This window comes from Equus caballus, chromosome 20 (genome assembly GCF_041296265.1).
Source record: "Equus caballus isolate H_3958 breed thoroughbred chromosome 20, TB-T2T, whole genome shotgun sequence".
NCBI lineage: Eukaryota > Metazoa > Chordata > Mammalia > Perissodactyla > Equidae > Equus > Equus caballus.
Window position 1 is genome coordinate 43,541,901 of NC_091703.1, and position 71,732 is coordinate 43,613,632.

The window sequence follows — 71,732 nt, forward strand, 5'->3', positions numbered from 1 at the left end:
AATTCTACCACCATGAGAAAAAACCGCTCCTCTACCATCCAGCAATTTATAAAAGCCCCAGACCAGAAGAAAAACAATAAAAACACAGAATTAAGTCCTGAGGACTTGGAATTAGGTAAACTAAGTGATAATGAATTCAGAGCAGCTATAATCAAAAAACTCAATGAGGTAGAGAGAAAGATAGAGAAACAAGCTGAGTTCTGGAGTTACTTCACGAAAGAGATTGAAATCATAAAGAAGAATCAAACAGAATTACTTGAGATGAAAAACACAATGGACCAGATAAAACAGAATACGGATTCCCTGAATGCCCGTGTAGACAACCTAGAGGAGCAAATCAGCATAATCGAGGACAGACAGGCTGAATGGCGCCAGACAGAGGAAGAAAGAGAACTAAGAATTTAAAAAAATGAGGAAAATCTCTGAGAGATAATGGATTCAATGAGGAGTAAGAACATAAGGATCATAGGAATTCCTGAGAATATGGAAAAGGAAAATGGAGCAGAAAGTGTGCTTAACGAAATTATTGAAGAGAACTTCCCAAATCTAGGGATCAACGGAGAAATGTCGGTAGAGGAGGGTTTTAGATCTCCTAGATTTGTCAATGTAAAAAGACCCACCGCAAGGCACATAATAGTAAAGTTGGCAAATAGGAAGGATTAGGAAAGAATACTCAGGGAAGTAAGAAAAAAAAAGAGAATAACCTATAAAGGAGCCCCTATCAGACTATCAGCGGATTTCTCTACAGAAACCCTGCAAGCTAGGAGAGAATGGAGTGATATATTCAAAGCTTTAAAGGATAAAAACCTTCAGCCAAGAATACTCTATCCAGCAAGAATTTCCTTCAGATATGAGGGAGAAATTAAATCTTTTCCAGACAAACAAAAGTTAAGGGAATTTGTAACTAAAAGCCCTCCATTACAAGAAATCCTCAAGAAGGCTGTCATACTTGAAAAAAGAGAAAAGGGAGAAAGGGGACACAATCCACAGACCAGGGAGACCAATGGATAGAACCAGAACAGGATAGCAAATATTCAACTATAGCATTAGGGTAAAAATAAGGAACCTACCAAAACAAGGACGATCTTAGCACTCTAACTACAAATTAATAAGACGAGTTGGAATAAAAAATGAAAATAATTATTTAGGAGGGGAAGAGCAAAGGGTCTAAATCAGTATTGGTCGAGTAAGTAAGAGACCACCAGAGAATAGACTATATTATACACGAGCTTCTAAATACAAACTTCAAGGTAGACACTAAAATAAAGTACAGAACAGAGTCACAAATCATAGATAAGGAAAAATCTAAGAAACCCAGCATAAGAAATTGCAGTATTAAATGGGTAGTCTAAAGTACACAGGAAAAGAAACACAGGAAAACAAGATAATGAGCGACAGATTGACAGCATTAAGTCCACATGCATCAATAATCACTCTCAATGTGAACGGATTGAACTCTCCCATAAAAAGACATAGAGTGGCAAAATGGATTAAAGAACACGATCCAACAATTTGTTGCCTCCAGGAAACACACCTCAGCCCCAAGGACAAACACAGACTCAGGGTGAAGGGGTGGAGGACAATACTTCAAGCAAATAGCAAGGAAAAAAAGGCAGGTGTTGCAATTCTCATATCAGACCAAGTGGATTTCAAAATAAGACAGGTAAAGAGAGACACAGAGGGACAATATATAATGATCAAAGGGACGCTTCATCAAGAAGAAATAACGCTTATAAATATCTATGCACCCAACACAGGAGCACCAAGATTCATAAAGCAACTATTAACAGACCTAAAGGAAGATGTTAAAAACAACACAATAATAATAGGGGACCTCAACACCCCACTCACATCAATGGACAGATCATCCAGACAGAAAATCAACAAGGAAATAGTGGAGCTGAATGAAAAACTAAAACAATTGGACTTAATAGACACATATAGATCACTCCACCCTGAAGGAGCTGAATACACATTCTTCTCAAGTGCACATGGAACATTCTCTAGGATAGACTATATGTTGGGAAACAAGGCAAGCCTCTACAAATTTAAAAAAATTGAAATAATAACAAGCATCTTCTCAGATCATAGTGCTATAAGGCTAGAAATTAATTACAAGAAAAAAGCTGAGAAAGGCACAAAGATGTGGAGACTAAACAACACACTACTGAACAAGCAATGGATCATTGAAGAAATTAAAGAAGAAATAAAAAAATACCTGGAAACAAATGAAAATGATAGCATGCCATACCAACTCATATGGGATACAGCAAAAGCTGTATTAAGAGGAAAATTCATCGCAATACAGGCACATCTTAACAAACAAGAAAAATCCCAAATAAGCAACCTTAAAGCACACCTAACTGAACTAGAGAAAAAAGAACAAATGAAGCCCAAAGTCAGCAGAAGGAGAGAAATAATAAAAATCAGAGAAGAAATAAATACTATTGAACGAAAAAGGCAGTAGAAAGGATCAATGAGACAAAGAGCTGGTTTTTTGAGAAGATAAATACAATTGACAAACCACTAGCCAGACTTACAAACAAAAAAAGGGAGAAAGCTCAAATAAATAAAATCAGAAATGAGCGAGGAGAAATAACAACAGACTCTGCAGAAATACAACAGATTATAAGAGAATACTACAAAAAACTATATGCCAACAGAATGGATAACCTAGAGGAAATGGATAAATTCTTGGACTCCTACAATCTCCCAAAACTCACTCAAGAAGAGGCAGACAATTTGAACAGACCAATCACAAGGAAAGAGATTGAAACAGCAATCAAAAACATCCCAAAGAATAAAACCCCAGGACCAGATGGCTTTCCTCGGGAATTCTACCAAACTTTCAGAGAGGATTTAATACCTATCCTTTTCAAGCTATTCCAAAAAATTAGGGAAGATGGAACACTTCCTAACACATTCTATGAGGCCAACATCACACTGATACCAAAACCTGACAAGGACACCACGAAAAAAGAGAACTACAGGCCAATATCACTGCTGAACATAGATGCAAAAATTCTAAATAAAATTTTGGCAACCAGAATTCAGCAATTCATCAAAAGAATCATACATCAGGATCAGGTGGGATTCATACCAGGGACACAGGGATGGTTCAACATCCGCAAATCAATCAACGTGATACACCACATCAACAAACTGAGGAATAAAAACCACATGATCATCTCAGTAGATGCAGAGAAGGCATTTGACAAGATCCAACAGCCATTTATGATGAAAACTCTGAACAAAATGGGCATAGAAGGAAACTACCTCAACATAATAAAGGCCATATACGACAAACCCATAGCCAACATCATACTCAATGGGCAAAAACTGAACCCCATCCCCTGAAAACAGGAACGAGACAAGGATGCCCTCTATCACCACTCTTATTTAACATAGTACTGGAGGTCCTGGCCAGAGCAATCAGGCAAGAAAAAGGAATAAAAGGAATCCAAATAGGGAGGGAAGAAGTGAAACTCTCGCTGTTTGCAGACGACATGATCTTATATATAGAAAACCCCAAAGAATCCATTGGAAAACTGTTAGAAGTAATCAACAACTACAGCAAAGTTGCAGGGTATAAAATCAATTTGCATAAATCAGTAGCATTTCTATACTCCAGTAATGAACCAACAGAAAAAGAACTCAAGAATACAATACCATTCACAATCGCAACAAAAAGAATAAAATACCTTGGGGTAAATTTAACTAAGGAAGTGAAGGACCTATATAATGAAAATTACAAGGCCTTTCTGAGAGAATTGGATGACGACATAAGGAGATGGAAAGACATTCCATGTACATGGATTGGAAGAATAAACATAGTTAAAATGTCCGTTCTACCTAAAGCAATCTACAGATTCAATGCCATCCCAATCAGAATCCCAATGACATTCTTTACAGAATTAGAACAAAGAATCCTAAAATTCACATGGGGCAACAAAAGACCCTGAATTTCTAAAGCAATCCTGAGAAAAAAGAACAAAACAGGAGGCATCACAATCCCTGACTTCAAAACATACTACAAAGCTACAGTAATCAAAACAGCATGGTACTGGTACAAAAACAGGTCCACAGATCAATGGATCAGAATTGAAAGCCCAGAAATAAAACCACACATCTATGGACAGCTTATCTTTGACAAAGGAGCTGAGGGCATACAATGGAGAAAAGAAAGTCTTTACAACAAATGGTGCTGGGAAAACTGGAAAGCCACATGTAAAAGAATGAAAATTGACCATTCTTTTTCACCATTCACCAAAATAAACTCAAAATGGATTAAAGACCTAAAGGTGAGACCTTAAACCATAAGGCTTCTGGAAGAAAACGTAGGCAGTACACTGTTTGACATCAGTATTAAAAGAATCTTTTCAGACACCATGCCTTCTCAGAGAAGGGAAACAATAGAAAGAATAAACAAATGGGACTTCATCAGATTAAAGAGCTTCTTCAAGGCAAATGAAAACAGGATTGAAACAAAACAACAACCCACTAACTGGGAAAAAATATTTGCAAGTCGTATATCTGACAAAGGCTTAATATCCTTAATATATAAAGAACTCTCGCAACTCAACCACAAAACATCAAACAACCCAATCAAAAAATGGGCTGGAGACATGAACAGACATTTCTCCAAAGAAGATATACTGATGGCCAATAGGCACATGAAAAGGTGCTCATCATCGCTGATCATCAGGGAAATGCAAATCAAAACTACACTAAGATATCACCTTACACCCGTTAGAATGACAAAAATATCTAAAACTAATAGCAACAAATGTTGGAGAGGTTGCGGAGAAAAAGGAACCCTCATACACTGCTGGTGGGAATGCAAACTGGTGCAGCCACTATGGAAAACAGTATGGAGATTCCTCAAAAAACTAAAAATAGAACTACCATACGATCCAGCCATCCCACTACTGGGTATTTATCCAAAGAGCTTGAAGTCAGCGATCCCAAAAGTCCTGTGCACCCCAATGTTTATTGCAGCACTGTTTACAATAGCCAAGACGTGGAAGCAACCTAAGTGTCCAGCAACAGACGAATGGATAAAGAAGATGTGGTACATATATACAATGGAATACTACTCAGCTGCAAAACAGAACAAAATCATTCCATTTGCAATAACATGGATGGACCTTGAGAGAATTATGTTAAGTGAAATAAGCCAGCGAGAGAAAGATAATCTGTGTATGACTCCACTCATATGAGGAATTTAAAACTATGGACCAAGAACAGTTTAGTGGATACCAGGGGAAAGGTGGGGTAGGGGGTGGGCACAAAGGGTGAAGTGGTGCACCTACAACATGACTGACAAACATTAATGTACAATTGAAATTTCACAAGATTGTAACCTATCAATAACTCAATAAAAAAAAAATAGTGCTTCTGTGAACACTCTAGTCCATGTCTTTCAGAAGAGCATAAGGATGTATTTCTGTTGGGTGTATCATACCCAGGAGTGGACACACCAAATCATGGGGCACGCATTGGTGGATACTTCCAAGCAGCTGTCCCAAGTGGCTGCATCACTGTATTCTCACACTAGTCATGGATGAGACCTCAGGTGCTCCACATCTTCCTCAGCACCCAGGACTGTCCATCTTTTTTCACTCTGGTCATTCTCGTGGGTGTGTAGTGGCATCACACTGTGGTTCTAATATGCATTTCCCTACAGACAATGATGTTGAGCACCTTTTCTTGTTTATTGGCCATTCAGCTACCCTTTTTGAGAAGCGTGCAAGGTTTTTACCCATTTTTCTCTTGAATTGTCTATCTTTGTCCTATTGATACATTGTGATATAAACACAAGGGTCTAGTAACAGCCCCCTATGCACACACACACACACACATACCACACTCTAATTGACTAACTGAAACAAAGGGGTAGAAACCAAGCCGATGTAGGCGGAGCACACTCCTTGGAGATAGGGCGTTTCCAGTGGGGGCTGAAGTCCCCTCTGGAGCCCCCTATGGCCCCTCCTCTTCTCAAGGCCAGACTAACAGATGAGACAGAGTGAGAAGAGAGGCACCACACTCAGCCAGGAGATAATTGCCAAGTCCTGGCTGTGTCCCAAGCCCTGCTCTGGAGGCTGGAAACTCTCCAGTGGACAAAACAAGACAGGCCAGTCCACTGGGACCCAGGACACTTACTCAAGCATGAAAACGGGGCTCAGCCTTTTCTTCTCTGGAGCTGGGCTTATCTCTACCTAAGACCCTAGAGGCGATGAATGCCTTGGCTAAGAATAATAATAATAGTAATAATTAATAATAATAAGCCGCTAACATTTACAGAGCACTAATGTCCCAGAAGTTATTCCAGGTGCTCCACAGATGTTAAGCCACTGGTTCTCAAACCCTAATGGACATCAGCATTGCCTAGAGGGATGTTCAGCACAGACTGTGCTGAGCCCTGCCCGGTTCTGACTCAGCGGGTATGGGAGGCCCAAGAATTTTCATTTCTTTTTTTTTTTAAAGATTGGCACCTGAGCTAACATCTGTTGTCAATCTTCTCTTTTTTTTCTTCTCCCTAAAGCCCCCCAGTACACAGTTGAATATTCTAGCTGTAGGCCCTTCTAATTGTGGCATGTGGGACGCCGCCTCAACATGGCTTGCTGAGCCGTGCCACATCCGCGCCCAGGATCTGAACGGTGAAACCCTGGGCTGCCGAAGCAGAGCACGCGAAGTTAACCACTCGGCCATGGGGCCGGCCCCAGAATTTTCATTTCTAACTCCCAGGTGATGCCAATGCTGGGCTCTTTCAAACTATTACCTCAGAGCAGACCTATTATTATCTCTGTTGCTCAATGAGGACCCTGAGGCAGGGACAGTCTAAGCAATATCCACGTCTGTGACCACAGAGCTCATAAGAGGTGGACCTGGTATTGGAACTGAAGCCATATGACTCTAGAGTTTGCACTCTTGACTATTAGACTACACCACACTATGCCCAATAACTTGCTTTTAAAGGCTCTCATAAAAAGTCCTGCTTAACTGCTGAAATAAGAGCCTCTGATTCATGGCTGGCTGGCTTCCTGGCTGCCTGTGCACCTGCTCTGCCCCCGCAGAGGTGCCAGCTACTGTGATGGATGGTGCTGGGATGGGTGGATAAGCGTGGAGGACGGGGAGACATGTGTGGGTTTTGCAGCTTAAAGATCTGTATTTGAATCACAACTTCAGGCTTTATTACCCTTAAACCCTGGCACATTGGTAAAGTACCTGAGATTCAATTTCTTCATTCTTGTTAAAACAGAGAAATATAAAGTTATTTCAAACCCCAACTGACTAGAGCTGCTTTTTCCTAGCAGCTGCCAGAGCACAATCCCCCTGCAGGCCAATGGCTCTTTGTTGAAGAGTTTCTCCTGACTGGGCATGAAAGGAGGGGCCCTGAGGGGGAGACAAGACCCAGAGGCCAGTCTGGGCTTTTTCGGGAAGGGGAGAGGCAAAGGGCAGTAACAGGAGACAACGGCCAAGGGCAAGGGATCCAGGAGAGGCAAGGACAAGTCATTCCAAAATCCGTTGGGAGGTTGGGGCTTTCCGTGGAGATAGAGGATGGTGAGACAGGCAGAGGCGTGTTAAGAAAATGGATGTTTAAAATCTAAAATAATTTGCTTTATGATGGCATGACATCACCACCCCTTCTTTTCCATTGCCTCCAAATTCTGCATGTTCCTAGTATTTAGAGGAGAGAGTGGAGGCACCAGGTTGAGTGTAAAGGCAAGATCTTCATCCTAGGGATGCAGGTGGACCCCCGTGAGGATGATCCCCCACAGCAACAAGAAAGCCCACTACTGTTTTTAAAATCTGTATTTGTGCCTCAGACAGGAGGACTCCTGAGAGCAAGACACAAGGACGCTTCCTGTTCAGGTCCAATCAGATAGATTGGTGTGGAGGAGGATGGCCATTCCTGCTTGGTGAGGGGGTGGACACGCTACACAATCTCAAGGCTTTTTCCTGCTGTGGGTTCTTCTTACCCAGCACCCGGGCTGGAAAGCTGAGTGTGCTGGCTGAGGGGGAAGCCATGGAATTTTCCTGTAAACCATGTTCCGCTGAGGCTAGAGAGTAGATCCAGGAAAGTTTCTCTTTATAGATTTAGTCCAGCTAAGAAATAAAGAATCCAGGTAATAAATGAAGAGGGACTGATAAAATTAAAATAGCACCATTTGGCAACCCTTGTGAATGAATGGATCCAGGCATTGCTCATTGGCCAATAACATCACAAAAAGAAAGATAATCAGACTTTTGTGACTTTTGATGGACAGATACAGCACCACCAATGAGGGAGTCAGAAGGAAGGAACGAAAAAACAGAAAGGAAGGAAGGAAGGAAGAAAGAAAGTAAGAAAGAAAGAAAGAGGAAGAAAGAGCAAGGAAGGAAGGAAGGAAGGAAAGGGACAGAGGGAAGAAGGGAAAGGAAGAGAGAGAGAGAGAAACCTGAACCTGCTCAGGCCTGTGGATCCAGCTGCCAATTTGCAAGATGAACAGAGGACAAAGGAACATGTTCGATGATACCAAGGGGACACAATCAGTAAAAGCCAGACTGGAAAACTGTACAAAACAAAAACCCAATTTCATCAATAGGTTGCAAGGAAAAAGGAGAGAGAGAGAGACAGGAAGACCTATGAATTAATAAAGACTTAAAAGATAAATCAACCACTCAGAATGTGTGGACCTTGTTCAAATCCTGACTCAAACAAATAAATGGTTTTAAAAGATGTCATGGAGGCTCTTCCCCTGCCTCCAAGTAGCAAATCCCCTCATCCATGTGGGATTCCATTTAGCTCCAAGGACGGGTAGAAAAGCATTCACTCATCACCTGGGGCTGTGTTTGTCCCCTGTCCTCCTGCTTGTGATGAATAAACCCCCTGGTCAAGGCATGTCCACCCCTCGTCTACACGTCTCCATCCTCCTTGAGTTCTGAACAGAAGAAAGGTGAAGCGCTGTGCTCCTGTCCTCTTGGCTCTACACTTCCCTCTGCTTGGAGAGCCTGGCCCCCGTCCCACAAAGGTGTTCTACGCTTTCCTACGCACCCCTCCCTGCGCTCTCTCGGGCAGTCAGATGGGTTGGGAATGGCGAGTAGGGGAGAGAGAAGGACATGTCTTTAAGGGAAGGAGCCTATTTCAAGGATGGGAGGAGAAAGACAAGTTTCTAGAAAGGTGAGGCTAACTTGAGACCCCTGACTGCTCTCTGTTGGTGGGGAGTTGTGGAAATCATCAAGACTTGAGCCACCTTGCCAGGAGCTGGGAGAAAGAGCTACTCACAGCCACAGGTGGGCTGTGTGATGTCAGTCAGGTTAGAGAAGGTATCAAAGGCTCCTCAGCACCAGAGCATGGGGTTACTGGGTCATCAGGAGCAGAGTCCAAGTCCTGTGGCAGGAGAAACAGCCTTGGCTCAGACAAAGCAGGACTGCACTCTCTTGGGAGAAGAAACTGAATGTTCCCCTGTATTTGGGGGCAGCTACTGAGGAGATCAGCCCCACCTCTCACTGATGAGACACATGGAGAGGGAAAGAGACACCTAAACCCGCTCAAGTGCATCCAGCTGCCAATTTGCAGGAATTACGGAGGACACAGGAGCGTCTTAAAGGATACCATGGGGATGCAAGCAACAAAAGCTAGACAGTGGAAAACTCCACCCAACAGAAACTCCATTCATCAGTAAGCTGCAAGAAAAAAAAAGGGATATGAAGACCTACAGATTTTAAAGGATGTATCATCCTCTCTCACTGAGCCAGAGACAACCCTCCCTGGGAAGCTCCGAGGGTAGGGCTGAGTTAGCCAGATGGAGGGGAGGCTGAAGCTGGGGATGGAGGAGCCTCTTCCTTCTGGGAGAGGGGAGGCAGCTCGCCATGGAGGAGGTAGGGAAATGGCCTGGAGCCTGAAAGAGGAGGCCCCCTCAGGAGGAGGACAGGAGACTGAGAGAGGCATCAACCATGTGGAGCAACTTCCTCTCGAAGATATAATTCGTAAAGAGTTTGTGTCCTGAGTACAGAGGGGGCAGCGCTGTGTGGGATGAAGGAACAGCCTCTTTGCTTTCTGCCCTCGCTGCTCAGACCCTTTAGGGAAAGACCTGTGCCAGTGGGAAGATAGCCAGGTCCTACTACCAGGGGGAGCGAGCACCAAAATGTCTCACAGCCCTGGGTCTGGCCAGGTCCAGGTCCCACTGGGACAAGTGTTGGATGGCGTGGCCCCTGCCCCAGCAGGCCCTGCCTACACTCCCTGGTACTTCCCAGTGAATTGGCCAGGGACCAGGGGAGTAAGGGGGTGCTCAGGACAGGGACATGAACGTCTCCCCATATGTTGCCAAGCAGAGACAGGACTAAAGGGGCATGGAGGTCCCTACGGCTGAGCAAATGGAGTCACCAGTGGATAACAGCAGCCACAGAAGGACCTATGAGAGGGAGAGTAGGAGCTGAAAGACATGCGCAGACTTGAGAGAGGGGAAAACTGAAGTCCATGATTTTTAAGAGATTATTAAGGAATACTTCTGAGAAAGAGAAAATGAGAGGATTCTGCCTCACTGAGATTAAGCTGGTAAAATAGCAGCAAAGTTCCAAAGCCTCGCTAGTCCATGGGGGAGGTTTTGAAAAGGGTGCCCCACTCTGGGCAGATGTCGCTCTGCAGGGTGGCCGGGCCATGGACAGTCCTTGGAAAGGAAAGAGAAGATGCTCCTTCCTTCAGCTGGACCCAGGGAAGCCCCACTTACAGCATCAGCTGGTGCCACTGTGCCATCCCCAAACTGCACAACCAGATGTGGCCCTCCTGGTGGTACTTGTCTCCCATGGGGCAAGGGGGGTTTGGAGAAAAGGCCCATGCACTTGGCGGGCAGGGAGCATGGTAGAGGGTAGTCGGCTCCCACAGGCTCTGGAAGACGGTGTCCCCATGAGTCCTCTGCCCTCACGGGCCGCCTCATGTCCCCACGATCCTTTCTGAAGCCCAGTGATGTGGGATTGGTCAGAGCAGAGATAGAGACGATGAAGTAGACATAGGCTTGTTTCCCTGGGGAGTAAAGGGAATAAAGTGATGCTGGGATGCTGCAGGAACTGTGTGGCTCCCACTTAGAACCACTTATCTGAACACCATCCACGTGTCTTCTGCTGCTCCTCCCCTCCCCCCCCCCCCATTGGCATCCAGGCTGCATAAAGAAGACTGCCCCTGCTGGGCTGGGGGGGGGGGGGGTGGAGAAAAGCAGCCCTGGCTCCCTCCAGCTCCTGGTGCCTGTGTGGAAAGACTGGGGTAGGAGACTTGAACGCTCTGCCCTGAGGGCTGCAGCAGCTCCCGGCAGCCCCTCCCTCAGGGCCTGCCCCCTCCAACTTCACGCATGTCATCTCCAATCGCTGACGGTTATTGAGAACCTGCTAGTGTTCCAGGTGCTGAGCCAAACACTTCACACTCTCCTATCAGACTGGGATCTGAGATGCAAGCAACAGAAACCAACTCTGGCTGATGTAAACAGAGACAGAATTGACCAAAAACGTCTTTGGTTACTCATAGAATCTCTAAAGGGCCTGAAAACCAGGTGTGGAGCTACACACTCAAGAATAACACCCAAAGGGATGCTGCTACAGTGGTCCAAATATGAATGCCACTGCTGCAGGCTGCCCTAGACGTGGAGCTTACACCACAGGTGCCAACTGGCCACTGGCCGCCGGAGTAGCAGCTCAGCCACTGTTGACTCTTAAAGAAGTTACAGAGACAGAAATAACGCTTCAGGGGCCCCGGGGTCCGGGACAGGTGAGTGTGACCAGCAGAGCCAAGTGTTCTGTGGTGGAAGGTGGGCTCTGCCACCCACTGAGACCCCAGCACACACAGGGAGAGAATGAGATGCTGGCCCCAAAGGAAGACAAGGGTCCAGCTCCCAGGCTTGGTCTCATTTATCTCGTTTACGTCTTGCAAGAATACTGTGAAGTGAGTGGACATGTCACCTTCGTTCATCAGAACAGGTACCGAGGGTCAGAAATATTAGCCAAGAATACAGAGCTGATTGTCAGCAGGAGGCCCGGGAGCAGGATGTAGGGCTGTCTGACTCCAGAGGACCCGTTCCTAACCGCGTCGTCCCTGAGCCTCCTGTCTGCAACGCGGCCAGAGGACGCGCTGTTTAAGACAGCGTCTGCAGGAGAGACAGCAAGTGAGCGGGACAGAGAGAGGGAGGAGGGTGTCTATGAATGTGTGTGTCTGTGTGTGAATGTGTCTAGTGTGTGAATGTGTATGTGAATGTGTGTGAGTGTGTGTTAGTGTGTGAATATGTGTCTATGTGTGTGAATGTGTGTCTTTGTGTGTGAATGTGTGTTTTGGGGGGTGGGTTGAGGATCTCGCCCTGACTTGGTCCCTTGGGATATCAGCGTCTTGGCCATAGCTGTCTGATAGTGGTGTCCTGTCTACCTGTTCCAGGTATTTGTGTGTGACAGTACTAAAGGCCTCTCTAACTCAGGATGCGGTGAAGCTGACCAAAAGCTCCGTTACAACTGAACGCGGGGTTTGTTCTGCGCCGGCCACTTACACACCGTCCCACATGCTGTACTGACGCCCGTTCCCTAACAGAAGCCCTGACAGTGTGCAGTTTGGGGTGGATATCTAGAAACCACAGACTTGGAAGGAAGCATGGGCTCTTCCGAAATCAGCCGCTCTGGACTGTGAGCTCCACATCTGTCTTGCTCACTCCACAACCCTGTGCTGCCCACACCTGGCATATGGCAGGTGCTCACAACTACTGGTTGAATAAATGAATGAATGAGTGGGCGAGTGAGTGAGTGAATGAATCGGCCTCCTCACAGATGCCGTCATAATGCCCTCAACCAGCGTGACCAGGTGGGCTGTCCCTGCAGCACTGGTCTGCCTGGCCCCTCGTTCTTCTGATGCCCCCATGATCCAACTGAAGCTTTGATGTTTGCCTCTTGCTTCTCTCTTGTTCCCAAATCTTTGTCTTTGCTTCTTCATTTTCTTAAAATACTCTTTCAGAGTCTGAAATCCTCGCCCATTAGTTTCTACAGACAGGCTTTGATTCCTTCCCACAAGCTCTGGAAAATCTGAGCAGGCGGAGGCAGTAGCTCTGCACGCCTCGAGGGGTGCCCCAGGGTGTACAGGCTGGGGAGAAGGGACAGAGACAGGAAGAGGCTGAGTCACCTGATGGGATGATGGCACAGCCCCCCACCAACTACTCAAGGGACTGGAAGTCCGAAAGATAACACGGCTGGGCGGTGCCCTACGCTGCGACTTTCCTGCCTGCATGGTATTTTCGCACACGGTGGTCAAGAGGCCTAAAGGGCTAACATTGTGTTCGATGCTCAGATCACCCACTACAGACCCAGGATCTCACCTCCAGGCCTAGAGGAGAAGCCAGTCCACGATGGAAGTGCCCAAAGGAGGCTGCGTGCTTACTGCATCCCAAGGGGTCGGCAGCATCCTTGCCCTCTGCTGCCCAGACATCACAACCCAGGGCTTCGAGACTTTGGGTTATGCATCCGGCCACCTCGCACACCTGGAGCATCGGGACTCAGAGAGTGGTCAAGAGGCTGTCAGCTGACCCAGCCTGTAAGCCCCGGCGTTGGAGGAAGCCTCCTAAAGGAAGCGGCAAGCTTCCAGCCTCAGAGCCTGTCTCTCGGTGCTCTGTGCCGCCCTGAAGGCACTGTGCATGCTGGTGTCATCTCCCCTCGCCTGTTCCTTCTGTTGTTACCTTCTCTCTGGTAGCCCAGGCCTTTTCTGGAGGGCAAAGAGGGAGAACTCTGTCACGCAGGTAGGAGAGCTGAAAGGGGACAGACTGGGCTTGGGGAGAGGGGGACCACCCCTGCTGGTGCTCATCCGGATGCGGCTTTCTCCTGGGCAGTTTTGTTTTTGCATTTTTCAGCCCCCCTGTCTGTTCACCCCCAGGGGTTCCTGAAGAGGGACAAGCAGAGGCAATCAGGGTTGAGGCCAGGGCGTGGGGCACTCCCTTGCTGCTAGGAGTGAGCATGAGCGCCCCAAAGGGCACCTCACCTTCCACCTTCCGCAGGACAGGCCTGGCTGAGCCAGTCCCAAGGGAAGGGGTCAGCGTGAAGAGACAGCGACACCTTCCTCCTTCACATACCCTCCTCCTCGTCGGTTCCGTCCCCAGGGAGCCACAGCACTGCTCCCTCACCTCCCACAGGCCCTGAAGGCTTTCCCAAACCGTCCTGTTTAAATTCGCACCCCACCCCCTGACCTCCATGCCCTCCCTCCCGGAGCTTACAAGATGGCGGGGACGGCAGTGACGAATGCCATGAGAGGAAGAAAGCAGGGCAAGGGGGATGGGAGTTGGGGAGGTTGTTATTTTAACTCAGGTGGTTAGGGAAAGTCTCTCTGTGGAGGTGACCTTCAAGCAGAGACCTGAGGGAGGTGAGGGAGAAAGCCAGGTGCACGCTGGGAAAGCCCGACCCAGACAGAGGGGACAGAGCGTGCACATCAGGGCCCCTAAGAGAGAACGTGGGCTGGCACATTTGAGGGAGAGCAAGGGGGCAGTACCGGGGACGGGCAAGGGGGAGGAGGAGGAGATGAGACCAGAGCCACCCTGAGGGGCTGGCTAGGTCCAGCTTCCCAAAAAACTCCTTTGGGTGTTTTACACGTATTAACTCACGTAATTCTCTCTCACCCAAACACTCTGAGGTGACGATGATTATTATCCCCATTCTTCCAGATGAGGAAACCAAGCAACAGAGAGGTTAGATGATTTCCCACAGGTCACAGAGCCAGGATTCAAGCAGGCCTTGCCCAGTCTGCACACCTAACCGCTTTGCTACGTTGCCCGTAATAGTGACTCATCAGCCTTAGAATCGAAAAGATGGCTACAGTGTGGGCGCTCCGTGACCCTGGCAAGTAAACTGCCCTCTCCGTGCTTCTGTCTCCTTGTATCCCACTCCTCACAGGCTACGGTGTAGCGTGAAGCCGAGAATGTGCACACAGGGCTTAACATGCCCTGTGGGTGGTCACTCCCCTCCCTGTCCCTCTTCCTGGCAGGCAGGGGCAGCTCCCACTAGGCAGGACAGTCTGAGGAGCAGGGCGCACCTCAGCCGCTGAAATGCAGGAGGGGAGAGTATGAGGGCCTGGGTGGAGGGTGCTACTTTCTGGGACGGGGTCCCCCCGCTGAGAGGAGCGGGTTCCAGAGGGCACTGGGCCCTGGTTCTGCATCTAAGAGGAAGGGAACCACAGAGAAGAGGAAGGGAGAGCCGGCCACGTGACGCGTTTGCCAATTAAAGGAGAGGCGAACAGTGGAGAGATGGTGAGCGAGCTCGGGAATTCTAGAGAAGGTGGTAGGATGGGTGCTCTCAGGGCCTGTGTCTGAAATAAGCGGCTGTGGCCCCAATTTGCTGTCCACACCCCGCTTGCGGCTACACTGGCTGTTTGCTGAGCTTGGCCTCGTGCATCATTATTTGCAGAGCTCGGAGCTGTTTGCAAAGCTTGTCACTGCCTGTGTCACCATTTGGAGAGCGTGGCACTGTTTGTCCTTCTTGAAGTTTGGTTTTATTTGCGGTGTCAGTGATTTTGAGAGAAGCTGCGCCATTTGTGTCACTGTGTGCTGTGCTTGTCACTGCCTCTGTTGGTGTCTGGTGTCGACAGAGTCCGTTCCTCCTGGTTCCTCTGTCTGCTCAGGCGTCAGGGTCAGTGCCACTGTCTCTGTGCATGTCCAGAGTCCGTCACTGTCATAGGCCTCATCTGCAACGCTCCTCACTGCCTGGGTCCCTGTTTGCAGAGCCTGTCATGGTTGCAGTCACAGTGTTTGCAGAGCTTGGCCCTGTTGGTTGCACGGCATGCTGGGCCGCTCACCACCTGTCTGAGAGTCTGTCACGGTTGGAGTTATGCTGTCTGCCCTGGGGGTGCCATGGCTACAGAGCCGATCACTCTGTGCTACTCTTTGCTGAGCCTTATCACTGTTGGGGGTGCCGTCTGGGGCATGGTTTGCAGAACCCATTGCTGTCTGTGCCTCAGTTTGCACAGCCTCTCACCATATGTGACACAATAGCAGGACCTGAAACCAAGGGCACCTACTCTCCCTACGTCATCACAAGCACCCCAAAAGCCCGTCTCTGGTCTCTGGCAGCCACTACTCCCTCTAACCCAGACTTCACATCACCCATGCGCCCCACCCACACCCTCTAACCATTTCTGGCCACTGGTTTCTGGGGCCTCCTAAGACTAAACCCCCTGCCTTTGTTTTCTGCCCCACCCGATGGGCCCACAACCTGCTTCCTGGAGCTTGATTTCACTGCAGAGTCCAGGCCCCCTGGGATGGCTTTGGGCCAGGAGCACGGGCAGGCCTGTGGAGGAGCCAGGGCTGGCAGGAAAGAAAAAAATGATACAGAAAGAGAGGAGCCATCAGGAAAGATGAAAGGATTTTGCTTCTTCATCTGACGGGGCTTGAAGGCTGTCACTGGGAGGGAGATGGCTCCTTGCATCCGAGGGTGTAATTAATTAAGGGCGAGGTGCGGCAAGAGCAGGCAGCTGGCGTGAGTGATAAAGTGACATGGCACAGCAAGTCCCCAGTGGTGATAGAGATTAGGGACGCCCATCACACACACGGGCCTTGCTGAATTCGGGGCTGGGAAGGACGGGGTTCTTCTGGAGGGAAGGGCAGGCCCTGGGCAGGAAGCATTTGTGGGTGAAGCTCTGCCTCCTTCAGACTTCAGCACCTCGAAGTTCAACCCCCGGTGGCAAAGCCAAAAATACCCATTATGCTGCTGCTCATTTCTTGGAGAGAGAAAGAAAATGAAAGCGTGTGTTAAGGGGAAAAATCAGAAGGAATGTTTAAAAAAACATTTTAAAAGAATAAGAAACCCACAGACTATTGGAAAAAAATAAAGAAAATCCTCGTTGAAAGCCAGGAAAAATGTGTGCTGAGGATCAAAAAGAGTTTCTGGAAAAGGAAAAAAAAAAAGAAAATACCTCTGCAAGGCTAACTAGCAGAGAAAAAGAGGTCACGCAAAGGAAAGGCATCAGTTAAACATCCATAATCTACTCATGTATTTACATTTTATTATTAATTATTTATTATGGGAAAAAGTCAGATGCGAACTTGAAGCCAAATGTCCAGGAAAAGAATGCGAGGAGTCCTTTGTGAGGAATCCAAAGCCCATAATAAGAGGGCCTTTAAATACTTCAAAGTCAGGAAAGCAGGTGAAGGTATGGAATCACAGGGCACAAGGTACACACGGGATGAAAAGGGGCTGACAGACAGGCTCGGCCGACTTTGTGCCGGGGAGATGGCCCAGAGGCCTCCCTCCCAAAGGGCCTTCCATGCTGAGGTTGAATGGACAAGACGAAATCTTCATGATGGCAGTGACTCTTGACATCGCTTTATGGTTTGCCATCATGTTTCACCTGCACCCTCTCATTTGATCCTCACTTCAGCCTCTAGGATGGGTGCGAAAGGAATTTTCAGTAGCCCCGTTTATTTCAAGATCAAAATTGGTCAAGAGGCAAGAGCCTTCAGCTAAGTTACGTCAGTGTTGGAACGACAGCCCAGGGCTCCTGACTCTAAGACCCAAAGTCTTAGCACACCGCCACGCCATCTTCGTTTGGCTTCCTGCAGAAGCAGACACTGGGGTGAGGATGTGGGCTCATGTTGTTTATTTTGGAGGTAAAACACATCTGGTAGGGACAGAGAAGGTGAGGAACCAACATGGGATGTGTCATCAAGCTGATTAACACTGAGGAACCTGGAGCTCAATCCTGCAGGGGACCTTGGGTAACAGTGTGGCACTGAGCTTCAGAGATTTCCTTCCTCAGGGCGAGGGAGCTGGAGTGTTTATCCACCAGCTTCAGGCAGCCATGGAGGGCTGCTCCCAGGGGCCTTAATTCCCAGTACCTCTGTCCTGCCCCAGCAGATTCCAGCGAGGGCCCTCAGGCCGAGTTACAGCTGCTGACATTCGGCACTGGGCCAGCTGGGGAAATGCTAAGGGCTGAACGGACAAGGGAGGACCCTGGCAGCCCCTGCCATGCACACTGCCCAAATTCTGCGTTTCATTCAGAAATCCATCTAAATAAGCCATCAGGACCTGTGCAATCCACCTGGACCTCCTGGATAAACCCAAAGGTGAAACTGTGAACCTGAGATCCAGCAGAGGTGGCTCCAAGCAGCCGCTGTGTCTGTGGCCTGGCAGATCACCAGCCACACTTATTCCTAATAAGTGGATCCTTGAGATAGGCGTTACCTGTAGGATATCATGATTATTGTTATTATTATTCTGTAAAATAGATGTTATTATTCTTCTATAAAATAGATATTATTAAGCCCACATTTCACACATGTGGAAACTGGGGTTCTGAGAGATTAAATAACCTACCCGAGGTCACAAGGAGAGGGGGATTCGAACCCTGGATCTCTAACTCAGATCTATACCAGCTTTTCCTAGACTTCACAGAGGTGGTCCTCTTGATTTTGGAAAGCCCCGTTCCCAATCCTCTCCCCATCGGAGAAGAAAATGAGGGAGGGAATGTAAATGAGTTCAAGAACAGCTCAGGTTAGTGCCCAGGAGACAGGAGCTCACTGAGATAAGCCCAGAATTTGGAGCTTGTGAGGTGACATTCCCTGTCACCTGTCTGTGACAGAGCTGTGGCCTGGGAAACTGTGAGTCTGGGATGGGGTACAGATTCTAATGGTCCAGGTGTGTGTGGGGGGTCCCAGTGGGCGTCAACATCAACATGCCCCGGGGAACCAGATGGAGAGAAGTTTTGGGATCTGGAGCGGATGAGGAGAGAGGTGAAACTACCCATGGAGTGTCGGGGGGCTGAGAACGTGTCTGGGGTCCTTTCACCCCACTGCTGCCTGCCCTTCAGCCCCACAGTTTCACGAAGACCCCTCTGCTCTCCTGCCTGGAACTCCTCTTTTTTTAGAGCAGGAAGCCCAGCCCTGAGCGGCAGTAATTGGGAATCTTTTGTTCTACACAGTCTCTGCCACCCTCCTGGGGTTACAAAGTTACTTTCTACCGCCAGGCACATGGGGTTTGGCCTTTTTCATTTATTTGAACATTTGCAGTTAGAAAGGGAGGGGAGCAGTGGGGTGGGGTGTGGGAGGAGAGAGAGATGTAGACAGGCTGACAGAGGGAGAGACCCACAGGGAGACAGAGAGAGGAACTGAAAGCAAGATCAGAACGCTTGAAGAGAAGAGGCAGGCAGACACGAGGATAAGAAACGGGAAGAGGAAAAGAGCGTAACAGTCAAAGCTTGAGCAGCAGCTGGAGCCTGGAAAAGCAGGAAGGAGACACAGGGCCTGGGGCCAGAGAGGGAGAGGAGGAGGGAGATGCTGGGGAAGAGCAGAGACAGATGCAGAAAAGGAGGAGGACACGGGTGAATCCACGCAAACCGGAGGGAGAGAATGAAAGCACGGGGATGCAGAGTGAGGCGACCCCCCAGTTCCCAGAGTCCTGCGGTCCCCACCTGCGCACAACCAGCCCAGAATGGTAATTACGTGCTGTGCTTTAACAATCTCCAAAGCTCGCTGGTTCCCTGAGAGGGGGAGCTGGGAGGTGTGGAGGGAACCATGCAGAACCTTTGGTGCCGTCACAGAGAGATGAGCCGGGCATGCGGTGGTCCCTCGGGAGCCAGAAGAGAGGCTGGCCAGCTGGGCCGAGGAGAGGCTGGATGGAGAAACCTTGGAGAGAAAGGACCCAGGGAAAAGCAAGCTCAGGAGGGGAGGGAGGGGCATCAAGAGATGGAAAACCCCCTCAGGCTCCCCAACCACACGTCTTGTGGGTGGGGGGGCGTGGATGGTATCTTTCTATCCTGAGGTGAGCAGCCCCTCCCCCAACGCATCATCCTTTCAATTTCATCAGCACTTTCCCTGAACCCTTAAACAAGCCTGCCTCCCAACCAGCTCCACGTAGGGAAACCTGCCTCTTCTTTTCTAGGGCCCTATAAAAACTGAGAACACACCTTCCTTCTGGATAAGGAGACCTGTCCTTTTGTGGCCTGCCTTTCAGCCTGCCTCGTCTCTATGCTCTGCATCTCCAGACCCTCCAGCCAAGATCTGTCGTCAGATGAGGCCTCCAAGTCGGGTCCGGGAAGCCCGGCCTTGGGGTTGTAATCCAGGGGCTCCAACCACTGCTGTCTGCTCCCCTCTTGGGAAAGGTAATGAGCAGGGCCCCATTTTCCTTAGCCTCTCGTCTGCCTAGGTGCTCACCAAGCCCCCCATATCTATACCGTCTTCCTCCCCAGCCAGCCAGCCCCTGTTCAAATGGGGAGAGGAGGCTGGAACATGCTTACAGGGTTCATGACAAGGGGACACAGGGCTATGATGGGAAATCCTTTGCCCAGATGGAGGGCAAAGGGAGGCACTGGTCTCTTGAAGTCCCCCAAGACTAATGAGCCTGAATCTCCATAGACCTAGGGCTTTGCAGCCCTCCATGCCCTAGGGCCCCAGCCTTTTACAGCTTCTCTGAGATTTGGTATGGTCTAGGCACAGTGCAGGAGATGCTCCCGTGCACAGGCTTTCTGTGGGCTCTCCTCTGCCCGCCCCTCCTGTGCATCCCTTTGCATCTTCATGTAGGCAAATACCACCTAGAACCACCCGCCCGGCAACACGAGGGGTGAACACAGATGCTGGCATCCGACAGCATATGTCTATACACCAAACAGATACACGTGCATGCATGTCTGCCTGCAGACGGAAATGCCCGCAAAAGGGAGCATTCAAGCACACAGGCCCCATGTAGGCAGCCAGCCCAGTGCTTCATAAATACAAATTAAATTAAATATGCGCAAGCACACCCGTGGTAAGTCATCAGGCACTGCTCTGCCCACAGCGAGGGTGTTTGGGCTGAGCAGCCTCTGCACAGCTAAGGAGCCTTTGATTTGACAAATAAATTACACTTCTCTCACATTAAAGAAAAGGTTTGAAGATTCGAAGCCTCAGGCCAGGAAGCAGTGACCACCCTGGGGACAGGGGTGGCAGGTCAAGCTCTCCTCACTCTGCTCCTGTCACAGCAGGACTGTCGTCTTCCCTGAGGCCTTGAAGGGTATTGAAAGTCGAGATGGTGGGAGGCTGAGACAGGGTCAGCGGGTCCTACAAGTCTGCTGCCTGGCAGTAGGGGAGGCTTCCCAAAGATCTCCAGGCAAGGTCTCTGAGTGTGGCACCAGGCTGTCTCAGAGGTCCTCTCACCTCCCTTTCAGGCACCTCCTCGTTCTTTCCTTTATAGTGTCCTCCAGAAAGTCTATGAGGCTGACCTCCTCCTGTGTTAAGCTTTCTCATCTTTCTGAGACATTCCTGTACTCAAGAGAAGGAATGCATTGGTGGGACAGGAAAGACATCCAAACAGCACCCTGCTCTGCTGCTCCGTAACCTGTGCTGTCTGGGAGAGGCTGGAGACCAAGGAGATTCAGGACAAGCCCTTCCTCCACACCGCTTGTCACCTTCGTCTCCCGTGTTAATAACGCTGCTCACAGGCCAGCGCTTTGGGGGAAACAAGACATCACTGCTGGGTCTCAAGTCCACTCTCCCAGCCCAGAGTGTTCCTAGGCAGGGGCGGCATCAGAACTACCTGTTGGGTCTCCAGGACACTTCCCAGCCCGTCCTTGCACTCCGGCATACCTGCCAGTCCCTGCCTAAAAGCCTCCCACATTGATTTTAAATGCAGCTAAATCTTCTAAAGTGGGCAATTTTCCGCAAAGGTCACTGCTATTCTCAGAGTGGTCTGCACTGCCTGGTGACCCCAGGAAGGCATTGGAGGTGGTCCCAGAGGGGTGGAGAGGGGAGGGGGAAGGCAGGAGGAGAAAGGCATTCTAGCCTCTAGACCCAACTCCCCCGCAGCCCCTGCACACGCCCACCTGAGCCTCCCTTGTTCCCCTGCATCAAATGCACACTTCACACACAAAGCCGTGGCTCGTCAGAGTCGGGAAGAACCTCAGAGGCCACGCAAAACCCTCCTTTTACAGACAAGAAAACTGAAGCCCAGGGAGGTGACATAACTTGTCTGAGGATGCATCGACAGTCAGGGCCAGAGCTGGGGCCCGAACCTCCTCATGCCCATCCCACTGTTTTTTAGATGTTTACTTCCAAAATACAGCAAGACTCTCCCTGGAGTCCTGAAAGGTGATTATTTATAAATACTCAGCCTCTGTGTCCAGATTATTACCTCTGCTTGGAATACCCTCTCCCCTACTCTCTTTCAAACATTTCTCTCTGGAAGACTTCTATTCATACTCCACCTTGCAGGACAATTGGCTCTGTCCAAAATGTCCCAAATGCTAAAGACCTTTTGATGTGGACCAAATGTCTTATGGATGTTTTGGACAGGATCAAATGTCTGCTAATCCCACTCTGAAGCCCAGTTGAAATGTCACCTGCTCCTTGAATCCTCTCTCCACCCCCATCCAACCTCTACAGATTGACTCGCTCCCTTCTTGGGTCTCCATGGCACTTGCTGTGACTCTGTTGAGCACATAACAACTGGAGTTGACTATTTCCCTGTCTGCTTCTTTCCCTGGGCCACGGGCTCCTTCTGGGGATGGGCGGTATCACAGCAGAGTCTAGCACAGTGTCTGGCCCAATTGACATGACTAACTGAATATCAGTTGTCCATGTCAGTGGAGGGGAAGGATGGTTTGAGGATGGTCCTCAAGACTCGAGGTCAGCTTTCTAGAAATATGACTCAGGCTGCAGGTAGTGACCCTGTGTATTGCTTTCTCTCCAGATATATTTGTAGCTATGAGGACACCCCAAGCCTCACTGCTACAACCAGGGCAGCACGGATCCAGGGAAAGGGCCCCTGCTTCATCCTCCCCTGTTGGGATGGGGTTGAGGCAGAAGTGGCCCATGGCCTGAGCTCCAGGACACTGGTCTGGCCTCGCCGTTCCTAGGAGATGAGCAAGACTATTCTCCTCGCCTCTCCTTCCCCTGGGTGGGTCACTGATGACATACACACCCCGAGCAGCTGTTGGTAAGGCCCGTCCCTTTTGACCACAGGTGCTGCCCAGCTCAGTCCTGAAACAAGAACCCTGGTGGAACATCAGGTTTAGGAGTGGGATTCAGGATCAATTTTGAGTAAGGTTTGAGAGATTAGACTTGGGAGACGGCCTCCCAGCCCTCACGAGGAGTTCCCAGCCTCGTGGAGGAGAAACGGTCCCTGCGCTCAGGGAGCTCCCAGTGGGACCAGGAGACAGAAGGAACATGTGCACAGCGACATCGGGGCCCACTGGACCCATAGGACTGATCTGTGGCTGGAGAGGGTGAGCAGGGGAAGGGTGCCTCCGGAGGAAAAGCGGGGATGTGTGGAGAGAGGATGGGGCTGGGGATTCCCTGGCCTGCCTGCTCACCCTGTGGTGAGCCCAGTGATGTGAATTCTCTCTCTAGAATTTCCTGGTGGCACTCAGTTATATTGCTCTGTGTGTGTCTGTATGTCTGTGTGTGTGTGTGTGTGTGTGTGTGTGTTTCTGTTCGGAAGAACAGGGAGAAGTGGGATGGAAAAGGGACAGGACATTCAGAGATGAGCGGCTAATTTCCTGTTAATGGCTGGTTGCTTGGCAACCCAGCTTCTTTCTGCCTGTTGCCCTCAAAATCGGACTGCGGAATTTTTAATGTTAAAGCGCCTCCCTTGGGAACTCAGTTCTGTGAGAGGCTGGCCCATCACTGCTGGCCCTGCCCTGCTCCACCCTGCTGGGTGACAGGGGACACAAAGTGATAGTACACAAAGACTCGAAGCCACCAATCCACACAGCCTGCCCGAGTGTCTCATTCTGTCTTTCCTGCCATCTCCTCCATGAACAATCGTGTACTCATGCACACACACGTTTATGTAGCACGTGTGCACACACACAAAAATGCACTAGTCTGTGACTCACACGTATATAATAATAATAAACTGCTACTCTATTTGAGTTCCTACCATGTGCCAAGTATTTTGCTAAGAGTTTTGTATTAATTTCCTCTATTATTCTTCCCTTTGGCCTTATGAACCCTATTGTCATCCACATTTTATAAAAGAGGAAACAGGAGAACATGTCCAGGGACCAGAGCACTCATATGGAGATGCTACAGATATCCAACGGGGAGGGGGGACGGCCCTAAAATGACCCCAAGAATGACCTCTACCCGCATTCTTCATTCCTACACCCTACAAGCCCTCTGAGAGTAAGTCCATCTGGAAAGTAAGAGACCCAAGCACAGGGGTCCCTTTCTTCTATTCAAACAGCCATGACCTCGAGGGACGATCCCTCTGCCGTCTTCCACCTGAGTCGGTGGACCTGGGACAGGTGCCAGAGCTGGTTCACACTTTTACGTGGCAGAGATTTAATAGCAAACATCCAGTGTCTCTTTATCAGAATCACGATTTATTTAGAGTGGAAATATGCCACTTAACTAAACAAACAAGCAAACAAACAAACTGACATTTTTAAGCCTTCCTTGCAGATAAGGTTGGCCAGTGAAATGAAAGGGAAGTCTTTGGATGGGGTTTTGAGGAAAGCTTTTGAGAGGGGGCTTCCTCCATGTGGGGGAAAGGGAACCCTTTTGCACTCTTGGTGGGAATGTAAACTTGTGCAGCCACTATGGAAAACGGTGTAGAGGTTCCTCAAAATTAAAAATAGAAGCAACATACCATCCAGCAATCCCACTTCTGAGTATATATCCAAAGGAAATGAAATCACTTTCTTGAAGAGATAACTCTACTCCCATTTCATTGCAGCATTATTCACAATAGCCAAGACGTGGAAATGACCTAAGTGTCTGTCTGTGGGTGACTGGATAAAGAAAATGTGGTAGACACGTATACAGTGGAATATTATTCAGCCCTAAACAGGAAGGAAATCCTGCCATTTGCAACAACATAGATGAAACTGGGGGGCACTATGCTAAGTGAAAAAGCCAGAAAGAGGAAAGATAAACACTGCATGGTGGAATCTAAAAGAAAAAGAAAAAGATAAAGCCAAACTCATAGAAACAGAGATGGTAGTTAAACAGAACTCAGTGAAACAGAGGTGGCTGCCAGGGAATCGGGGGTGGGGGAAACGGGGCCATGTTGGTGAACGGGTACAAACTTTCAGTTGTAAGGTGAATGAGTTCTGAGGACCTAATACACAGCATGGCGACTATAGTTAAGACTGTATTTTGTGCTTGAAATGTGCCAAGAGAGTGCATCTTAAGCATTCTCACTAAAAGAAAAGGGTAACCATGTGGGGATCGATAAGTTAATCAACTTGATTGTGGGAATCATTTCGCAATGTATATGTGTGTCAAATCATCACATTGCACACTTTAAATAAATGACAATTTTGCCAATTATACCTCAATAAAGCTGGAAAAAATAAAATAAAATGGGATTCCTCAGCTGATAGGGATCCTTTTGCCCTCCCCCGTTCCTCCTGCTTCTTGTGTGGAACTTCTGCAAGATGGCCGACTTCTAGTGGCCTCTTAGATTGCGAGGTAAACTTGAGGAACAGAAAGACCAACGGAAGCTGAGACATTGACAGCACCATGAAGCCCTCTTGAGGGGCCAGGATTGCTGACTCCAGACTCCTTTCACATGAGAGAAAAGCAAACCCCAATTTCTTTGGGCCAGAAGACTACTCAATATTTGGGTTTTCTGTCGTGCAACCAAACCTGATACCAACACATACAGCAGGTCTCCAAAAGCAGCCCATGTCAAGTTTCCTGGTGTCGGTGAAGGGCTGGGCTGAGGCGAGCTGGGGGTCCCCCTTGGTATGTGAGACCCTCTATCAGGAGCCAGGGCCTGCCCATCGCTGTCTTCTGGGAAAAAGCTCAGTGGCTCCTGGGCCCAGACTTTCTCACCAGGAATATGTCCTTGCACTCGTTCCCCCAGGGTGGTCCAGTGGCCCCTCCACCTCCCTCCCTGCTGAGACCTGAAGCTTAACTGAGTCTCCCTAAGGAGTCTGGAGAAGCAAAGAGTGTGCAAGCGGCGATGATGAACCACACCACCCCTCCATCCTTAGTCTACAGGACACAAGGCAGTTGCCCCTCAGATGGATAATTTTCTGGAAGGCCAGAGATGGGACGAAAATGTTAAGGACATGCCAGAGGGGAGCCCGGTCTGCAGTTGGGCTGAGCTGGGGAGTAAGAACCAAGATCAGTCAACAATCAAATAGGGAGCAGCCTCTTTTGTTTTGCTTTGTTTTTTTAAAGTCAAAAATCCCAGTTCTATCTTTAACTTGACCAGAAAAGGCAGGGCTTAGGGTGGGTATGCTGTGGAGTCCTCTCATTCCTCGCTCTCTGGTTCCACACTCCCTGGTTTAAGGAATTCATTACCAGATATACAAGATTCCTCTCCTCACTCTTCTCCACACAGGCCTCCCCAAACACTCCAGGGAAGTTCCTGCATCCACACCTTTGCCTATGCTGGACCCTCCACCTGAACCGCTGTTTCTCCAGATACCCAAATACTTCATTCTCTCCACTCACTCAGGGCTCTGCTCAGATGTTACTCACCTAGACAAGCCTTTCCCCACCACCTTTTCACAAGAATCACCCTGATCACCCTCCAACCCCTCACCCTGCTTTGCTTTGCTTTAGTTATTAGTATTTGTACTTTTTTTTTTTTTTGCTGAGGAAGATTTGCCCTAAGCTAGCATCACATCCATTGCCAATCTTCCTCTTTTTGTTTTTTAATGTGGGTTGCCACCACAGCATGGCTGCTAACAGATGAGTGGTGTAGGTCTGGCCCAGGATCTGAACCTGGGCTGCCAAAGTGGAGCATGCAAAACTTAACCACTAGGCCACTGGGGCTGGCCCTAATATTTGTGTGTTTCTTTGTGTGGATATGGTCTTTCTCTCCCATGAGAACATAAGCTCCATGAAGACAGAAATTTTGTGTTTTGGTGCATAGCAGAATCCTCAGCACCGACAACAGCTCTTCGTAGGCATTTTAATAAATAAATGACTGACCAACTGAATGAGGGGATACATGTGCATGCATATCCATGTATCTTCACCACATACGCATCCATTTACACACTTAACACATGCACACATCACACCCATGCACAGTATGGACACACAAATATTAGCTTTCTTGGTGAGGGGAAGCTCCAAAACACTGCTCTAGAACCTCTCAGAATTACACAAGGTGGAAAGGCAATTCCAGAATCTCATTCTTAGCAGACATCAGTCTGCATAACACAGCACATGGAATATGGCAATGAAACTTAATGTTCAAATTGCAGAATAAAATATTTGTATTTACATGCTTTTTATACTCCCAGTGTAATAAAAGTCACAGTATTTTCACGGCTGCTCTTATTCAGTGTGTAGCTGCCTCCTCCCCAACAATTTCTCCTAGTTCTACACGACCCTCCACCAGCAACACTTCTGGGAAAACACCTAGAGGGAGGGATGGATGGTTTATTCTTGACCAGTGTCTGGAGCCGTGGAGCCCATGGCCACCCTCCTGGACCATTCTCCATCTCCCCTAGTTGTGTAGAATGGGAGGGAGCTGGGGGAGAGCAGCAGAGAGAGTTTGTTACTGTGTTCACAGCGCATGAGTAAGTAAACTCCATTTCTCCCTCCCTCTCTTATTTATGCTGCATAGTAAATTACTTAGTAGCTATTTGCTAACAGTAAAGAGAACCGGGTCAAAGAGTAGAGTTTCTTGTAGGGACAATCTTTCTGTTTCATGAGTAAATATTGGTATTGTGTTATGGGGTGAAATAATTTATCTATTTTGAATTTTCATTAACAGCTGCTAAAGTTTATCATTTATTAATAGACTAATAATACATTCAATGAAAAAAATTAAATATAGGACCACTGATGGACTAAATTTAAATAATTAAGTCTAATATAAGTGGAGAGGGGCTGAAGGAGAGAACTGTATTCTGCAAAATGTTTTGTGCATGAAAAAAGAATACTGTGTGTGGACAGACTCTGAGGCTACACAGGACGCACGTGCATGTGCTCATGCACAAGAATCAGGGCATCAGGGCAGCTGCCCCCAGAGGAGGCCAGGGCCGTCCACACAGGTAGGAAGAGAGAAAGAAGGGTGCAAGCCACCCTTGGCATGGGATCACATTCAATCTTGCCTGTGGGCTCCATCTCGCCCACCCCTGGACACTAACCCTGGGATGTAGCACATAAACTTCTCAGAGATGACCTTCCTGAACTTGACCCTTGTGTGCTAGACCTGTGGAGCCAGCCAACTCCACAAAGAGTTTCAGAGCGGCCTCAACCATTCTGTTTATAGTTCCTGATGCCAGTGCTTCTCACGTTTTTATGTGCACAGCAAGAATTACTCAGAGATGTTGTTAAAATGCAGACTTGGATTAGCAAGATGGGAGTGGGTCTGGGAGCCTGTATTTCTGACAAGCTAGTGCTGTTAGACTGGCCCAGGACTTCACTCTGAGTAGAGAGGCCCTTTCTATTCCCTGGGGCTCCACCCTCCCAGCCGCACATTGTCCAACTCCAGGCCCTCCGGCAGCTCCCACCTTTGCGTTTGGAGCTCATCTGGCTGGTTGATGGTGAGGCAGGTTGGAGCTTTCCAACCTCTCAATTAGAGCGGAGCACCAGACCCTCTAGCAGGGGCCAAGTGTACAGCAGGGCAAGCCGGGTGTCCTCCTGCCCCATGGAGCTCGCAGGCCCTTAGGTCGGAAGCAGGAACAATCCCCATGTGATGTCTGTTGGGACAGGAGATGTGCAGGGCCTGGGGCTTACGGAAGGGGTAATTATCCTGACCCAGGGGTTCAATCAAGGCTTCCCCAGGGAAGAAACGCTTAAATGGAGACCTGAGGAGGTGAGCTGGTGTTGGCCAGGGGAAGGGGAGTGGAGAGGGAGGCAGGAGGAGAATTTTAACTGCCAGAACATGTGCAAAGGCCTGGCGTGGAAAGATGACCGTTTCTCTCCGGTAGCATTTGCTCCTGAAGCATCTCTGAGAAACCCCCGCCTCCAACCAGATGAGAGGCTCCTCCTTCCTTTGAACCCTACTGTTCTGCTTTTCCCTTTCTTATGACATCACCTTTCCCTCCTCTGATGTAACACTCATGAGTGACCTTGTTTAATTATCACTATTGGCAGGAGTAAGAGCCAACCAGCAGTGTGACGTTTGGCAAATGTCGGGAAGCCCCACACACAGGGCGGTGAGTTCACCCTTCTAAGTGCTTAACCCCGTGCCAGGCACCCGTCAGGAGCTCCATAAATGGTTATAGACTACAGAACATGATTAAAACACACATTCTGGAGCCAGACTACCTGGGTTCAAACCCTCCAGTTCTTATTTCTGCAACCTGGGGCCACTTCATGTCTCTGGTCAGCCGTCTCCTCGTCTGTAAAACGGGAAATACCAAACTCCGGGATTGCGAGATACTGTGTTAAATATAAAAGCTGCTTAGCACATAAATTCAGTGGTAGCTAGTATGACTCGCTATTATTTGAGTCTCTGGTGTTGGGGATCAAACTGTCCCCACATCCAAAATGTCCTTTACGAGCGTCACCATCTGAGTCTGAAATCCAATCACCGTTTTCATAAGAAGATAAACCGGGACGTGCAGGGAACCGTTCCATTACCCGGTTCCCCCCTGAAGCCTCAGCTGATCACTGGCTCTGCCCATCTTCTGTGCAATCAACGTGTCAGTGATGGTTCTGAATTCCTGAGTGAGCCCAGCGTGCTTCCTTGAATCTCTAAGGCACATGAAATTGCATCTGGAAGAGTTTTGACGTTCTCTAGGTTTTGCTGCATCTTATTTATTTGAAAACTCATGGTCTGAGATTTATGGTGAGTCTGTCCTCAGGGGGAGCAGGGCTTAGGGTCACAGAGGTCCAGAGCCCAATCCTGGTTTCGTCACTCCCATGAGGGTCACACCCACGGCTGCTCTGGGAGTCAGAACTCAAAACACCTGGCTCCAGTTCCAGTTCCAGCTCCACTGCTAGCAAAGTATGCGCCTTCTGCAAATTCATTAACCTTTTTGAGTCTCGGCTTCCTGATCTGGAAAGTTAGGCTAATAACAGCATCTCCTCCTGGGGTTCTTGAGAATTCAATGAGACAATGCAGGTGAAGCACGCGGTTGGCCATCGGCCTGACATCCAACCTGCTGTTACACTGTATCATCAGTTATCAGGGCTTCCTCTGCCACCGCCCCCTCCAGCTCAGCACAGCACTGGTCTGGGAGACCGAATGACCGGCAGGAGGAAGTGAAGGGCAGTGTTATGGAAACTGGCACCCACGTGGGCCTGTCCCCGGCCCGTTGTTTTAAAGCATGTGCTGCAGGTATAAAAAAGCTTAAAGAGGTAGGAAGTCCAGCCCTTGAGAGGTGTTGATGGAAGATGACAGGGGCCCTGTTGACTGAGCCCCCTGGAGGACAGTCTTAGGAGACCCTTTAGAGCCGGAAATTCACCACCTCTAGTCCCAGCACCTTCTTATGGGAGGTTGTCGGGCTGGCAAGAGAAGATGTATTCTGAGTAGAAAATTGCATTCGTCTCCCTGGGGGTATTTCTTTTGCCTTCCTTGCAATGTAAAAGCCAGATTCAACCAACTCAGTGGCCTCTGGAACTTAGACATCCAATTTACGTATCAATGGAGACCAGGAGCTTCAGAAGGAAAAGGATGTTGGGGAAATAGTCCCTTGAGGGTGACGCCTCAGGGAAAACCCAAAGAAGCAAGTGAGGGAGCAGGACTGAGAGAAGGAAACTGAGGCTGGCTCTTCTGTGTCTATGCAAGGGGCCCCTTCTGTCCAAGTGATTGGAATCTAGGGGCCGTCCCTGTGTCTGTGATTTCCCAGACAGATCCCCATGGACTTAGGTGTGAATGGTGATCCTAACAGTTAACACGGGGACACAGCCTACCATATGCAGGACACTGTACTGAGGGCTTTTCACTTGCTGCCCCATTTAGTTTTCCAACAGTCTGGTGTGGTTGGCCCTATCACCATCTCCACTTTACAGATGAGGAAACCGAAGCCCAGAGAGCAACGTGCCCAAGGTCTCCCTGCTGGGAGGTGATAAAGGCAGCTTTGAAGCACTGCAAAATGCTGCCTTCAGGGATGGCCCCCACATAGCTGGTGACCTTAGGGGCTCCCCAGCCTGGACGCACAGATCTGGGGCCTGAGGAAGTCCCTCCCAGCACCGCCAGTCCATCTCCCGCTGCTCCCGTGTGTCTGCTTCCTGTTCAGCCACAGTTTGCACAAATCTCTCCTCGGAAGCTTTAGATTTACCGAATTAATAAATTAGAGAAGAGATATGGCTTTCATCTCACCCATATAGAATCTCAAAAACACTTCCAAAACCTTCACAGCGAAGGGATGTCAGTCAACAGATATGTTTCCTAATTACGCAGAAATAAAGGGGAAGGTGAGACAGCCCAGCTTCATCAATTGGGTAAATCAAAAGAATCATCAATTCTTAACGGTTGAGAAGTCAGTTGAAGGAAAACAGCACAGAGGCGCTGGGTAAGCGGGCACACAGTTGTTTTGCTTTTGTTTTCTTAAGGATGCTAATATCTTTCCTGGCGACATTTTTCCTTCTTTTCATCTAGGTCTGACTGAGACCCTCTGAGTTGTGAGCAAGCATCGAACGTGTCCCATGCCTCCGCCCCTCCCTCCCCACAGCACTCGTCAAAACAAGGACATGCAAAAATCCTTCACAAATGCTTGCTGATCGCTGGCCAATTCTCTTAGAAGATGTGCCTCCCAGCTGTGGTCCAGCATCCGTCAGGGACACAAGAAACTTGCAAGCCCAGAATATCAGGGCTGGAAGAAACCTTAGAAAACCCTTTGTCCCCCAACTGTTTTACACCAAAGGGTGTAGCAAGGGGGTGGGAGACACTTCCCTGGGGACACATGGTTGTTTAAACAGGAACTGGGCTGGAACCCTCTTCTCCCTCCCAGCCCAGTGTGCTTCTCCCTCAGCCTTCCCCAATGGAGAGCATCAGGAAGCCCATTAAAAACACACTCCATTAGCAAACCCAGGAAAGCTCATCAGTTCTGGAAAGCAGGGGCCATTGAGCAGGGCCCTGGAGAGAGTAAGTACTCACCACTTTGTTAGCACCATCATAACATCTCCTCTTTAAACTAAACATTTTTTACCCATTAGAGCCCCGCAAGGACAGAAGGAAACTTGCTGAAGTCACCTGAGGGTTAGGACAGTCTCTTGTCCTCAAAGAAGGGAAAGAAAGGAAACTGATGTTGGCTGGAGGCCTCCTCTAATCTTCACAGTGAACCTAAGAGGAAGGAGTTTTTTAAATTCTGTTTTTATAGATGAGTAAACTGAGACTCAGAGACATTAGGTGACTTACCCCCAGTCACACAGCAAGTAAGTGGCTGAACTGGGTTTCAAAGCCAGGTCCTCTGATGCTCAGTTTGAAGCCCTTCCTGCTAGCTCAACACGTGGAATCCAGAGCTCTCCTCTGAAGGAAAAGGCGATTCGGGAGGAAAGACACTGGGCCTGGTAGGCGGGACACCCAGACTGTGGCTCTCCAGGTGCCAGGCCCCACGTTGTCTAGTTAAGCACATTGCCTGGCAGGTAGTGGTGGCTCAACAAATATTTGTTGAATAAATGATTACTGCTATATCTGACAAAAAGACTTAATGCAGGATATATATAAAGAACTCGTAAAACTGAGTAATTGGAAGATAAACAATCAACTTTTTAGAAAATAGGCAAAAGATTTTAACAGACAGTTCGCCAAAAGGCAGTGCAAATGGCCCACAAGCACATGGAAAAAGTGCTCAACATCATTAGCCATCAGAGAAATGCGAATAAAAGCCATAAGCAATTATCATTACACACCCAGCGATTGAAAAATTAACAAGGCTAAGCACACAAAGTGGGGGTGAGGCTGTGGAGCAGCTGGAATTCTCTTACTTTGTTGGTGGGACTGCAAAGTGGTGCAGCCACTCTCAGAAAGGTCTGCAAATTTCTTACAAAACAAAACATACAGCAAGCCTCTGACCCAACAATTCCACTCCTAGGTATTTACCCGAGAGAAATGCAAACACATATCCTTAGAAAGACTGGTACAAAAACTTTCAGAGCAACGTTGTTCATCGCCACTCAAACCTGGAAACAACCCAAAGTTTATTAACAACAGACTGAATGACCAAATTGATAGACGCATCCTGTGGATGCTATTTAACAATAAGAAGGAATTAACTATTGATACATGAGCAACATGGATGAATCTCAAATATATGCTTAGTGAAAGAAACATTGCTCAAAAAGGGATATACGTGACTCCATTTAGATGAAGTTCCAGAATAGGCAAAACTAATGTATGGTGCAAAATCTCAGAACAGTGGTTGGCTGGGAGTTTGAAGCAGGAATTAACTGAGAAGGGAAATAGAGGAACTCTCCAGAATGATGAAATATTTTGTATCTTGATAGGATTGGGTTACACAGCTGTGTACATTTGTCAGTGAGATGATATGCATGCTGCAGTGTTTAGGGCTGAAGTGCACAGACGTCTTCCCTGACTTTGAAGTGCATAAAAGTAAGATGGATTAAAAGATGGATAAGGGATGCGTAAATGGAAAGATACTTGAAAAAAAAACAAATAAAGCAAAATACTAGTTGCAGAATCAAGGTGGTGGGTATATTGGTGTCCACTGTGCATCTTTCCTGTAGGTTTATAATTTTTCACAATGCAATTTTGGGTACTATGGAAAAAATGAGTGAGACTCCCAGTCCAGCCTCGGCTTTAATGCACACGGCTCCCAAGGACCCTGGTGGTCTCTCCCTGCCCACCTTTGCAGCCTTATTTCTCTCCACTCCTCATCTCACTCTCCACGCTGTGGCCACAGGGCCCTTCTTTCACTTCCTCTGAGTCGCCATGTACCACCTCAGGCCCCAGGATCTTTGCATACTCTGGCTCCTCAGAGATGTTCTGCTTCCTTTTTTCTCCTACATAATGTCTCAGACCTCAGCTCAAGCAGCCTTTCTCTGGGTACCTTCTCTCTCCATCTCCCACCACCACTAGCTCAGGTCCACTGCTTTAGTTCTTGGAGAAACACACTTTTTCCATCATAGCACTTATTGTTCCATCTTTAGTGCAACTATTCTGTTCATGCTCCCACCTGACGAGACTGACAGCTCCCTGACAGCAGGACCAGGTCCATCTGGGCTCACCTAGGCACACCCACACCCAGCATAGCGCCTGGCCAGAGCCCATCCCGGGAAGTATCTGCAGATTGAATGAATTTTTCTAAACAGCCTTGTGGCCCTGGAAAGTCATGCCCCCACCACCACGTCCCTCCGCCCCCGCCTGGGGCCATTTTCTTGGCTAACAAATGAGAAGCTTGGTGAAGAGCAGTCTTTCTTTTTGCACAGGGCCATTTCAGAATAAATATTCAGAAACTGTGTGTTTTTAATTCAAGATGAAAACAACTTTAATGAATCCTACAGAAAATATAATGTATATTCCTTCCACTAAGATTAGTCACTTTGTTGAATGAAAGGATTTCAGTGAGAAAATGGATGCTGCTTTTTAGCTGCTAAACTGTTCCTCGTTAGGCATTTTGAAAAGCAGCCACAAGGATAAGAAGCAGCTTTCTAATCTTTCACCTCTCACTATTCAGAGGGCATTAGACTCACAAAGCTCATTCATAGTTGTTGTCTCATTCCTGCTTCTAAGTAGGTAATGTTATCATCCTCTCTTTGTAGATGGCAAAAGTGGCTCAGATGGGTAAAGTGACTTGCCCAAGGTCACACGGCAAGTTGACGACAGAGTGCACTGAAGTTAATTCATTCGATCAACAGAATACTTTCTCACCTGTCCCGTGCTCCCGTGCGTGGTACCCTACCAGGAGCCAGCGTTTTATGACCCTAAGATGTAGCTTCCTATCTTTCCCGGTTTGGAGTCCCTGCCTCTTGGTTGTAGGATCTTCTCTCTACTTGGACAGAGCAGAGAGAGCCAAGCATCTCAGGTGTCTTGGACTGAGTTCTCCAGAAGCAGGAGGGCCCATGCATGCTCCATGGAGTAAGCCCTCGGGCAGCATCCACACATGCTTGCAGAAAGGGGTCATCATTATGCATGGGAATGGCATGGAAAGGTGCATGCTAGGAGCATGGAGCTGGGACACCAACAGCATCTGCTATGTCAGGGCAGTGCCAGTCAGCCAGAATCCAGGACGGGCCAGCTGTGGGCACTTTGGCTGCTCTGTGCTGTACTGTAGCAGGGTGCTCAGCTCCAGCTGCTGCAGCCCTGGTAGAAGGGAGGCCTTGGCCCTGGCTTCTGAAGGACCCACCCCATTCCTAGGCAGCAGCAAGGCCATTCAGTAGATTTCCTCTCTGCCTCTGAGCCAGTTGTCCTGGGGGCTTTCCCTCAAATCCTGCTGCTCCAGGGGAACAGAAAAGCAGCTGCAACATTTGGGAGAAATAAAACTGTCTGCCATGGACCCTTCATCCACGTCTGCCAAGTTTCCTTCCATGTCACAGTTCCATGTGACAGGAACTGTGAATTATGCCCCAATGTTGATTCTCCTCTTCTTGTTTTACTATCACCCAAGTTAGGCAGAGCCTATAGCTGCCCAGCTACAGACTACATTTCCCAGACTCCCTTGCAGCTAGGAGTGGTCATGTGTTAAGTTCAGGCTATGGGATATGAGGGAAAGTGTGAGCCAAAGCAACCTCCAGGGCATATTCTTTAAAAAGGAACAGGCCTGCTCTCCACTTCCTGCTAACCCTTCGCAAAGGCTGGGGATTGGCCACCACTGGAGCAGCGCCCTTGGACTCAGTGATGGGAGGCCTGTGCTGAGGGTGGCAGAGGAGCACCCCCAGCCGGGACTCTGGATGGTCCAGGTCATCAACAGGCCTCTAGCCTATCTCAAAAGAGAGACATAACCTCCCCTCTTCTGTCAGCTGTTGTGTCCTGAGCCTCTGTCACAGCAGCTTGACCTGTCCCTAACTCAGCTATCCCTAAGATCCATTCCAGCTATAGAGATGTCTGTTTCCACAAGCAATATTCTCACACTTCAGGCCTCAGAGAAGTGACCACTTTACCCTGACCCCCTCAGGACAGGCCCTAAGGCCATTGCTCCAATCCCCAAAGTGGGCTTCTGGTTTACACCCCGCTCCCCGTCTCCCCAGTATGTGACAGTAAAATGAACATCTCCCCAGTCTTGATTTGCGACGCCTGGAAATCTATTAACTGGTCCTCTTCTCAGGGCCGATCAGGGTGCAGGAGCCACAGAGACGCCTGGGCTGCATGCTGTGAGCGCAGGCCAGGAAGGCAGAGTAGGTGGCAGGTGGGGGACAGCTCCTCTGCAGCATCCATCCATGAAAAGGGGATGCTTTTGCAGCAAGCAGGATGGAGGAAAGCTGACTGGCTGTAAATAGAGATCTCTGAAGAGTGGGGATCAGGTAAGTGCAGCAGCTTTTAGATTCCTCTTCCCAAAAGGCCTGGGTCTCTGCCCAGGCACTTTACAGCTGGAGGTGGGGAAAGGACCAGATGATTTCCAGGTGAGTTTTGGTCTAAAGTTCTGGAATATACCAAATGAGAATTGCTGAAAAGTCTACATGGCCATGAGCTGCTCCAGAGCAGAATTATGCTTATGCCCCTCTCTATCCCCTAAATTTTGCATAGTACTGGAATCTGGATGGTCTCCAAAAACACTTACTGAAAGAATTCATAAACAAGTGAAAGAGGTCATTTATAGAGGGTCAGATATTCTACACTCAATGCTTGTTTCCCCTCTGCTCCTCTCTCTTTTTAGGACTCCGCAGCCAAGGCAGAGATGGGGAGCAGGAGCCCAGAGGAGAGGCGTGCCGGCTGCTCTAGAGGGGAGCTCAGGCTGTCTCTCTCCCAGGACTCTAGACTCACCTTGGTTACAGCGCCCATAAAACGTTTATGCATCTGCCTCCAAAACACGACAAGTGTTCTCTGGGGACAAGGACTGTATCTTTTCCTTTTTGGCAAATCTGCCAGTGCTTATCAGTACTTGGTGTAGAAGTGCAACATGTGTTTGATAAATATAGTCAATCAAGGAATGAATGAATAAACGAATGAATGAACATAATTCCCCATGGAAAAATGGAACTCTCGAACACTTTTCCCAATTAGAAAGTCAGTGAGGTTAAGAACACTGTCTCCCAGATCAGAATGGAATTTCCCATCGGAAGGGAAGTCCTCTGAGAGCAAGGACTGTCTCCTCCCTCAGACCGGGGCTCCCCGAGGACGAGCTGTGTCTCCCCTCAGACCGGGGCTCCCCGAGGACGGGGCTGAGTCTCCCCTACTGCAGACTGGACACTCGCAGCCAGGCATGGGTGATTCTGCAGGACAGTCCATCTCACAGGTCCTTTCTCCCCTCAGTCGCCTCCTTCTGTTGGTGAGCTCCGAAAGGCCCTGTCCACGTCCTGTTGATAAGCATTTTTAATGTTTCAATCCAGCATGTGTTGAGGATTCATAAATGCAGGGAGGAAAAAAAGAGAAAGAAAAAGAAAAACAGGGAAAGAAAGGCCAAGTTGTGGCTAAGTTCGTTCCAGCAGGCAGCCCTCGGCCTCGAGGGAAAACTCTAATGCATGCACAAAAATCTCATGAATAATTATTTCTGAGCAGCTCAATATTTTAAATGCTGAATTTTTTTTTTTTCCCTCCTCAGAAGCATACTACAACTATTTATCGCACTGCAGAAGCCGGATGGAAGGTGATTAAGTTTGATTTCTGGGTTGGGAGATGAGCAGAGAAGGAAACAGGATAGAGGTGGTGAGCAGAGGTGGGTGGGCGTAGAGACGGGTGAGCAGGTGGGACCCCAAGGCCAGCGTCTCCTGGGGACGGAGAGGAAAGGTCACCACCCAACAAACAGGCTTGACATGGATTTCAATACTTTCCTCCCCTAAGGAGCTTCGAGCTTGGTGCCTCTGTCCTCACCAGCCACGACATCCAAGGGCAGAGAGCTATGGTGGGGGCAGGACTCAAATGCTAGTTATTTGACCCATAGTTAATGTCAAGGCTTTGGGGAAATTAAAATTCAAAAGTGTAGGCCATCTCTAGGCCTGTGTGATGATACAATTGTCTCTTCCCCAAAGCGAGGGAGAAAGTACCCCAACTTCTCCTTTAGAGAGTCCGACCTTTGAGACCACTTCCCCATGGCTCCAAGGACTGGCGGTTAAGACACTGGCTAATTCACAGAGATCGTAGCAGCCTATGCAGCCCCTCCTTCTTGGTTTGTTTTGCCCTGGCTACAACCCCATGAGGCTGGAAGGACGGGTGCTATTAATCCCAGTGTATGTTTAAGGAGACCGGGGCTCAGAGTGGCGAGTGAATTGCCCAAAGTCTTCTGTTCTTTGAAAGATGAAGCAGAGACCAGGGCCTGGGTGTCTGGGCTCTAGGCAGCCCTCGGCTGTTCCACCGTCCCTGTCTTTGTTATTCGGTGCCTCCTTAGTGAGAAACAGTGAGGAGACACGGGGCACGTGAAAATCAGACAGCACACCCTGCCCATCCCGGCGCGTGGGCGGCACCATTTCCTCCCTGAAACCTTGCTGCGTCCCTCCAGCCTCCTCCTGTCTGCTCCTCTTCTCCTCGTGGTGTCTGCTATCTGCACTTCCCCTGGGTCCTTGGTTACATCCGTGTCCCTCTTGCCCATATGGCGGCCTGAGCATGGCTGTTTCCAGGATGTACATCTGGCCTCCTCCACAAGCTCCTTGAGGCCAGATGTCCTGTCTTACGCTCCTCATATATCCTTCACAGGACCTCGAGCAGAGCGATGGGCACAGGGAGGGAACGGAATGGCGCCTATTCACGCATCGTCATGATAATAATGGCTAGCAGTTATGGAGCACTTACTTTGTGCCAGGTACTGCTGTAAGAGGATTATGTACATTCACTCACTTAATCCCCACGGCAACCCCATTTGATGGGTATCGTTATCCTCCTACCCAGTGTACACACGGGGAGCCGAGGTGTAGAGAGGTTAGGTAACTTGTCCAGAGTTATACAGCAAGGAAGGGACCAAGCCAGGATTTGAATCTGGGCATTTGGCTTAAATGCTACATTATAGTGTGTTTCAGCATAGGACCCATGCATTTGTGCTTATCTCTGCAAATGGCCTATTCCTTCCTTCCTTCCTTCCATTTTAAATTTGCTACCTTTTGTGGAGTATCTACGGCGCCCAGGGCATGGTGCTGGTGTTCTGTATACACCTCTAACTCTCACATCCAAACTGCAAAGTTGATGTTATTATTGTCTCCATTTTATGGTTGAGAGAGGTCAAGTGGCTTCCCCAGGGTCACATAGCTGGTTAGTGGCAGGGCTGGGATTTCAACCCAGGTTTGGTCTGGGTGGTTCCAAAGCCTGAGCTGTTTCCCCGAGTTATGCTGCATCTCCCTCAACAACTCACTCAACAAACTCAGCCCAGCTCAGAGCCCAGCAGAGAGGGGAGAACTGGCAGGAGGAACCAAGGCCTCTGGAGCCCCTGGCAGTAGAAATGGTGATAACAAAGATGATTCCGGGCACACCACCCTGGTCTGTTCATTCCAGACCATATGCCACTCCAAGCTGACCTCCAGTGATGGCCATTTTCCAGCACATATGGGAATCAGACAAGATAATATATGTGTGGTAAGGTCACGGATGTCCTCACCGTGCCCTCAGATGTATGAGAAACCCCTGTTCTTTATTTTCTCTTAGCTGATTGGAGCTTGCTATGTGCTCCTATTCTGTGGGTAATGGGGAAGGCAGACAACTAAGTTTCAGCCCAATACAGTAATCTAGGTCTCATTCAATGATTTAAAGAGTCTTTTAAAGGAAACACTCAGTTTCTTGTGGACAAAGTGCTAATCTCAGTTTTCTGCCTCTTCCCCTCCTGCTCCCCAGGGTGGCACCTACATGGGTGGGCAGTGGCTTCTATGGCACTTGGAGTCAAGGGCACGTTCGGCCTCAAGCCAGTCCTTGGGTGTATGTGGGTTGGTGGCCAGCAAGATGGGGTGGTGTGGTCTACCCTAAGTGTTCAGCAGGCTGTCCACTGCTTATGGGCCAGGCTGATAACTTTCTGGCATGTTCTTTCTCCACTCCATCAGGGCTGGGCCGTCCTAGTACTCTGTACAGGATTGGTCCCATTTTGCCTCTTTTTTTTAAAAAAAAAAATTGGCACCTGAGTTAACAACTGTTACCAATCTTTTTTTTTTCCTGCTTCATCTCCCCAACTCCCCCCGGCACATAGTTGTATATCTTAGTTGCAGGTCCTTCTAGTTGTGGCATGTGGGATGCCGCCTCAACGTGGCCTGACGAGCGGTGCCATGTCCGCACCCAGGATCTGAACCGGTGAAACCCTGGGCCACCGCAGCGGAGCGCGTGAACTTAACCACTTGGCCGCGGGGCTGGACCCCCATTTTGCATCTTGATGATGCTGAAGACTGTCCAACGTTCCGTCCAGCAGCCTTCTCTGAACCCTCTGAAAAACTCCGCAACCAGACCCATGTGACTTCAAGGCTTCACCTTAGGCACACAGGGACCGAGGGCTGCTCGGAGACCTAAACTCATGCCCTCCCTCCCCTCACCACACCACAGCCCCCTGTTGACTTCAGCACAGCCACTCCTCATTGGGGCAGGAGCAGAGTGGGAGATGATGACTTTCTTGAGTCCTAGATGAGAAGGGAATCAGACACCTGCCCTCAGTGTCTTCATTCGTCCAGCATGCCCTCTCCTTGGGGAGTTCAGCCTGGAGAAAGATCAGTGGTGGGTCTTATTGCCTATCTGCCCATCCCCAGCTCCCCCCTTCTCCCTACATTCCCGGGGACAGTAGTGCAGGGTTCCCCATTCTGTCTGTTGGACATTCCCTATGTAAAGGCCTAAGAGCAAGTCCCGAAGGCCAGCTAACGTGTACAAGGCACTTACTCTGCTCCAGACGCTCTTTACCTCACAGCTACCCTACAAAGGAGGCGCTATTGTAGCCCCAGAGCAGATGAACAGGCTGCGCACAGAGAGGTGATTTGCCCAGGGTCACAGCGAGTGAGCCACCATACAAACCCACCTGATTCACCAGAGCCCTCCAGACCTGCTCCGTGAAGTCTTTGTTCAAAGCAGTCCCACTTTCTCCTTTGCTGGGATGATAAGCTCCTGGCTCAGCCTTGGAGGAGGGAAGCTGCATGAGAAGGCAGTTTAGTGGGAAATTAAACCACATTGAGTTCAAATTTGCGAAATATTATCCCCATCACAAATGAGACAGGTACTGTAAACTGCAAAGCCCTAAACAAGGGAAGGATGGTTGTCCTTATTGAGACATCCATTTCTCCTGGAAAATTGAAGGAGGTTGCTCCTGCCCGCTGAGACAGAGGAGTCAGGAGATCTGGGTTCTAATTCCAGCTCAGAGACTTCAAGCAAGTCACTCTCCACTCTCTGGGCCTGCTTCCTCCTCTGTACTCATGGGTCTCTAACGCCCATGAGCTCTAAGTTCTGCATTGTCTCTGCAGGTCACCCAGGAGCTGCAGAACCCTGACTGACACCCCCAGACTGAAACCCCAACGTGGTTTGCACCAGACCTGGTCCAGGAACCAGGAGGTTTGGTTCCAGATGCTGACTGACTTATGTTGAGCCTGGCACAGAGTCCCGCATGGCCCACACAGCCCCCTCCCTGCCCCTCCAGCCTGCAGAGGGCCTTGTCCTTCCAGCAGCACACAAACTACACCCCTGCTGTGCCCACTCCATGTGCTGGGGCTGCACCCCCTGTCTGCCCACAGAGCCCACCATCCCCTTTGATTTTATAAGCCTGCAAAGGGCAAGAGGATTGTACTAGGAGATAATGAGGGGCATTTTCAATGAGAGCGCTCTACACGGGTGCTCAGGCCTGGTGTGGTTACCCGCAGATGCATCCTTTCACACAGGGGTACATGCAGCTGCCCCCCAAAATGAACATGCTCCTCCACTACACACATGCACACACACAAACACACACAGAGATTAGACAGGACAAGGCACAATTCACTAATCATAACACCAATGCATTTATTGAGCACCTACCATGTACCAGGTGGTGCTCTGCTCTGCACACATATTGACTCATATGATCCCCCAAACCACTCTTTGAGATGAGTTCTAACATCACCCCATTTACAGATCTGCATCTGGGGAGGTCCTATGGCAATGCCATGGGAATGAATCAGGCTACCTGGTAAACAGAAAACATCAGTATCTGAACCTGGAGGAATTTAAAGCAGGAAGCTGGTTGATCAGATGATGGGGAGCTGGGAAGCCAACAGGAGAGAAGGAGACAGCCCAGGAGGAGCAACAGCGTGAAGCCACTGCCACCCCAGGGCTGGAGCTGGAGGAGGGGGTGGTGGTACCAGACCTGAGGGGTGGGGTCACCGGCACATCAAGAGCCTTGCGAGGGAGCTAGAACCCAAAGAAAGGATAACTCTGTGGAAATACCACCCAAGGGGGAGAAACAGTCTGGCTTCTCCCTTCCTCCTGCCCTCCTTCCAGTCTCCACCAGCGCCTCCTATTGATGAACCCAGAAACCAGCCAAGCTGATGAGGCAGCCAGGGAACCACAGCCTGCAGGGGTGAGGTACCGCAACATAGAGCAGAGCAGGGGAGGGCAAGAAATGGATCTGAGGGCAAAGGGGCCCTGGCCCAGCCCAGGCTACAAAATGGATCCCACTTAGAGTCAGCTGAGGGTCCTCCTCTCAAGGGGAGAGGGGGGTGAGATCTGTACTTTACCCGCTGCAGGGAGCAGAGGCTAAAGACTTCAAGGGACAGACAGAGGAGTGAGACTGCTGTTGGTTCACAAGGGGCAGGCTCAGGGTTGCAGGTGGAGGGCGGGGGGTGGGGTGAAGGGACAGACATATACCTGCAGATCTATAGACCATGCTCCCAGGCCCCATGCATTGTGTGGGCAGGTGGACGTGAGTTGAGGACAACCAGGGGTGAGTCGGTGATGAGATGACAGCCATTGGCAGTAGCAGAAGCCCAGGGGGAGACCACAGGGAGGCCATGGCCCCAGAGGCTCAGCTCTGATCCAAGATGTGAGACTAGGGATGAAGGAGCCATGACTTTTCAGTATGAGCTGCAGGGAAAGTTGAGGAGCACAATAATAACAGCCTCCCAGTCTCAGAGATTCTTTCTCTTAAGCATCTTTGGATGGGTCTTCCAAAGAAAATCCTGGAACAAGCATTTGAAGGCAAGTGGTTTATTTGGGCAGTGACCCCAGGAAGCACTACAGAGAGTCAGGGAAGGGAGGCAGCCAATTCAGGGTGCCCTGATGAGCAGGTGCCGCTGTGGGCAGCTGGGGCTCAGTCCTGCTGGGGGCCTCTGGGGCTCTGTGTGAACACACTTATGGGTTGTTCCATCTGAGGGGTGGGGAAGCTGGGGAATTAATGTCTGGAGCCCCCATGGGTCACTGGCTGGGGGCTGCCCCCACCATCACCTGCCAGGCACTTCCTGCCTGCCCCACACAGAAGCCATGACACGCATGGGGACATGGATGGGGCACCAACAGCCCCTGCTACCCTGGGAACGGCAGGTGTCCTTTAGCTATCCTGTCTAAAAGTGGGACTCCAGGGGACCCAGACTCCTGGAAGTGTAGGGGTCAGAGGGTGACTGGAAGAGGACTAACTTGAACATTTGAAAGCATTCCAGAGAACTCTACACTCCTACCCTGTCATCTGGCTTAAGAAGTCAGCCACCTCTGATGAGGGCACTTCCTCCCCAACCTGGAGGAATTCACAAGCCCAGAAGGAAATGGAGCTGTTGTTCATTCTAAATTTTAATGAAAGGCAAATTCCGCTCCCTCCCAACCCCCTGCTCCACCCGCCATCCAACCCAGCACCTCTTCTTATATGGGGCTGCCTGTGTCCCAAATGCGGACCCTAGACCCACTTCCTAGGGAGAAGTTCTGAGTTTAAGTCTGGTGAGAGAGGTCCCTGGGGTGAAGCCAGAGCTCAGCTCCATCCTCCTTTCTTTTCCGTATAAGAAAGGGTGTCATCACGGCCTGGGACCAGGTTCCCTCGCCTCCTCCTTTTTCCTCTCCCATCCTCCTCTCCCCACCACCAGTTTGTTGCTCCAGAGACTTGGGCGTGCTGCCTTTTATCTCCACCTTGAGTATTCTGAGTTCTAATTAAGTTCATTTCAGCCCTCTGATTTGAGAAACCTTATCAGGAATACTTAACCTGTGCAAATAATATGTGGAGCCAGCAGCACTGGCCCTGCATGTTAATTGAACTTCACCCAGGAGCTCAGACAGAGCCAAGCAGCCAGGTCACCACCAGCTCCTGGGTGGAGGGAGGAAGGAAGGTGCTGTCTAAGGGCAGGACGGGAACTGGTTTGGGCCTTTTGTGACCCAAAGCCCTGGGTCACCTGGCAACTGGATTGCTGGGCAATGGGAGTTTAACGAGCCGGGTAAGTCAGGAGATGCTCCCCAGGCTTGTTCCAGGCCCCAGATGTCCAGCGAGGCCCTGCCCAGCTTCCCAGGCTGTGCTCTGCCCCTCACAGACCTAGCTTCTAGGGGCATATCTGCTGGGCAGGGGAGAGGGCCGGCCAAGAATGCCCAAGGGAAACGAGCCTGACCCTGGGGCGGTGACTTGTGAGGACTGTCACAGGAGGCCAGGAGAGATGGAAGGCAGAGACAACAGCCTGGGAATGCTAGTCCCTCCATGGCCAGTAAGGGGCTCAGCCAAGTCGCCATCTCTGCAGGCTGGGCTACCCCCAGGGTTGGAGTAGCCCAGGGCTTTGGCCTTGTGCCACATGGAGCCCTGGGTTCTAAGGCCTCAGGACCACACGAGGCTGAGAGAGGCGAGCTCTAGTCCCTACACCTCTTCAATCAAAGCAGCTGCCATTTATCTGTTATCTATTGGAATCCGTGATAGATGACGTTTGTAGGAAACAAAAGATCCTGTAGCTAAAAATTAGTGCAAATCACAGAGCTGGGAGATTTCTTTGCTTCTTTCCAAGTCTGACAATCTCAGCTCTCAAAATCCTAACAACAGGACCGTGGTTCGGTGGTCTCTCTCTATTCCTAGAGCCACGGACTCTTCTAAATATATTATGTTCTACTTCCCAGCAATGTTTCTCTGGGTCTGGGCAGATGATTCTGCAGAGCGTCCTGCCTCCCCACAACCACACACATTTCCCAGAGACGCCGGCTGAGCTGGTGCAGGTGGTGGAGGGAGAGCTGGGGCACATTCCAAAGAGGCTCCCTGGGGTAACCACAGCCCGGGGGACCTAGAACCCACACTGCCAGAGCCATATCTGGGAACAACCTGAACCTGTGTTGATGTGATGATGTCATGATGGCGGTAGAAACAAATGATGTGGGTGGGGTAATCAGGGAAGGCTTCCTGGAAGGAAGGGGCTGGAAAGAACAGGAGTCTATCGACTGTAAAAGAGTCAAGAGTGAAGAAAGGGCACATCCAGATGGTGCCCTACTCCACAGATTCTCAGATCCTGGAGACAATGAGAGTCAAGACGAGGCAGGCCTGGCACTCCTGAAGCAGGAGGATTCTCCCCACCCACAGAGGGGCTGGTCCAAACTCCTCTGTGGTCTGAAGCAGGCCTGAGTCTGAGCATTGCTTCTGCTCTGTATGAACATGAAGAGGAAAGACATTTAAACAAGTTCAACCCACCAGACTAGTTTCCCTCACCTAATATGACCTGAGAGACAAATAAGCTTTGACGCAGGTAAGGTCAGAAGGAAAGGGCATAAGACACAGCTGGCTGTGCAGGAGATGGGGAGGCCAGGCTCAGACAGCAAAGACTGGAGGCTGAAGCTTGTTCCCACCCCACCCACCCATTGCTCTTTCTTCACAGCCCACAGCCAAATGCAGAGCCACAGAGGCCAAGAGGATGATGGTAGAGAGCTGTGCTGGGCATCTTCTGCTTGCCCCCTGTATCTGCTCCTCGGCCCCCACTCCGCTCCCTGTCTGCACCGCAGGAGGCTGCTCTATGTGGGACCCCTCAGTGGGCTCCTGCTCTCTGGCTTCCAGTTGGGTTTGGCCAAGGAAGAACACCAGCAAGAGATCAGGGAAGGGAGAAGATGAGAGCGGGGTGCTCATTCCCCAGGTCCCACCTTGTGGGGTCACGGCTCCTGTCAGGCAGTCCCCTCCACACAACTCACTCTGCCTCTGGGTCCTGGTGACTGTGACTTCCTGTTGGCCAATCAGATCTAGGGGTGCGGATGGAGCCACTGTTACTAGCCCTGGATACGGCGTCACCCCTAGTGGTTTCTGTGTAGTCTGCCCTCACCTTTAAACGGACCCTTAATTAAACCCTCTTCAAATTACCCAGTTTGAATGTGCCATCTATTTCCTGCCCGGCCCCTGGCTGTGATGTGAGCAGTCTCAGCTACAGTCTGGGGCTCCAGGCCTTAGGGCGCTTTATCCAGCCATACTCTCTTCCTGGCTCCACCTCTCCTGAGCATTATTTCCAAGATTCAGGCTCCGTTCTTTGAGTTCTGTAGCTGGCGGCTCACTTCTTGGTGAGCCCGTCCCTCTCATTGCAGACGCAGCACAATTTGATCACATTAAAGAATAAACACAATACCAGTGCTTAACTCCTGAAAACACAGCTTTTCTCCTGAATTGCCTAGGTGCAGGCTGTGTTGAGCGTTGAGCGAACGAGGTTGGTTGAGGAATTAAATAAGGATTAAGAAGTTGGACGGTGCTTGCTAATCCGGCAATCAGACAGACCTGTGCAAAATCATCTTGCTAAAATATGAATTAAAAAAAAAAAAAATCAAGCCGTTGGCTCTTTTGTTAATTAGAAGATGGGGAAAAAGTGTACCAGTCAGGTAACTACATCCAGGGGGAAGAGAAGAGAACAGAGGCAGATGGCCCACATAGCGGCACGTCGATAGGGGACCCAGACGCCCTGGAGTCTGCTGGGATGACCTCTCCTCCTCCAGATGCAGCCTGCACCCCTCGCCCTCTCTGGCAGCCTGGATTTCTCCAAAGCTGATCTCTTTGGTTGGCTTCCCCACGATTAGAAAGTCAGGGTCAAAGACCAATGTTACTTTCTCCTCCCAAACTCATCTCCTGGGAAGACTGTACATGGGACACAAGAAAGCATGGGGCTTGGGATCAACCCCAAAGCCCCGGGATCAACTCTCAGCCCTGCCACTGAATACCTGTGAGATCTCAGACAAGCACCCCTATCTCTCAGGAGCCTCAGTTTCCTCACCTGTGAAATGAGCCTTATGGCATGGGGCTACTGTGAAGAGAAGGAAACGATCCAGCTAGCTCCCTGGCACAAGGGAACTTAATAAATGCAGGTCCCTTCCCTTTACCTCCCACCCTCTTTCAAAGATAAAACCATTTGGGGGACTATGTTTTTCCCCATCCCGGTTATTGCAATAGCTTCCGCGTTAAACTTCTATTTTCTCTCTTTGGTTGTGCCACATCCCTTCTGCCATTTCCTGGCAGTGGAACCCCCAAGTCCTTCACCCCTTCCTTTAGGGAGGGGCTCTTCCATCTGCTTCTTGTGGGCTGTCAGCCCCAGGCCTCCCGCCCCAGTGCATCTCCAAGTCACAGCTATTGGACGTCGGTGCAGCCCTGTCACCCAAACAGAGACCTTCCCCTGAATTTTCCCTTTGTCCTGGGTAGCGAATGTAGATATGACCCCAAAGCAGCTGCTGTCCGTGTCCCTGGCAAGTGGAGAGCCCTGAGAACATGATGAGAAGGGGAAAGAGAGTCTTGCTGGGCTCGCACCCAAACCAGCCACCAAGGTCCCCAGAGCCTTCTCTTCAGGTCTGTGAGGCCCCTAACTAGTTCCAGTCTGTCCTTTGTGCCTGAGATGATGACGGCGGGTCTCCAGTGCTTACTGTTAAAGCCTCTAAACTGGCTTCCGAGAATTCCCTTTTGGTCCACTGCTATCCACGCTCCACATTTCACAGGGAGGACTTCTAAATTCACCAGTCCAGTCACAGCCTTCCCTGCTCAAAACGCTCCCGTGGCTTTATATCACTCTTAGGATAAAGGCCAAAATCCTTCATACGGCCTGTAAGGCCCAACCCATCTTCCCAGCCCTGCCCTCACCCAGACGCCTCACCTGTTATTCCTTCTGTGTTCCATCCATCTCCTCTGGGCCTTTGTTCTCACAACTTGGGATGTCTTCCCACTTGCTCTTCACCTAGAAAACTTTTGCTCAGACTTGGCACCTCGGGGAAAACCTCACTTCCTCCGGGAAGCCTTCCCTGATGCACCTCCACCCTTTTCCAGTTCGATCAAGCCCCGGTAGCAGGTTCTTCTCCCCTTTTGTAATTTCATATTAATCTGTATCATTGTTATATTCATGTCTGTCTCCCTTACCAGACTGTAAGTTTCAAGAGGGCAGGAACCACACCTGTGTCACTCATTCTAAATCCCCTCTGCTTGCAACAGTGCCCAGCATAGTAGGGCCTCATGAAAGTTTGTTGAATGACTCAATGAATGAATGAGTGACCCATGTACAACCTGTGACCTAGTCCTGGTTACCCTTCTTTCATGAAATCTCTCTTTCTGGATGCTCTTGCAGACTCCCTGAAACTACACTGGCTTCTTAATTAGTTTCTCCCTCCCTCCCTCCAACTAATCCATCAGATCACTTTTGGCTTCCTTATCCCATCAATAACCTCCAATGGCTCCCTAGTGCTCAGCACATACAAAACACTTGCACTCACTGGAACTCCCCCAGTTTATCCCTGCTGCACAGCAGCCATGGGAGGCCCCTTTCTTCCTGCACACTCACACAACCACACCTTCTTCACAGGTTGCTCGTGCTGTTTCCCCCACCAGGAGGGTCTTCCTTCTCTCTCTTGCATCCATATCGTATACCTTCTATAAATCTGTGTGCACAACCACTGCCTCTGTAGAGCTCCCTTAATTAAACTCTCCCCACAGCAAGTCCTCCTGTCTCTGAGTTCTTGCAGCAATCCATTGATTAGATCTAAGCTTAGAACTGTTTTCCAGACATTTCATAATTGGTGGAGTTGCTTCCAGGTCACTGAGCCCTTTCAAATACATTATCTGATTTGATCCTAAACTTTGCAGGGAAGTCGGGCAAGTATTTCAAGGAATAATTCAACAGTGAAGATCAGAAACCCACCGAGTTAGCTTAAGTAGAGGGGATTGATTATAACAACATTGGCAAAGAGCCTGCCTCCTCATTTCAGGTGGTGCAGGCTGCTCTCCAGGGGCCTGGAAAGCATCTGGAAACCATCTTTCTCATCGTTTGGGCTCTCTTCTCCCCATCCATCTGCCCCACTCTCCTCTCTGCAGATCAGCCTCCTCTGAAGAGCTCCCCATAAACTCAGCATCAACAAAGCTTTGAGTTGCTATGTACCAACTCACCCCAGGGCCCTTATCACTCCAGGTGATCCAAACATCCAAACAGCTGTGGCCTCCTTTCAACGTCTCAGTTCAAAGCCTCAAGAGAAGCTGATTGGTTGCCCTCCAGCCAATCCAGTGGCCAGTTTGAGTCACTTGCCCAACCCTGGTACAAGCAGCTGTAGGAAGAGGTCACATTGCCCATCGCCTGTTCCAAAAAACCTGGGGGAGGGCGGGGCCGTGGGCTGAACAAGCACAGTGCCAGTGATTGCAATGGGTACAAATGGGAGCGCTGAAGTCATGCCGTGTGTGGACCAGTCCCAGCATGGTAGTCACTGGCTGGTGACCTTGGAAAACCACTCCATCTCACTAAGTCTCAGTTTCCTCATCTTAAAATGAGAATAGTAATTGCGTCATCAGGATGGTCGTGATGGTCAAATAGACAGTCCCCGGAAGCGCACAGCACAGGGCCCGGCACATGGTAAGCGCTCAATAAATATGAGCTGCTAACGTCTGCTACAGTGGGTATGGTTACCCTTGGTTGAAACAGTCAGTCCCGGAGCCCCCGCAGAAGCTGCTGAATCAGGATCCACAGGGCTGGGCCTCAGGAATCCCAAGAGCTGCCTCAGGGACTCTGTGCACACCACCGCGTCATCCAGTCCAGCTCCCTCGTCTGCAAACGGGGACACCAGGGCCCAGCCAGGCGGAAGGGCTTTGCACATGTGAGCTGGTGTCCGGACCCAGGACCCCAACATACTGTGGCACAAACTGAAGACCCATTTCCCAAGGGTGGACTCTGCAGGTCTGCACATACTCCGGTCACCCAGTCCTCAGACTGCGGGGTGCCCAGCGGGACTCGGGCCCACATGCCACCTGCAGATAGCACCATGCGTCCGTGCAAGGGCTCTGGGATCAGCACTTCTGGGCTAACACCTAAGTCCTCTCACAGTTGTGTGGCTTCCAGGAGATAGGTTTTGGGTCTCAGTTTACGCATCTGTAAAATAGGCCAATGGAACCCATCTCATTGGATTGTTGGGAGGCTTAAATGAGTGATGGTGTATGAAGGTTTTAGAACAGTACTTGACACAAAGCTATGACCATCATCTTCTACTATTATTGGTAAACACACAGCTTCTGGGACTCTTTTTGGCCATTATCTGGTAGCGATAGACTCTGAAAAAAGATACTTTTTGACAAAGTGTCTATAATATCACAAATATATAAGGGGTGGCACACAGAATCCAGTTAAACTCTGGGACCAAAGTTCCACACACAGTTTCCAGTGGGATCACAAATAACCATGAATACTCATACTGGTGCCTTCATTCCAAATAAACTCAACTTCAACAGGTAAAAAGGAGACACTCACACTCTGTCCACACAGACATTTGGTGAGGAACTCCCTAATGGCATGTCTGTGTCAGCCTTCTCAGACCGGGGCTCCCCGAGGGCAGGGCCGTGTCTCCCTCAGACTGAGGCTGTCTATGGTTACAGACCATCTCTCAACATCAACCGGGAGGAGTAGGGGCCCTGGATGCCCGCTGCCCCTTCACTCCTGACCTTCAGTGTCTGGGGCTTTTTCTGCCTAGTCACTTGTCCTCTTCCAGATCTCAAGCACTCAGGGCTGATGACGTGTCTCTATGCCACTTCTTGCCACTCCAATTGCTCATGCCATGTTTTATGTATTTTAATTAGTGCTTTAAATTTTACACCTAAATCTGAAGGCACTCTAGCCAAAGGCCCCTCTTTAGAAACCGGAATAAATAAATAAAATCTTCCCAGGCATATGACAGCCAGGAACCTTGAGATAATTCCTATTAACCTGCCACCCCGCCACCACCATCCCGTCATCTGGGGCAGGCTTAGGGCACTTGTCTGGGGTCTCCACAGCAGCCTTCTCCTCCTTCCTCCTGCGTCCAACGGGCACTGCTGCTTCCGAAGCTGCGTCTCCACACTCTTTACATTCTTTAGCTGGAGACCCACGTTCGGGCTTGCTTTGTTCAACTGTGGCCATAGCTGCTGTGGAGCGGGGTCCTCAACCTGTGGCCAATTGCGATCCCTCAGAGAGCCTCTGAAACGCACCGATGCTGCCCAGACTCCTCTCCCAGGGGTCTGGGTTCCGTGGATCAGGAGTGGGACCTGGCGTTGCCAGCTCCTGTAACTCCGCAGTGACCCTATCTTGCAGCCAGGATGGTTACCAGCACTGCAGGGAGCTCAATGCTGAGCAGAACCCAGGCCGGCTTCCCCCCAGGTCTCAGGGAAGGCACATCACCCGTTCATCACCGTGGCCTCCGCGAGGGCGTGGACCCCATCTGTCTTGTTCGCCACTGTATCTCCAGTGGCTAGTGTGCTGTTCGGCACACCATTTGTTGTTGTCAGTGCCATCCAGTTGATTCTGTGGACAGCAGAGCAGACCCTGCCCGGTCTTTTTTCACCGTCCTCTCTCCCTTTCAGGGCTGTATCAGACAGTGCTCCCCTGCCATTCATAGGGCTTTCATGGCCAATTTTTTCAGAAGTAGTTAGCCAGGTCCTTCTTCTAGATGCCTCATAAACATTTACTGGATGAAACCTAAGCCATTCCTTTCCACAGGTGCCCTCCACTCCTCACATTTCCAATGTGGGTCCTGCCACTTGAGTAAGTCAGTCTCTTTCTAAGTCTCAATTTCCACATCTTTAAAATGGAGAGGATGTCAGTTATCCACCCATACAGTTACCAGTGGATTAGAGAGAGAAGTCACTTTCCCATTGCCTGGAACCTAGTAAGTGATCAGCGAGCCTGGGCGATCAGTGTTACACACATTCACCTGTCCCCTGGGAGTCCCTCTGTGTCTTCGTCCTGTTCATGGGCTCTCTATGCTGAAGTCATACCCAGAGAGGAAAAGTGTAGAGCTCAGCAGGAGCTCTGAGGAGCAGAGGCCTGCCCTGGGAACTTAGAAATGCAAATTTGGATTTCTGCTTCCTTTCACTAACTTACTCTGTGATCTTGAGCTTGTCTCCGGACCTCTCTGAGCCTCTGACCTCCACCAGCTGCCCTCCCCCTCTCCCCTAACTCCCTGCGCGTTCTGTGGCTCTCTGGGTTAGGAGGTCACTTTGTTGACCGACCGCAGCAGCTGCCCTCGAGACTTCCCTGCAGTGGAGGAGCGGCAGTCGCCGGTGCTGTGAGCTCCTGGATGAAAGCGCAGTGCACAAACGCAGCGGCAGAGAGCAAAGGGCCCCTGGAGAACTCCTATTCTAACAGACACAGCAGCTCTGTGCCCCAGACACAGCCTGCAGTGCCGGCCAGACTGGTGGGCCCTCTCTCTGTTCCCTCAGCTCTGGGAGGGGGAGGCAGGGCACAGAGGCCATTTCTGCTCAATGATGGTGTGACAGGACGGTCACCTATGATGGGGCTCCCCACCTGGATGGGAAAATGACAAAGCATTCGGTCGGAGCCTCCTCTGGCCTGGCCTGGGAACTGGCTGGGTCACCTTCCCCCATCGCAGAAGAAATGTGAAGTCCTAGGAGGGGCTCATGGTGGAGAAGGTGGAGGAGGAAGCTGTACTGATCCTGGAGGTGGAGAAACAAGGAAGCAAGCTGCCAGTGTTCTTTAATCAACTACCTCAAAGCAGGAGGTGCTGCCTGCCTCCCCTCCCCCGCCTGCTGCAGCCTTCCTGTTTGGAGCTCCTAAGCATCATCTGCTGTCTGCCTGGCAGAGTCACACGCTCCTGTGTATGATTTGGACTCTTTATGTCCATCCCTGGGCTGTGCCTTTCTCCAAGGGCGGCTAACAGAGTGAGCGGTGCTGCAGCCCAGAATCAGAGAGAACAGGATCAAAGCCCAACTCCGCTCATTGCTAGCTGTGCAACTATGTTTAGTTTTACCTCTTTGAGCCTCTATTTCCTCATCTGTAGAACGGGGACAAGAATACCCACTCTCTAGGATTGTTAACAAGATGAAATTAACTAACCCGTAATGTGCTCAGTACAGTGCCTTGCCCATAGGACATGCTCAGTAAGTTATTAATAATGATAATAATAACAATTAGTAACACAAGTCTCAATTGTACTCCAGCATCTTGAAGGTAGGAGCATGTCTTATAGATCTTTAAGCCCCTCAGTAGCCAGAGGAGGGTCAAACAGAGGGAAGGAAGGAGAGGATCCAGACTGGGAGGTCGGAGGAGCTCTGGCTAGGGGCGTGACTCGCTGGCTGGACGAGGCCCCACATGCCCACCTGCGTCTACACTGTCTGCAGGTTTCTTCTCTAAAACGCCGGTAATGAGTACTTTGCCTCTGCTGCCCATCCCAGGCACCACTTAGGCAGGGAAAGCACAGGCCAGCCTTTTGCCCAGAAAGGCACTTGAGAGAGGCCGAGGCCAGGGCCTGCCGGGGTACGTTCGGTTACCATGGCAAAAAGGGGCATAATTAATCCACAGTGCTGTCCCTCTATTAAGACTTTGCATTTATACCTGAATTGACTTTTCATATCCAGTTAAGGCACGTGGGAGGCCCTGTCCGCGGGCGTGACAAGCGCACCTGTGGCTGTTGGGGCTGTGGTGGGGGCTGTAATGACCCACCACCCAAGACGGGAGGAGCCCAAGCTTCGGAGTGGATGTGGGAGAGGGTGGAGCTTCCAAGCTCCGCCCTGTCCCCCAAGGGCAGGAGGGCACTGCCTCCTGGCCCAGGGATGGCACACAAGGCCCCATTGGCCACAGTGGGAGTATATTGACTTCCTCCCATCGCTCCTGCTGAAACAGACTGACACCCTGCCCGCCCAGGGTGGGACGGGGGGACACCTGTTCCAAAGAGTGAGGTGAAGTGCGCTCTGCTTTTTGTGTCCCCTTCAAGCTTGTGTTAGGACCTAGCACACAGCAGAAACACACCCGAGGTTGCACGCACAGGCAGGCACGTTGGTGAAATCTTCCCAGGTTCTGGTTTTCTCTAAAGGAAACCTACCTAGCTTTAGCTTCCTGGACCCGGAGGTCATTAAACTGCCAGCAGTTTCCTTGGTGCCATTCCCGGTAAGCAGTTGGCTGCTTGCATCCTCCCCTCCGGGAGCTGGGCTGTGTCAGGGCGTCTTTTTCCAGACGCCAGGAGGAGGAAGTACCCTGATCACCTCCTAAGCAGCCTCCCTGGGAGTTGTCCCAGTGAAAGGTTTTCTAGGAACTACTCATCCCTCAGTGCTGTGACCAGAGAGGGTGAGTTAACATCCCCACAAATGGTCCCTACAGGATGCCCCTCCCCCTCCGCCTTCACCTGCCTCCTCCATCCAGTTCAAGACGGTCAAGTCTCCTCAATAAGCAGCTCTCCCCTCCCCCAGCCTTGTGCTGGATCCTTAAAGGTGTTTGGTTAAAGGAGACAAGGGGAGGTGCCCACATTGCAAGGTGCCTGCAACGTCTCCATAAATTATTTGCCTCAAGATGTTTGTCCTCTACTGGTTTAAAGCCTAGCGAGGGCGACCAGGCGGGCCACAGAGATGTATGGAGGCCGTGGGGACTGGGGAAGGCTCAGAAGTGGTGAGTGAGTATATGCCCCACGAGCAATGTCTGGGACTCCATAACAGGCTTCGGGGGAGGGAAACCACTATGGGCTGGCTGTGAGTCACCAGAGGTTTCTCAGGGGAGGTGGGATCTGACCTAAAGCTTCAGAAGAGCCTCGGCGCCGGGCTGTGAGCTAAGTGCAGGACGTCCTTGATCTCCTTCAATGCTTCCACAGCCCCATGGTCCGAGCATTATAATGATCACCCCCATCTTCTAGATAAAGAAACAGCTCAGGTGCTCAGGGAACTGCCAAGGTCACAAAGCTGGTAAGATTTTTCAGCTGAGCCTGTCTGGCTCCTAACCACTTGCTCTGAATCGTGATGCTTCATGGCCTCTTCCAACCTCGAAAACATGTAAGATTTCCAGGGAGGCGAACTGAGAGGAGGGCATTGCCAGAGAGGCAGAGCGCCAGGAAGATGCAGGGTGTCAGGCTCTAACTCTGCTGGAGTGAATCTCCAGGCCAGGGCTAAGAACTGGTCTTCCCTAGGAGGTGAGTGCTATGTCCCAGTCCTAAGAGCGTTCCATTGGCAGGGGAGGGGCTTTGAGGTTCTTTGATTTCCCAAGACCCTCCCTGGGAAACCCAAACCACCTTTGGGGAGGGACAGGAGGTCTCCTTGTAGGTCCTGTCCTCAAGAACTTCAGGGTATCGGAGCTCTCAGAGACTGTAACCCAGCTGATCCAATACCTTCCTTTCAATTCAGATCAATAAACATTTATGTCCCAGACACTAAGTGCTAGAAGTGGTTAAGGGACAATCTTTACCATCAGGAAGATTACAGTCTAGCGGGGGTGATAGATACAAAGAAAAGAATTCAATAGGAACGATAAATGCGAAGATAGAATGCATGGTCCCCACACTTGGGACATCAGCCCAGGAGGAAAGGACACAGGTGCTGAGCCTTGAAGGCTGAGTAGGTGATGGGAGGAAAAGGGGAACAGCAGCCAGGTCAGAGGAAATCGCACAGGCAAGCTCACAGAGGTGTGGAATAGCACGGTTTGTGTTCGGAATTATAAGCTGATCAGTTTATTAGAGCACGACCTAGGAGACAGGGGGTGGCATGAGATGAGACTGAAGAAGTGGGCAGGGGTGAAGTCAAAAAAGACTCTGTGAGCCTGGCTTAGGTGCATGAACTCAGTCCTCCAGAGGGCTGACGGCTTTCAACAGAGTCTAACATAGTCAGTTTGCATTTTAGAGGCATAACTCTGGCTACAAGGACAGCAATGGCTTTCACTGGGCAAGACTGAAACACAGGGGGCTGGGAAGGAGGGGATGTTCCTTTGACCCAAGATATGACGAGGTCTCAGATCCAGGCACTGGTAGGAGGGCTAGAAAGCAGAGGACTGGGTCAAGACACATCTAAGAAGGGAAAGAGATGGAGAAAGATCAAGGAGGGAGAAGAAGGATCCTGCTGGCCTCCAGCCTGCTGTCTTTGGTGACTGAAGGGTGGGGTTGCCTTTAACTAAGATTTGGACAAAGGGACAGAAGCAGGTGAGTGAGAGAGGAAGATGAATCAGTTTAGGTTTTGTGGAGCCGATGATATTCAAGTGACATCCAGCTAGATGCTTCCAGTAGATACTTGGAATCAAGCTCAGGAGAAAGGCTGGAGATGCAGAATTGGGAGCCATCAGCAAAGAGATGGGGTTAAAACTAAGGGAGTGGATGAGCTCAACTACAGAGATCGTGTCGAGAGGAAAGAGGGAAATTCCATACATAGAACCCTAGGGAACAGCCATGCTCAGGAGGTGGAGAGAGAAGAGATGCCCAGGAAGGAGAATAAGCAGACACAGCCAGAGAATTGGAAGCCAAGAGAGCAGAGGGGATCAAGGAAGGAATGGCCCCAAAGTCAAATGCAGCCAAGAAGTCGACAACGATCTAGACTAAAAAGTGTCCACTGGCCTTGGCAAAGTAGAGGTCACTGAGGTCTTATTGGGGTCCTGGCAGGAGAGAGATGGCACTCTGAAGTTGGGTAATTGCAGGAGAGTTTAATAAAGGGTCTTGATAACTGTGGGGCATGGTGCAGGGAAAGCCTCAGGAGAGTCCAGTGGGCCTGGGAGGGTTAACTGGGGACAGCATGACAGTTACCACCCTGGGCTGAAGGACCAAGAAGCAGGAGGAGTGCACAAACCTGGAGACAGGGAGGGCTGAGTGGAGAGGGCTAGTTAAGTTGGTGAAGGGACATGGCCAACCTAGTGAGACCCCACAGGTAGGTAGTTGGAAAGATAAATTCCCTGACCTCACTCTCCCTTCTCCTTCTGGTCTCCAGCCAAGGCTCCCTATTGGCCACACCCAACTGGAAGCCAGAAAGCAGGTGAGGCGACAGTTAGATGCAGGTCCTCCAGGTCAGCCTCTGGCGGCAGAGAGCCAGGTGGCAGAGAGTGGACAGTCGACATGGAGGTACAAAGAGAAGATGCCCAGCACGGTGGTCTCCCCAGAGCACTTCACTGGAGCAAAGGAAGAGGCTAGAGACCCAGGGGCAGAAGGTGAGCTTGTGGTGAAGGCTCATCACGAAGGCCAGCATGCCCCGAACGCCCTTCCTGTGCATGGTAAATTTCTCACCTTGCGAGTCACTGTTCAGGAGGAAGAAGCCTCTCTTTCCCAGCCGCCCTTGCAGCTGAGGCACAGCCACGGGACCTGGGCTCCCCAAATCAGCCACACCAGAGAGATACCGGCTGTGGCAGAGTGCAAGGAGAGGAAACAGGTGCCGCGTGGAATCCACTTTCTGGTTCGGGTGCCAGGGAGGCCTGGCTTTGGGTTCAGCAGTTCTAGACTCTTTCGGTGCCCAGAGTCAATAGTCAGGGGTGCCAGCCACAGCTTGGGGTGCAGCAGCCAAGGTTGGTAGAGCCTCCAGTGTAGACCAGGGGTGGGCTGGGGGCACGGCTTCCCCTGTGCAGGCTCAGGCCTTCTCTAGCCTTCCCAGAGTTTCTGGAAGATCCCTGGATCCCTTCATTTATCTCTCTTCTGCTTAAACCAGCTAGAGTAGTTTCTGTTCCTTGTCACCAGAACACTGAATAATGAGGAGTGAATGAGAAGTCAGGACATGGGCACAGGAAGGCAGACTAAGCTTTTAGGAGAAAGAGGAAATGGAAAGAAAGGGGGTAGAGCATTGGGTGAAAGAAGAATCCTTTTAGGAGAGGGGAGCCCTGAGCAGGTCTATGAGCTGAGGAGAGAATGAAAAGGGATGGAGAGTTGTAATTATCCCCACCTTAGAGCTAAGGAAACAGGGGCTCAGGGAGGCTATCGATCTTCCCAGGGTCACGCCGCCACTAAGTGGGGTTCAGGACTTCCAGCCCAGGCATGCTGGCTTGCAAACCTGAGACTACAGCATCTTCTGTACAGCCAGCCCAGGCAGCCCCATCGAGAGCAGTTTTCACTCAAAATTTAGAAGTCACACCTGAATCCCAATTTGAAAGGGCAGAATGGCCCCTAGGGACAGGGTGAAGAATGAGCTGACTGGCTAGTCAGAGGGAAATAAAGGCCCAAGTTCATGTCAAGTGGGGCAAGCTGGCTTAAGACACGAGGCCAGTAGTATATGGGGCTTAGCTCATCACCCAAAACTGTCTCCCCCAGAGGAAAATCATTGTTTCCCAAATAACTGACTGGGCCCTGTGAAGTGCCACTGCAAAAGATGCTCCCAGAGGGGCCAACCTGGTGGCGTAGCAGTTAAGTTCATGCTCTAGGCTTCAGTGGCCCAGGATTCGCCAATTCGGATCCCCAGTGTGGACATATGCCCTGCTCATCGACCCATGCTGTGGTAGGCGTCCCACACATAAAGTAGAGGAAGATTGGCATGGATGTTAGCTCAGGGCCAGTCTTCCTCAGCAAAAAGAAAAAAAAAAGGCTCCCAGAGGGAAGTAGAAAGAAAAAGGACGACGGAACACCCCTTGCTCCCCATCCCTTGGGAAGTGGGTATCCCAGAACATGGAGCAAACTTCTGTGAGTGCCTGGCCTGCTTCATCGAAGCCAGATCTTATTGATGCGGCATGTCAGTGTGTTCAAGGAGAGGCAGTGCAAGGAGGCTGTGATGAATAAATGCATGGAAGGATGCTGTTTTCACCGAGAGCGGGCGCTGACCGACTCGGCAGAGCTCATATAGTGTGTGTGTTGGGCGCTGCCTGCAGAGTTGGCCCACATACGTGAAGTCTGCCTTATGAGGGTGTCATCCATTCACCACAGGCCTCAGAGAGACCAGCCCTACACAGAAAGGCTGTCACTCTGTCCCAATTAAAGGGCTAATTTCTCAGGTGCTGTTTCAATTGACCATATCGACAAAGTCTTGAAATGTGGTTATTTTAGTGACACATAAAGCTTTTTCCTTAGTTAACACATTTGAGTTTAATTTCAGTAATATTTCCATTAACAACCTATAATTAAAGCATCTAATAAAGATCGGTAATTCACTTAGTGAATTTTTGTTGAAAAAAAACCAGAAAAGAGAAAAAAGTACATTTGCGGAACTCAAATTCCATTCTTCCGTTAAATGAACATTACAGATTCTCTGGGTATCTTAATTGAACCTCATTTTTTAACAGGAATATTAAACAAATTAAATTAAGCAAGTAATTTCCTTTTTTAGGATAAAAAAAAGCCTTAGAGTGGAAAAGCTCCTCTAAAACCCCCATTAGTGGGATGGGGCAGGGCAGCAGTGGGGACAAATGTGCTGCTTCTGCCGAAGTGGCAGGGAGCTGACTGCTGGTGTCCTGGGGGGGGGACCCCACACCCCCAAGGAGCACAAGAGCCTGGAGGAGACTCCGTCCTCAGGACCTGCTTGGCTGAGATTTCTAGACTCTGGCCCAGAGCAACTGAGACAGGCAGCTGAAACCCAAGGTGGGAAGGAGTCGGAGCAGACAGGTCACTAGAGTCAAAGGGAACCCAGCCAGATCAGAGGCTCAGACAAGGCAATGAGCACAAGACAAGCTTCTGAGTGACAAATGTCACGAGCCAGGCCACTTACACCCACACCTTTGATTCTCCCGTCATCCGCTCCCAAGTTTCCAGACACAGAAGCTGCGGCTCTGGGAAGCTGCGATTTGAAACCAGATCTGCTTGGCTCCAAGGCAAGAATGTTCCCCCCAGGAACAGCCTCCAAGACAGGTCTAGACGTGCAGGAGACTCAAGATGGTAGTGCCGGGGAGGGAAAGCTCACAGAGGAGCTGGGGGAGGCTGGAGAGTGGCCCGACCTGACTGGGCGCAGGCTGACCCTGCGAGGGAGCGGAGCATGAGGGAGGAAGCATCTCAGGCTGTAGCACTGCTGTCGTGAGGCGGTTCAGCAAGGCTGTCAGAGTCCTCAAGCCAAAGTGGCCCATGGTGAGGGCGGTCCCACATCTCCGGAGCAGGCCTATCATAGCAGCTCTGCCGCACTCAGACACTGGTTGGGAGCACGGGGCCTTCAGAGCCCTGCAGCCCGACATCTGGGAGGTGCATCCCCACAGCCACCCCATCAGGCTCGCTCTCTGCCGTGCTGCACGGCCTCCTTTCCTTCAGAGGGATTTGGTACCAAGGGCTGGCATGGACGAGGCAGGTGAGGGATGTCAATTCCAAAATCTAGTGATTTTCAGGCAAGCTTTGGGAGTTGGCCACAAGAGGCAAATACCCTTTTGGTGAACAGAGCAGAAGGAAGTAGGACTCAACCAGGGCTGGGGAGGAGGTGGGGCAGGGTGGACAGGGTGACAAGAGCAGGAGTCCCCAGCCACTGGCTGGGATGGAAGACTTCCCTGATAATGTGCTGGATGCTAGCTAGGGCTACTTAAAACCAGGGGAAAGAGCCTAACAGGGATCCAGGCTTTGGAGCTGGCCCATCTGGAGGTCAAGAGAGGTCAGAAGAGTGAGGGAGGCCCAAGCCACACCCTAACATGTTGGGTCCACAGGCTGGTGGGAAGCCTCAGGTCAACAGGGAAGGCACCAGGGACCCAGCAGTCATGGCTGGGCCTCCACACCCCAGGCCTGCAGGACACTCGCCTCAATTCACCCCACTCTCTGGCTGTGGTTTACAAGGCCTCAGGTCTCAGGCAGGGCCAAGGGACAAGATACAATGAAGTGGGGGATCCTTCGTGGGGAAAGCACTGTCTCTGTCTTGGGGGAACTTCAAATTTAATGGAGAAAATATCCTCCTGGCCCTCAAAGTGCCCCTGGTCTGATAGAACACCACAGCCCCTGTTTATTCACTCTACAACGTTAATTGAGCACCTACTGTACACTTGATATACATCAATGACAAAACGAAAATGGGCCCTGCTCTCTTGGAGATTACATTCTATTAGGGAGATAGACAATAATTAATATAATAAATATGTTTTCTAGTGTGTTCCACTACGAAAAGTACCAGGGGAAAGGAGAAAAAGCTAGGCAGCATAAGGAGGTGGGGTGGAGTGGAGAGGGTGTTGCAATCTTAAATAACGTGGGCAGGGATGACCTCGTTGAGCACAGGAGGTGAGGAACGAGCCACATCCCCCACAGCAGGGAAGTGTTGTGGAACCCTATCTGCCTCTGTAAGGACTTTGACTTTCAAGCTGAGGGAACTGGGGAGCCATGGCAGGGTTTCAAGCAGAAAAGAGACTGAACTTTTAACCCATCATTCTTGCTTTTGTGTTGGGAATAGGCTGTGGGGTCGGGGGCAGGGAGGAAGTGGGAGGCCCCATAGGCAGCCACTGCCATAAAGCAGACAAGTAAGGAAGGCGACTCTGAGGAATATCAGAGTGCGTGGTGACAAGGGGATAGACCGAGTCTGGGTATAGTTTGAAGGACTTGCCGACAGATTGGATGTGGTCCGTGAGAGGAAGTTGGCATCCTCATGAACTGAGGAGGATGGCTAACGCAACACTCTGCCCAGAGGTCCCGCCACGTGCACTCGCGTACACACACACACGCACACATGCACACACGCACACACAGCAACCACACTCAGGTTATGACTCAGAGGCAACAGATTTCAACCCTGCCCCCACTCCCACCCCGGTGCCCATCTCTGGAAAGCCATCTTGGTGAGATTCCACCCCGAGTCCCACACGCACTGATGCCTCACTAGGTCAACATTGCCGTTGCATGAACAGCCCCGGAAAGCACAGTAACTCAATTTAACTGCGCAGCTCCGTAATCTCATGTCAGCCTCACAGCTGATGATTACTGTTTTATCACAGGCTCATAAAGTCCCCACGTTGCCATGAATCATGGACCTTCTGCCAGCAAGAGCCAGGAAACCTAGCCAACTCTAGAGGGTGCTGGCTTGACAAGCAGCTGTGGTGGTTTGTCTGAGGTCACTTTTCACTACCGCAAGTGTGTTCCACCTGCTCATTCTGGAAATTAGGGAACAAGTCATTCTCCTCCCTGGGCGTGGAGTTCCCAGCTCCCCTCTCCTGGAGGAATATTAAATGCCTAGAGTTGTCTAGTGTAACAGATTAAATGGGCTGACAGCATGGTGCAGAGGGAAACACCTGGGGTTTTGAGTCCAAAGACATTTCATTTTGTGTCTGCTATTTGCTAATTGTGTGATCCTGGGCAAGTCATTTAAGCCTTCCTAACCTCAGCATCCTCATCTGCAAAAATAGCATTGTGAAGCTTAAGTGAGAAAATGTCTACAACATACCTTGAAAACAGTAAATCACTAGACACATTTAAATTGCAATTGCTGTTAACTCAGGACCAGACTACCAAAGCCTGAACCAGGCAAACAGCTGGGACCAGGGAGGAAGCCAGAGCTGAGGCAGCAGTGGTTAGAGGCAGGACCAGAACACCTCTTATCACAAACTAGTGGAACTAGAAAAGACCTTAGGATCTCCTAGCCTGGGAGTTTTTAAAGTTCTGTTGACCAGGTGAACCTTTATCAGATGAAATCAGTATTGGTCAGTGTTCTCCAGAGAAACAGAACCAGGATATGTATATATTTATATAGTGAGAAAGAGAGAGAGATTTATTTTAAAGAACTGCCTAATAGGATGATTATAAACGCTGGCATGTCCAAAATCTGCAGGGCAGGCTGTCAGGCTAGAGACCCAGTCCAAGGCTGAAGGCCTTCTTCTGGCTGAATTCCCGCTTGCTTGGGAGCCCGGGGAAGGTCAGTCTTTCTTCTACCAGGACCTTCAACTGATTGGATGAGGCCCACCCATGTTATGGAGGGCAATCTGCTTTATGCAAAGTCCACCAGTTTCAATGTTCATCTCATCCAAAAAGTACCCTCACAACCATCTGGAATAATGTTTGACTAAACATCTGGACACTGTAGCCCAGCCAAGTTGACACATAGAATTAATCCTCGCAAGATCTTATGCAGAGCTCTAGTATAGAAAACAGATACAAGAGAGCCTGCCACAGTTGAAGAGGGAGAGGAGGGCAAGAGCCTGCTCGCTGTACAGCCCCTTGTCCTCTGCAGTGGCTGCAGAGGCTCCAAGGAACACAGCTGGAAAAATCACTGGTCTAGTTTCCATTGGGGGTGACCATCACCCAAGAGAAAAGTAACCATATAACGGTCACACAGCTAGTGCTGGCTTCACCGTATCATAGGTCCTGTTCGGCCGTAAACTCCCTGAGTGCTGGCCCCGTTTGCCTCTGCGTGCCCAGCTCGTAGCAATGGGCAGATGCTTAGGAGGTGGACACTCAGCTTATTTGCTGAGTGACTGAATGCAGGAACAGAGAGCATTCAAAAACTGGAAATCCAAATAGAGAGAGGTGCAACCCCAGAGGGCAGAACCAGGGCGGTGTCTCAGAACTAAAGCCACATGTCTGCCCTGCAAACACAGGCCCAGTGACCAAATTCTACAAGGGCCCGGGGGCTGCCATTCGCCACACCTGAGAGCAAACAGGAGCAAAACTCCTCATTGGCTTCAGGATGTACTCCATAGCTGTTCCCGCCGCCACCTCACTGCGGGCTGCAGTAAAATGAGTCTGCGTCCTGGGAACATGTTCACAGTGGTGAGAAGGAGCCAAATCACCCAGGAAGCTGCTGCAGAAGGAGAAAAGGGGGTGTCGCCCCAGGATGGCAGGCTGACAAATGCAAGGACCAACGTATATCGGTTGAACAAATGACCAAGAGCAGCGTACGCGGGATGGGTCAGAATTCCAGGGAGGCCCTGTGCCATCGGCTGGTCCGAGGGGCTCTGGGGCACGAGGCAGGACGTGCTGCACAGGAGAGGAGGTTGTTTGTACACAGAGCGAGGCCTAGGAGCCGCGTCTGGGCAGGGATGGGCCTCCTCATACCTGGTGATCAATCAGGAACGGAGGCTGGCATCTGCCCTGTCTCTGTCTCCGGAGCCTCCCAAGGCTGAGAAATTTCCTGCCAGCTGTCAGCACAGCTGCTCACAGGCCCCAGGGGGCCACAGGTAAAGGGAGGGGGGCGCCGCCTGCAGAGAAGGAAAATGAGCGAAGGCAAAAATCATGACAAAGGAACATCTCAGCAACTTTCTTCTCCCCTCAGCTGATCTTTAACGTCTTCCTTCTGGGAAGCTGAGGTCAGGGAGGGAGGAGAGAAAGGCACGTCCCACAGGGCTCCTGTTCAATTTCAGAGCAAGGCAAACAGACCTGTCCCCAGCCTACTCCTGGAAGAGGCGCTCAGCCCTGGCTACCCATTAGAATCGCCTGGGGGCTTTTAAAAAGTACTGATGCCCAGGCCCCAGCCCAGGAAGAATCTTATTTAATTGGTTTGGGGGAAGGTGGAGCCAGGTATTTTTAAAATTTACCCTGTGATTCTAATATGCAGCCAGGATTGAGAACCTCCGTCCTAGGGCCTTAGATCCTCTGCCCCCATCCCTAAACCCTGCCCCTCCTCCAGCCCCTCCCCATCCTGCAGACGCGCAGACGCACTCTTGCTATGCCCCTTACAGCCAGGCCATTGCACAATGCCATGCATTTGTACGTTTCTTCGTTCTTCAAGACCTAGCCGCATGCTGGCTCCTCTCTGAAGCCTTCCTTGATTTCTGCAGGCCAAGCTAGCCTGTGTGCCTCTGAGCACCCCCATCACTGCCCGCCACTGTCCCGCTGTGTCTTGGAGAGCCTCCGCCACGTGGTGTTCAGCTTATCTACTAGCCTGACTCCCAGCTAGACGGTAAGCTTCTTGAGGACAGGAATGATTTGTGGATTAAAATATATTCATATATATTAACAAGTGTACATTAATATAATTTAGTATTAATATATGTGCGTGTTTTAATACAGCAATCCCCTCTTATCTGTGGTTTCACTTTCCATAGTTTTAGATACCCACAGTCAACCACAGGCCAAAAATATTGAATGGAAAATTCCAGAAATAAACAATTCATAAGCTTTAAATTGTGGGCAGTCTGAGTAGCGTGATGAAGTCTCACGCCGTCCTGCTCCGTCCCACCAGGGATGTGAATCATCCCTTTGTCCAGCGTATCCGCACTGTGTACACTCCCTGCCTGTTAAGCATTTAGTAGGCGTCTGGGTTATCAGATTGACTGTCGCAGTATCGCAGTGCTTGTGTTCAAGTCACCCTTCTTTTACTTAATAATGGCCCCCAACCGCAAGGGTAGTCATGCTGGCAAGTTGGATATGCCAAAAAGAAGCCCTAAAGTGCATCCTTTAAGTGAACAGATAAAATTTCTCAACTTAATAAAGAAAGAAAACAAATCATATGCTGAGGTTGCTAAGATCTACGGTAAGAATGAATCTTCCATTTGCGAAATTGTGAAGCAGGGAAAAGAAATTTGCGCTGGTTTTGCTGTCTCACCTCAAATGTGTATGAATAGGAAGAAACATAGTGTATATGGGGTTTGGTACCATCTGTGGTCTCAGCCATCCATTGGGGGTCTTGGAACATATCCCCATGGATAAGGGGGGACCACTGTGTATTGTAATGTTGATTTACTACTTTATTTAGTGTGTCCTGTGTGCCGGATGCTCTGAGGACTGGAGAGGTGATGGTGTACGCGAGAGCCAAGTCTTCCTTACAATGTTCCCTGTGGCTCACTTGTCACAAGTAAGTTCAATAAGTATTTGTTGAATAAGTGAACGACTCTCTGGTGGCAGAAGGACAGACAAGATAGTGTGTCCATTAGGAAGTGTGGCAGAGGCGATGCTGTAGGAGCCCACTGGGAGACTTCATTTCTCAGCTCCCCCATGAAGTTAGATTGGACTGGGTCCGTGGGGTGTGAGCAGAAGTGATGTAAGCCACTTCCAGGCCTGGCCTTTAACACAGCTCATGTAATCCTACAGTTCTCTCTTGCTCTGCCTCAGTGACCTTGGGGGCCACGCGAACATAGCCACAAGATGGAGGAGGCTGTCTGACTCTCATTGGCCTTAAAGGGAATGAGAAATAAACCTTTTGTGCTTAACCTACTGAGATTTGTGAATCAGTGTCACAGCAGCAAAGTCTAGTTTATCCTGACTAACATAGAACGCTTTAGGCTACAAGTAACAGTACATGACTGAAAATTGGGTTAAAATAGCAGTTTACATTTTTATAATAAAATTTGCAAAGGTAGGTGGTTTCTGGGCTGAGCAGAAGTTCATCCTCGTTAAGAAGGACCCAGGCCCTTCCCATCCATCACTTCTGCCATCTTCAGTGTGTCAACCACATCTCCATTCATGTTCACAAGGTGGCTGCCACAGTTCCTAGCATCACATTCTCACCTCACATGATGGGGTCCAAGGCAGTAAAAAAAGGGCGAGGAGGTAAAAGCACCCTCTCATCATCTTTCCCTTTTTAGGAACAAGCAAAGATTTTCCCAGAAGCCCCAGCAGACTGTTCCTTACATCTCTTTGGCCAGAATTGAGTCACTTGGCTAACTCTGACTGCAAGAAGAGCTGAGAGGAAACAACAGAGCATTTCTTTGTTTTATCTTGGGAAGTGGGCTGTGCCAGGTGGGAAGAGCTGGGTGCCTTTGTCTCCCCACCAAGCCTGGGAAGACAGGAACTGCCTGAAGTAGCCGGGCCGAAGGTGGGTTTGCCTGCTTAACATTAACTGTGGCACTTCCCACACAAGAACCTAATTACTAATTGTAATTTATACCTGAGTCTGTGATTTGGGGAGAGCACCAGGGGACTCATTGCCACCTCTAAGAGGCAAGAGACAAAGGCAGGACCATTTGTTTTATTTCTTCTTTTGAAAGATTCTTATGAGGCCTGTCTTTTATGGCTGCATACTCATTATATCTCAAATGCATTCAAGTATCCTTGATGTATTGCTGAGAGTCTGATGATTTTTTTTTTTTCCTCTGAAGCACTTGTAAGAAAAATACTTGTAGGTGAGATTGGACTAGCCTATGGAGTAGTGGGCTTTGCTCTCTTGCAGGAAGGCTGTGTTGCAGGGGCTGCTGCTCAGAGATGGGAACTCCCCGGGCTGGGTAGACAGGCAGACCAGGCCATAGCAGGGTCTAAGGAGATGTTCGCCTGAACGGTATGATTTAGGGGGCCCCCAGGGCCTAATACACTGTGGAAAACCTCTCCCCGACCCTCAGATCCATACTCCCACGTGAGTCACCCCTCAGGTCAAAACGTTGCTCCTCCAAGTTTCCCACAACGTTTACTTCATGGAAGATGAAAGCCAGTGCGCTCCCTGGGCCTGCTGGGAGCGTAACTAGGATGGACATCCAGCTGGCTGCTAAAATATAGACATACTTCCCTGCCAGTTGATAAATGGAGGCTGCCCTCAGCCCTGAGTGTCTCCCGGCGCTGCTGCCCCAGCCCTCCCTTAGGGCTCCAGTCCTTCCCACCAGCTAACTACTAGAGGATTAACCTCTGAGGATGCTGGGGTCCTTCAAGACCCCTCTGCTGTTCCGACTGGTTGCTGCTCATACTGGTTGTTAAATAGTTCGACTATCACTTTCAAATGTAGCCCGAAATGGTCCATCCAAAGGCTCCTGTTTTAGCTGAAAAACGATAGCAAATGTTGCCTTGTATGCCATAATTTACTCATATTTGTTTTCACATGAAAGTTAAGTTTTGAAGTACTAGCCATCAAATAAAAATGTTGCTCCAAGAAGATGCGCAATGATCACCCTGTGGCTTTGGTTCTTCCAGCACATCGCTGGGTACCCCCAGGTAGCTGGGGAACCCAGTATGAGAACCAAGGATCTAAAGTGCTGTTGTCAGAACATCACTGTACAATTGTGCGTGTGGCACCTAGAAGGTAAAAACTAACCCCCTCAGCCTCCGGTCTGTACCCAAATTTTGTTTTGGGGCAAAACTCAACCCCTACCCCACCCCTGCTCCACCAGCCTGCCAGGGTCATTTTCCGTTCCTCCAGTCTGCTCATGCCTGTCTATCTCTAGGCCTTTGCTCATGCTGTTTCTGCCAGCAGGATTGCTCTTTCGCTCACCTCAGGCTTCAAAGTCAAGCTCAAAGCTACATCATCCCCCTCCAGAGCAGACCCTCAGGCTGTAATCTCTTTCTCTTCCGTGTTTTTTTCCCTATCCTGTCACTCACATTCCTTTCTACCCAGCATTATAGTGATTTACGTTCATCTTTTGAAATTGACTATGAGCTCCTTGAGGGAGGGCCCTTACAGCACTGATCTTTTTACTCTGCACGGTCTGTAACACTTTGCTAGACAGGAGGAGGCAAGCAGGAAATGTCTGTCTAATAGCTAAATGACAGCACTCACCTTTTACATCTTGACCTTGTTTAACTTCATTTTCATTTCATGAGGCAGGATTGATGGAGCATGGGACAGTCCATTTGATGGGAAGGATAGGAAAAGGTTTAGATAAAGGTGTCCCCCTGAACCACCCAGAGCCAGCACAAGGGTAAGGACATGAGGGACACATTCCGCCCATATCATTGGTTCAAGAGGCAGGCCAGTCCTGGGCATGGGTCCAGAGCCACGATGGCTGGGTTCAGAACCTGGTCCTGCTATGGTATGACCTTGAGAGAGTTCTTGTCTGTGGTTCAGTTTTCTCATCAGTAAAATGGGTGTAATAGTAGTGCCTACCTGACTGGCTTGTTTGAAAGGATAACTGAGTGAATATACAGAAAGCATTACAACAGTGGCTAGCTGACAGTGGCTACTTGGCGTATGTTGGCTATCCTTATATGCCCTGGGGTCTGTCCAAATCCTGGGACAGCCTAGACAAGCTGGGTTGCACATGTTTTCATCCCTTTTTTTCTTCATGATATATATCACAGACACCTGATCCCATTTTCTTCCACCTACAGACCAATGTGTGTGTCAGTTTTAGGATATTTTTTAAATTCTCAGGTTAAGGATGCTAGACTTATAGCTTTTAGAAGCCAAGTTTATCTGCTGACTGTGTAGGATATTTTTGAGGTTAAGAAACAGTAGGCACATAAAACAGAAAGCTGAATATATGTCCCAATGCTTACCTCCTCCAAAATTTTTTTTCCCTGCCAGAAAATAGTCTCCTTGCTTTTCTTATGGTATCTAACATGCTTGACAGAGGTTAATTCAATTTGGTAAACTTCTTTTCATGAAAAGGAAAGACAGAGAGGAAGAAAGGCAGGAGGAAGAAAGGAAGTTAGAAAGAAAGAAAAAAGAAAGAGAGAAATAAAAGAAAGAGGAAGAAAAAAGAAAGAAAGGGAAAGGTAGTTTTAGCAAAAAAGCCAGCAGTCATTCACAATTCAGTGTAAATTTGTTAAACCAGACTGCCTTTATGACACTTACATGAGACCAGAAAATAGCGGTGTGAGTGGATTTCAGAGGCAATTTCAAGCCAGTTTCAGAACCTGTTTAGGAAGGACAGGCCTGGGGGAATATCCAGATTAGAGTGATTGAGGTAGAAATGGGTGAGAGGCGGCCCAAGCACCCATATAGCAATGTCAGGAAACTGAGTCCAAGAGATAGGAGGGCAGGTGGACAATAGAAAAATGAGAAGGAACTCTGAATAAATATTTCACATCCTAAAATTTAGCCTAGAGGTTGCTTTGGTATGAATGTCGGGCAGATGTTATGGGAGAAAGCCATCCAGAATTTCTAGCTGCATAGAGTGGGTGATGCTCTTGCATCTCCTGGAGAATTTAGCCAGAGGGATCAAAGAGCCACAGCAGCTGGCTCTTGAGTGTCTGCCCTCCCAACTCCTAGCCCTGCCCCATAAGGAGGGAACAGTGTTCTCCGTGTCCTCAGAGCCAATTCACCACAGAAGCATGGTGAGCAGTCACCTGAAACTCATCGTCTCCCCATTGCCCCTCTCCCTGATCTCCAGGAAAATAGACAATGCCACGTCCTTCTTCTCCATTTCTGTAGAAAAAACATTTTCTCAGCCAGTCTTGGGGACACAAAGGCAGTCACTGGAATAGATTGCCCATCCGCCACCCTCAATTTTAGCCACCACCACCCCCCGCTTCTTTTTAGTAAAGCAGTTTACAGTTTAGCTAGCTGACAATTCATCAGAGAATCAGATTGCTGGAAGGGCCCTAAAAGAACATCTAGTCCAACTTTTCCTTTCACAGATAATGAAGCTAAGACTCAGAGAGGGGGCCTGGCCTCCCCATGGTCACACAGCAAGTTGAGTGTGGAGCCACAGCTAGAACCCAGAACTGCTGACCCCTGGCTCCCCAGTCCCACCCCTTCAGTCTGCTTCTGCTGTAGGCTGGTGAGCCCGGTCTGGGGCTGGACTGGAGTGTCCACCTGTATTTGTGATTTATAAGGATGCTGGAAGTTCCTCTCGCCTCAGCTGCCACATGCTGAGTACAAGACACCACGCTAGACTCTGTGAGGAAACCTCTTCATAGCCTATCTCCTCAAGCATCAGAGGATGCTTTGGGCTGCAGGTGACAGAAACCCTCCCCTCAACCGGTTTCAACCAGGAAGATCAATGATCTCACACCACAGGATACCCCAGAACAGAGGGACTGCCAAGGTTGGTCTACCCAGTGCTTCGATACAGGTTCCCTGCACAGGCATACCTCGGAGAGACGGCAGGCTCTATTCCAGACCACCACCATAAATATCACACTAGAGCAAGTCACACGAATTTTTTGGTTTCTCAGTGCATATAAAAGTTATGTTTACGCTCTACTGTAGTCTATTAAATGTGCAATAGCATTATGTCTAAAAATATATATACGTACCTTAATTAAAAAATACTTTATTGCTAAAAAAAAATGCTAACCATCATCTGAGCCTTCCGGGAGTCATAATCTTTTTGCTGGTGGGGGGTCTTGTAAAAAACGCATTATCTGTGATGTGCAATCAAACAGGGCTGCCTGTAGATTCCCTCCGTCTTTCTGATGCAATCCGTCTTCGGCTTGTTGGTTTAGCTCCCTTCCTGGTTGTAAGGTGGCCGCTGCCGTTCAAGGGGTCACTTCTAGACATGACAGCATCCCATCACGGAAGGAAGTCATTTCCTCTTGGGTGTCTTTTTTCATTAGTGAAAAACCTTTTCCCCAAAGTCTCCCAGCCGAATCTCTTCTCTCATCAGTCAGGACTAGGTGACATGCACCTTTCTAAACTAGTGACTGGCAAGGGCAATGGGATGACCATAACTGGTTTAAACTAATTGAGATTTACACTAGGGTCTTGTGGGGAGGGCTGGACACCCAAACAAACTCAGGGCTCTGCCAGGAGAGGAAGTGAACAGCAGCGGGCAGGCACTGAGCTGTGCCTGCCTCATTTTATCATCTCCATCTGAGAAGCGTGGTGATCAGCGCGTGGCCTCTGGAGCTGAATGGCTGAGTTCAAACCTCCACCCTGCTGGTTCTTAGCTGTGTGACCTCAGGCAAGTTAATTACCTCTCTGTGCCTCAAACCTTGGGGAGTATAATAGAATCTACCGATCGTGCTACTATGAAGACTATATAAGTAAATATATGTAAAATACGCAAATATATGAAAGACGTAAAAGACTGGCCCACAGGAAATATTATACGGGGTAGCCGTTGTTAGTTTCTTCCTAACTCCCTCCCCACCTTACACACGCACACTCACAACCCGTATGCCTCCCATCGCTGCCACGGGAGTCTCATCATTATTCCAGAACTGACCTGCATTTTTCAAACCTGGGAACTTCACGTATACCTGCTCTTCCACTTGTAAAGATAAACTTCCCACCATCTTTCCTGTTGACATTTAAGAGCCAGCTCAACGCCACCTCCTCCATAAACTTTCCCTGAGCCCTCCCGGTTTGCATTCATCTCTTTCCCACCCCACCTTCAGACGCCCCAAATTCTCGGTGTTTCCCCTCAAGTTTCCTGTGCATCCCACTTTGCTTTGTG

General features: G+C 49.8%; 1 long non-coding RNA gene across 1 annotated transcript; it reads left to right on the top strand.

Annotated features, from left to right (window-relative positions):
• The first annotated feature begins 19,101 nt into the window (after nucleotides 1–19,101).
• On the top strand, nucleotides 19,102–23,829 carry LOC138919702 (uncharacterized). The gene is made up of 3 exons (XR_011430107.1): nucleotides 19,102–19,413; nucleotides 19,861–20,080; nucleotides 21,148–23,829. It is a non-coding gene; the product is annotated as an uncharacterized lncRNA (long non-coding RNA).
• Nucleotides 23,830–71,732: the final 47,903 nt, after the last annotated feature.